Source organism: Rhincodon typus, chromosome 13 (assembly GCF_021869965.1).
Source record: "Rhincodon typus isolate 14 chromosome 13, sRhiTyp1.1, whole genome shotgun sequence".
NCBI lineage: Eukaryota > Metazoa > Chordata > Chondrichthyes > Orectolobiformes > Rhincodontidae > Rhincodon > Rhincodon typus.
In genome coordinates this window covers 63,799,941-63,852,638 of record NC_063344.1, presented here as the reverse complement: position 1 = coordinate 63,852,638, position 52,698 = coordinate 63,799,941, and the positions used below count along the sequence as shown (strand labels likewise).

The 52,698-nt window shown below is 40.7% G+C and overlaps 2 protein-coding genes across 2 annotated transcripts in view; one reads left to right on the top strand and one right to left on the bottom strand.

The window, feature by feature from the left end:
* Nucleotides 1-10,474, top strand: part of LOC109917910 (cytochrome c oxidase assembly protein COX18, mitochondrial) — a 38,024-nt gene extending 27,550 nt beyond the window's left edge. The window contains 5 exon segments of the mRNA XM_048604135.1: nt 1,646-1,767; nt 3,602-3,768; nt 6,294-6,412; nt 8,360-8,467; nt 10,142-10,474. Of these exon segments, the coding sequence (XP_048460092.1) occupies nt 1,646-1,767; nt 3,602-3,768; nt 6,294-6,412; nt 8,360-8,467; nt 10,142-10,315 (690 nt within the window). The 3' untranslated portion in view covers nt 10,316-10,474.
* A 3,135-nt stretch (nt 10,475-13,609) lies between these two features.
* On the bottom strand, nt 13,610-38,679 carry zgc:103559 (Allantoinase, mitochondrial). The gene is made up of 11 exons (XM_048604413.1): nt 38,520-38,679; nt 30,584-30,735; nt 26,470-26,584; nt 25,335-25,481; nt 23,992-24,037; nt 23,226-23,319; nt 21,476-21,662; nt 17,646-17,784; nt 16,615-16,787; nt 16,497-16,529; nt 13,610-14,806 (listed from the first exon to the last, which is right to left on the bottom strand). The coding sequence occupies exons 1-11, from the start codon at nt 38,667-38,669 to the stop codon at nt 14,669-14,671; spliced, it is 1,374 nt and encodes a 457-aa protein (XP_048460370.1). The 5' UTR covers nt 38,670-38,679; the 3' UTR covers nt 13,610-14,668.
* Between the last annotated feature and the right edge of the window lie 14,019 nt (nt 38,680-52,698).

Sequence of the window (52,698 nt, the reverse complement as noted above, 5' to 3'; positions counted from 1 at the left end):
AAGGTGTCAAATATCCATCTGCCCATCCTGTTTATTATGGTCTGTTGGTTTTACTTTTATGACTGGATAAGAGGATATTTTATGATATCTTCTTTCCCTGTTTCTTCAGGGTAGGGAGATATATTCTCTAAGGCCCCTATGATTGCTATTCTTGGGCTCAGCATTTCAATTTTAACTTAACTGATAGAAACCCCACATTAAATCAAACCCTGTTATCAATCATTGCTTATTTCAGAGGCCTCAGTTCTATTTTTCTCTCTGTAATTGTGGGTGATTGGAATGAGTTTTTTTTATGACAAAGAATATCGTGGAAGAATTGGTTATGACTTTAAACCATATGAAACTAATACAGAAGAGCACAATATTAAAATGAACAAATTATTGTAATGTGTTGTAAGGTACCACTGAGTTACTCATATACACTTATTCAATATAATCTTGATTAATAAAATTCTACAGGATTATACAGATACAAACTTAAATACACATTGTTACAAAGTTATCTCTAATGCATAGATTACGATTAGTTAAATCCAATTGTTTCTCTTCTGAGACACTAAATTGAAACAAAGCCTGCGGAGAACAGTTGTTATATTTCTTTCCCCCAGTAACTGCCTCCTAACCTTTGTTGTTTGAGAGGATTTAACAAGCTGGGAGAACGTTAACTTGTATTGTTCAACTTTGAAGGTTACAAGCCCTCTCAATCTGGCTCTGTGAAATAGAAATGAACTAAAAGAGGCTCTGGAATTTGTCCTCCAAGTGTGTTACCTTGATTCTGTTCAAATCCCATAATGTATTTCTTTAGTCATGGGAGGCTATGCAAAGCCCCGTGATATTAATGTACTAAAATCTACATGGATTAATATTATTTGATTAACTATAACTAATGTATCTGATTTATAATTAAACTAATTTAATCATGATTTTCTGTCTAGTTCTATACTATGACCATAATTGATATAATTTGCCTTGTTTGATTCTTAGATAAACCTAAGTAGTGAGTCTATATAATAAATTAGGAAAAGTTGGAAATATTCAGGTTTGGCAGCATCTGTGAAGAGACAAACCTTTTATCAGAAACATCAAAAGTTGGATTTGTTATTGTTTTGATGTAGGTCAAATATTTGATAGTGAAAAAGAAGAAAAGGGAAGGTCTGCAATGTGGCAGAGGACAGATGTTAAACATCAAAAGAGTTGATGGAACAAGTCAAACTAAAATAAAAGTCATGACCTGAAATAATAACTGTGTTTTCCTTGGCAGAGATGAATATCCTGAATATTTTCATTATTTTCTGTTTTTACTCCAGACTTCCAGTGTTTATTTTATTGAGTCTTTGTAGATAGTTTAAACTGTGGAGCTGCGATAGTTAGTTCTGATGCTGTGCTCGGTGAACATTCTGGTAGATGTGGCATTGATCAAAAGCAGCAACTTATACTCCAGTCCCCCGGAGCTTAAGAACTTGAAAGCCAGTTGTCATAGTCCTCAGCGCAATCTTAATGAGAGCTGTTATTTGGAAATAATTCAAAGTACTACCTGAGCTGTATCTATAAAATGGGGAAATAAATCTATGTTAAAGATGTGAAGTAGAATGGTGATCTTATTAATTGAAAAGACACTTTCTTTTGCTATGTGGTTTCTAAACAGGATTTCATTCTCATTAGCTAGGTTGAAAATTTACAGCCAGAGATTGCAGAATTAGCCAAGCGACTGCGTTATGAAGTATCTGTGCGTGCAAAGCAAGTTGGATGGTCTGAAAAGGTGGCTCGGTATGTGTATTTATTTTCTTTCAAAAGCATGACAAGTTCCGTAGCTCAGAACAAGCTCCGTGTCAAAGAAAGAGTGAGTGATCAGCTTGATGATCATTATTGTTGTGTGCAACCAAAGTGGGAGGACAAGGCATTTAAACACAGAATATGGGAGAAACTCAGCATATCAGGCAGAATCTGTGGAAAGAAATAAATTTAATGTCTTGAGTCTGGTGGCCACTCGGGACTCAAATGCATCTCATCAGTTCATAGGGTTGACATAAAAACATATGGGATGTTATACATTTTTGGTTAAGAGGAACAAATGAGAATAGTGTAGACGAAGGGGCTCTGGGTTGTAATGTGCCCAAATGACCTGTAGAATTGCTTTTTTGTTTAATGTCATAGTGATCTTATGTGAGGGAAAACCTGGATTAAACATTTTCAGAGATAAATACTTTGTGCAAATGCTGAAAGCCTGTCTGGATTAGCACAGCTTGAAAAGGTTGCACATTCTGTTATGATGTAAAATACAAAAGTCAGTATTACAGCCTTAACATGGGGCTGCAGTTAATCTGAAATTCTGATTCACTATCATAGCATCTCTCGTTGGAAAGAACTTTCAAAGGCAAATCTGTCATGACTCAATTGGAAACAGTGCACCAGTGACTGAGCCCCACTATTCCACAAGCCGTGACAAATGTGTGATTAATCCAATTAAACCACCAAGATGATCAATTTGCCTGATGGACTGATATTCAGGACAGAAGTCTTTCACACCCAGTTTCATCATTAACAGGAAAATAACTCAATTAATTGTAAACATTTTGTTTAACAAGTGAAAGAGAAAAGGCTTATGAAAGTACTACTAAACAACTTAAGCTTATACCCTTTTTAAACCAAACTCGCACTCGCACACTCTCTCATTTACAAATAAGGCAGATGGACACTGATGGTTTAACACAAATATGACTGGGAAAACGATTTCTGTAGATTAAAATCCAGCACAAGGACAGATAGTTATTTCTCAGTTCTTTTGATCTTCGGTTGTTCTTGGGGAGGAATTGAGTATTGCAAGGGCAGTCTCTTGGAGTTGGACACTGGAGATGCACTAGAAGAGGATGGTGTGGTCAACGATGTAATGGTATTGCAGCATGACCGCAATAACACTGGCAGTTAATCTAATAGGTTTGATTTAAAGAATAAGTAAAGTTTATCAACAGAAATGCTAAAAATCACTGAATAAATAGTCTAGTTCACACGTTGTAAGAAGAACTGGTTTGCATGCTTGGCATCATGAGTTTAACTTCCTCTAACCCAACGACTCAGAGTCATAGAATCCCTACAGTGTGGAAACAGGCCCTTCGGCCCAACAAATCCATACCGACCATCAGAGCATCCCCCTATAATCCACCTAATATACACATTCCTGAACACTACGGGCAATTTAGCCTGGCCAATCAACCTCGCCTGCACGTCTTTGGAGTGTGGGAGGAGACTGGAGCACCCAGAGTAAACCCTCACAGACATGGGAAGAATGTGCAAACTCCACACAGACAGTCGCCCGAGGTAGAATCGAACCTGGGTCTCTGGTGCTGTGAGGCAGCAGTGCTAACCACTGAGCCACCGTGCCACCCTAAAATTTACATGACTGATGTATGCTGGTAAAGTGTGACTCTTTAATTATTTAAAATAAAATTTAGATCTAATTTTCATGGAATTGTGATTGTAAAATAAACTGTAAATAATAAGTCACCTGTGCTACATTTGAGATAAAACCGGCAAACGCACAAATTTAAGTAGACATTTATTCATTTGTAACGGCTTCCTCTGTTGTTTTGTCTCCTGGACTCAGTTTTCACTTCAGGAAGAATCTTCACAGGATCATCTCTGAGCTGTATGTACGTGACAACTGTCATCCTTTCAAAGCTAGTCTACTGATCTGGATCCAGTTGCCGCTGTGGATTCTCATATCTGTCGCCTTGCGGAATTTGAGCCTCGGAGCTTCTGATACTGCAGCAGGTATTTGACATTTACACCTGTGCTTTGGTTTATTCAGTTTATTCAATCCAGTTCCCAGCTGCCTCTGAAATGTACAGGAGAATGTCATTGGGTGAAGGATGCTTCAGCTCTTTAAAATTAAATAGAAACGATAAAAGTAGAATCTCATAGACACTTAAGAAGATAGCACACAGCTAAAGTCTGAAATTGTTGCCTTAAGGTTGATCATTATTTCTAATTTTCACAGGTATAAGCTCGGTTTTCTCTTGGCTCCCATCTTACTGCTTATGTCCACCAATTGACCTTGAATCATCTCAATATTTGATTAAACCATACTGTGATCTGGAGTCCAATAACAGCTATTCTTGTTTATATTGACCATTGAAATCTTGCATGCGGTGTGACTTGCTCTTCTGTCTTTACGGGAAGATGAACTAAAAGTGATTTATGAAGATGAAACATAATTGTGAACAAACACCCTTTTTGTTGTATCTGAATTTATTCATATTAAGAATATTTTTATGAGGAGGTAACTACTTGTGAACAGAAACAGTTAATCAGTCAGTGCATTTTTGAGTTTTCAAAGTGGCGTTGCCTGAAAGATAACTACTCGTGAGGTTGGTGGAACTATATTAGCATGGATTGTGCATTATTTAAAGGACAGAAAAGAGAAAGTAAAAATAAACAAATAATTTTCAGGTTGAATAGATAGCACTGCTGCTGGTGAAATGCCACCAAGATCTGGGGCCTCCGGTTTTCCCAACATATATTAACAGTTAAGACGAGGAGAGTCAGTTTAATGTAACCAAGTATCCCGGTGATACAAAAGAAGGTGGGAGTATAAACTGTGAAGAGGCAAAACTCTGCCAAGGGATTATAAATAAGTGGGCAAAGAGGTGGCAACTTGATTATAATGTGGGGAAAGGTGTGGAAGAATTGAAACAGAAAGCAATATCTTTAAATGGTGATAAATTATTAAATAAAAATGAAATGCTGTAATAATTGGGACAGGCAGCATTTGTACAGAGAGAAAGAGTAGACATTTTAAGTTGAATATGACTCTTAAATTATTAAATGTTCTTTTTCACAAAACCTGTTCAGTTAATACGCAGCTGCAATGCAGATTAGCAGTGTAAATTATATTTTGCCTCTTATTATAGAGTCATAGGGTCGTACAGCACGAAAATACACCCTTCAGTCCAATTCATCTGTGCCAACCTGACGTCCCAATCTGATTAGTCCCATTTGCCAGCATTTGACCCATATCCTTCTAAATCCTTCCTATTCATATACCCATCAGATGCATTTTATATGTTGTAATTATACCAGCCTCCATGACTTCCTTTGGCAGCTTGTTCCATATATGCACTGCCCTCTGCGTGAAAAAGTTACCCATCAGGTTCTTTCTAAATCTTTTCCCTCTAACCTTAAACCTATGCCCTTTAGTTTTGGACTCCCCCACTCTAGGAAAAAGACCTTAGCTTTTCAGCCTGTCCATACCCTCATTACTTTATAAACCTCTATAAGGTCACCCCCCAGCCTCCGACACTCTGCTGGAAAAACTGCAGCCTATTCAGCCTCTCGCTATAACACAAACCCTCTGGTCCCGGCAACATCCTTGTAAATGTTTTCTGTGCCCTTTCAAGTTTGACAACATCCTTCCTATAGAAGGGCAACCAGAATTGCATGCAGTATTCGAAAAGTGGCCTCACCAATGTCCTGTGCAGCTGCAACATGACATCTCAACTCTTATACTCAGTGTTCTGACTAATGAAGGCAAGTGTGCCAAAAACCTTCACCCTGTCTACCTGCAACTCCACTTTTATTGTAAGATGATTTGATAATGCATATGGAGGACTTGCTGCAGGAGAAAAGGGTGCATTGGGAGGGAGGGGAAAGATGCTCGAAGGAACAGTAGTGTAGACGGCCCAAGAGGAATGGTGGAACCTGGAGGAAAGCGTGGAAGAGAGGCAGTGCAAAGGGGAAGGTGGAAAGGAGGAAGCATAGAATGCAGAGACGAGAATGTGGAAGGGAATGTCTCAGGGTCATAAGGAAAGTTTGGGGAGGTTGGAGGACTGGAAGGGGAATGTGGGGATTGGGGGGCCTAGCGCAAGAGAGGCAGCACAGAAGGGGAGACTGAAACATAGAACAGGTGGGACGGGCAGTAGGGAAGCAGGCCAGTGAGGGCGCCAGAGAGGAAGGGGGGGATGTCAGAGAGGCAGCCTGGAGCGATGGGATTGTTTGAGAGGGTGGGGGAGTGCTGAGAGGAGCAGACTGGAGGGAAAGTGAAGTAAATAGAGCAGGCTGGGTAAAAGTGAGTTTACCTGTCTGCTTAGTTCCTCAGTATGTTATTTTTGTAATCATTTTCCTTGCTTCTTTGACCCTGTGATAACTTAGGGAGCTGATAGAGACCTGCATTAGCACAAAGATAGCAATTGGAGCATTGCTCAGGGTAGTGACTGAGGTGTTGTGACTTGGTGGGTGAGCAGTTATGATGAAAATAAATGGGTTGTCACAATAATTAATTAATTCCATTTCTGCTGTAGCCCCTGCTGTTCAGGACCTAGCAATAGGAGGAATACTCTGGTTTCCTGACCTTACTTTGCCGGATTCCACCTGGATTTTGCCCATCTCATTAGGACTTGTAAATCTTTTAATAGTTGAGGTAAGGAGATCATTTTGAAACTTTCCGGCTCTTTGTGAAAGAAAATATTTTCGGTTACTTGATTACCTATTTTAAATAACAGTAACTTTTTTTATGACCAATTTACAAAGGAGGAGTGAAGGTCAATTATTATGTGCTACAGAACAGCAGATTGTGGTTCATTAACTTGTAACCCACAGCAGTGTTATGCTTTGAACTCTCTGGAATATTGCACCATAGAATGATGGGACATGAATCCAAGTCAATGGTTCTCTTAAGATGTGTGATCTTTTATTGGTCGTGATATTTGCCAAGCGGATGTCAAGCACTTTGTCTAAGAACAAGAAACTGAAGGAGTAGTTCTGTTTTAAAAAGGCTTCTAAATAGTACTTTGGCTGGGAGCAAGAGAAAAGAGAAAGAACTGTGTGTCATCTTGACTCTCAACATCCTATAGCCAAAAGAGCTGTGAATTAAGCGCTACATGTTGTGGTAAATAGTCTTGAGGGTTGTTTTATGTAATCTGTTACTGCCACTGACATCCACTCAGTTGGCAGAGGAGCAACATTGCAAATATTCAGAGTTTTTACTTATTTTGTGCAAAAAAAATTAGTGTAATTTGAATTTTTCCTGTGTTGTGCAGTATTTGAAAGAAATAACTTCTGCAAACCGTGGCCCCTTGTCCCCAGTTGTGGAAATAATAGGGGAAGTGAGTGATGTTTTAATCTGTAAGAAGTGCAGCCTTTATAGTGATAGTGTGTCCTCACATCTACCTGCACTCCTGGATGCCAACAAACAAATGATATTCTTATTGAATAAATTAAGTTAAAGATCCTGTTTTGGCTACTTGTACAGATTGATTTATTTGAATTAAATCTCAGTATATATCTTCCAATCACGAGGTCAAAAATAATAATTCCGGAGGATTCACAGAGTAAATGGGAAACCGTTGTCCACTGACCAAAGTTTCAGTGTTGAGACGATGATTAAGATAATTGACAGATGAACTAAAGAGAACGTAAGAATTCTTCTCATACAGCAGTTTATGACTTGGAATATGTTGCTTGAAAAGGTTGACTGCATATTGTTCCTAATTATTCCCAGCTTGAATAGATATAATTAGGTAGTTTCCCTGCTGGTCGTGACTAAAGACTATGATTCGATAAGTGAGTGACCTTACATAGATAATGCATATTATGGACTCTCTGCCCCACACGGCATTTTGCTTTTGCCTTTGCTTTATAGTAGTTCTTTTATTGACTATGTTTTCATAATTGTGCTGAATCTATAGACTTCGCCACATGTCCTACCTGAGGTACACCTTCACCTAACTCCCTGACATCATGTAATTCACTAGCTGCCTGTTGACACTGTAGAAGATGGAAACAAATGCACTCATAACTTACAAAGAGAATTGAATATATACTTGAAGGAAATGTTTGCAGAGCCTATGGGGGAAGAGCAGGGGAACGGAACTAATTGGAAGCTCTTTCAAAGTGCTGGCACAAGTATTATGGGCGAAAAGGCTTCCATCAATGGAATATTGTTCTGAGCTTGTTATCTGAATGTACAGAAGTAGATCTTTAAATCCTGGATCAGATTGATTTTCTGTTGATACTGCTAATGGCAATGCCAGATTGTAGAGGGTTTCTCTAGTTTCAGAGCATTGTGGATAGAGGGTTCCAGATTCATTTTTCTGTTGACTTGTGAAATTGAATGAATTTTCAGATCATAACATAATGAATGGCCTCGGAGTTATTTCTGTTAGTTTGGCCATATATCCCTGACAATCTGCTTTATTGTTGACATGTTCTTAGTATTTTACTGTCTGTAATCAGACATTGTTTCAAAATTGGAAAGTCTAAGTGACTTGGTAACGAAATTAAATCTCACTTCTGTAACTTTAGTGATTGGTCTTATTTCGACTGTATTACCTATAAAGATGTTATTGTTACTACTACTCAAATGTAGATTTTTGCTCTCCGGAGAATTGAATTGTCGAAATTTCAGAAATACGCCACTTATATGATCCGTGGAATCTCCGTGCTAATGGTTCCGATTGCTGCAACGGTGCCCTCAGTAAGTATTTGCTGGCCCTGTGACAATGGAAGTTAGGTATTTTATCTTATGTGAACTATGTATTGCTGGAAAAAAAAGGCAAATCATTGGGGTTATTCACAAAAAAAAAGGAAAAGCATGTTTTTCTGTATGAAAGAAGGGTGCTGATGTTTTGGCAGTGGACTTATAAGTAGAGCTGAACCATTTGATCACCATGTAAGCTTGATTCTGAACCAGGCACATTAAAACTGTCCTGTGGGATAATGACTACCCTAATCAGATCATTTCTTGATGTACTTCACACAAATTCGTGAACAAACTGAAGGCCATCACTTTTGGTTTGAAAAGTATCCAGTCTATCTCAGATTAGGTTTGGAGGTTGACCATCAGTCATCATTAACTGGTGCATTCTCCATGCCAATGCCTCAACTAATCTGCGTTCACTTGTCAACCAATCAGCACTTTGCTCTCAAATAGTATGTATGTTTTTCCCTTTACTTTGGTATTTCTTGTTAATTGTTCTGATGAATGCAAGGAAAAAGCTTTGACAGACTTTTTTTTCAGTAACACTCGAGTTCTGAATAGCCAAATAACTGTTGATTCGGTCATCCTGTTCTGTTTCACTGCTGCTAGAAAGTGGTTTTATTTAAAATGATTTCTGCAGCAGCATTGCCATTTTGAAAAGCTGTTACTTGCAGTGTAATGTCTCAGTATCTGAGCCCTCGCCAACTATCAAACAAAAGGCAGGAGAAATGAACAATGTTATAGTGCAAAGACAAGGATTCAGTCCATCAATTTACGTCACTTTTTTTCTCCATGTGAACCATCTATAACCCACTCCCAATTACTTGCCATTGTCGAATATTATAATATATAATAATATTCCTCAGTATTCCTGAACATTGCAAGTATAGGACCTCAAACCCAGGTTTTCTACTTTTGAATTTTGGAAGCAAAAGGTTGTAATCATTATAATGGGAGAATAATATTTGAGGATAAGACTCTACAAATTATCTTATGAAATATTTATGGCTAAAGATTCCTCATCTCCTACATATTGTTTATACATTTTCTTACCGATATTTTACAGTGCCATATTAAAAGCATCAACTCCCTACTGAGGTAAGATTGTTTGGGCACCAAATATCCTTGTCTCAGAGGTAGTCAGTTTTCATACATGACTGTGGACAAGTTGGCTGAATATTTGCCTGTACAGATCTCTATCACAAACATTCTTAGCACGTTGATTGCCAGGAAACCCAGCTGACTTCATCCTGCCTGTTATTCTGTTCTGAAAACTATTTGGGCTGTTAGCAAACAATTATACCATTCTGGGACCCTCTAGACCTGTGCTTAACAATCTTGTTCCTAGTATGGTGCCATTTTGAAACTTGAAAATTGTTACCACCCCTGAGTGAAAATGAGAGAGCAAGGGTGTGATGGAGCAGGAGCATGTCTGTCATAACTTGGTTGGACCCCACTGTGATCCCAGATCCCAATTTAGAAACCCTGCTCTGGACTCTGGGCTTAAGAAAAATCACTTTCAGAAAATTGTTGGAACACCCCCCACCACGAAGAACTGCTGTTTATTAGTAGCCTTAATAATGCCTTTTCCGTGAAACTTCAACATTTGTGTTGTGTCATCTTGAAATGCCTCCTTCATTTGCTCAGTACCTTTTTTGTTTTTTCTTCCAGTCTATGGCTCTCTATTGGTTGACCTCTAGCTGTGTGGGCCTTGGACAAAATTTATTGCTACGTTCTCGCAGTGTTCGCACTCTCTGCCGGATTCCCAAGATGAAGTCGGACTCAGACACTCCTTTCAGAGACTTATCAGTGGGACTTGTTGCAAAATATTTTCCTAAGAAGTGATGAACTATCCTTTCGTGTGCGTAAAATTCATGCTGTAACTTGATGGGTCACCACGTGGCCTCATAGTTCACATTTCAAAATCAGAATGAATTGAATGTGCCCAACTGACAACAGTCATGTAAGTCATATTAAAAATGACATGGTCTGCTGGACATTGAGGGGCTTCAATGGTTATGCATGTTTTATTTTTATTTTCTTCCTTGCGAGATTATTGCTGATTAGAGGAGATGAGAAGGAACCAGAACTCTTCGTACTTGCACTTTGTTGCAATTCTCTACAGCAAATTGGCAAGACAGGTGTAATGTTAATGCCACTTAGGCTCTTGCTCTGGGGCAAAGAGTTCAGATCCTACGGTGGGATTTAAATTAAGTTAATCAGATTTGAAATTGAAAACTCATTTTGGTTTCAATTTTGGTTTCATGGTCATCGTTTGTTATAAAAGCCCATCTGGTTCACACATGTCCTTTAGGGCAAAATCTGCCAACCATATCTGGAGTCAAATGTGATTGCAGACTTTGAGCAACATGGTTGGCTCTGATCCTGCCCTCTGAAATGATGTGGAAGCCAGTCAGTTCAAGCATAGAGGGCTGGGTTTGTCAGCAGTATCGACATTCCATGAAAGAATAAAGAAAAAAGTTTGGGTGAAAATTTGTTTCCAGCACTGTCCATTAGTAGATTATTTCTTGAAAAAGTGAGTGAGTGCTCCTGACTTGATTTGTTTCCTAGTTTTTCTTCCTGGCAATGAGGTGGAACCTCATCGTTGCTTGCAGCCTTCTTGCAGATGATGTACTTTAATGAATTGATCCTACCCTCCTTCCTGTCTTTATTCTCATCACGCTGCTTCAGTTCATCATTGTGCTGCTGTATTGGCTTGGTTGATTTAAGTTTTTACCCTATTAGAATTGCAAATATGTTTTTGTAGTGAAATCTAAAGTAAAAGATATTTTTTAAAAATTATGAATATTTTAATATTTGAACTTTACATCATAAGTGTTCAAAATATGTAGAGAATAATCTCTTCAATTCTACGTAAAAGGTGGTGACTTGTGTGTGTTGTGCTGCTTGAGAGATCAGAAGGTTTGAAGGAGACTGCAACAATCTGCACTGTCCTCTTAACCACTGTAGGATTGATTCATATATTGTTCAGACAGAAGAGATGAAAGAGTCCTTCAGTTTTGAGATGCTTTTCAGGGTTCTTCATGCAGTGTAACTGTGAGATTTGGGCAATAGAAACCCAAATCCTCATGGAGTACTCTGCTAGAAAACTGCTAAGTTTAACATTTATGGATCTCAACTGAAATCATGGAACTCGCTTTGGGGCCTCTGTGGGGTCCAGTGTTTGGAAACATGCATCCATTTATAAGCCTGAGTAGGTGATAGCACTCACATAAACAAAATAACACAAATAACTGTGGATGCTGGAAATCTGGAACAAAAACGGAAATTACTGGAGGGATCCAGAACTGCTAAAGAAAGGTCACTGGACTTGAAACGTTCACTCCGTTTCTCTCTCTCCACAGATGCTGCCAGACCTGCTGAGTTTCTTGAGATAATACAGTGTGGAGCTGGAAGAACACAGCAGGCCAGGCAGCATCAGAGGAGCAGGAAAGTTGACATTTTGGGTCAGGACCCTTCTTCAGAAATGGCTTTGCAGTGGGGTTATAACTCACTCAGAGATAGTAATCCAGCATTGGCAGTTCTTACTTTCTCTGCTGAGTTTCTGCAGTTGTTTTGGTTTTTGCACTTGCAACAATCTGTTTAAGAATGAAATGTTTTTAAACTGAATCCAAACCTGTCATTTTCAGCTACAGTATTGAAGGCTGAGGCAATTTTAACACCTTATTTTTGATGCGGCTTTTTTCTCCACCTGATGTTGATGTTGAAACCTGAGGCTAAATACAGTTGAGTCTAACTCAACCTTTTTAAAACAGTGTGCTTCAAGGTTCCTTATGTTTAACACTCAAACAGTTAATTGTTAGATCTATACTTTATTTGTTCCTTCCTGTAGTAGATTCATTCCACAATGCAATCTTTCCCTTGTCTGCAAATATTAGACTTATGACTTGCTCGTTGGTTGAGGCTGGAGCTGACCCCAGTAAAACCAAAGAGTTTGGAAGGCAGAAATCCTGGATAAAATTAATCAATCATGTCTGTTTGAAAAGTGTCTCAGTTAAAGGGTATTGAGAAGGCTAGAACTTGGACAGTTAATCCACAGACTAGGCCCCATGCATATTACTCAATTCACTCCTTTGGTCTACTTGGATTTGGAAGTGTTGCTTACTTAACAGTATTGTCTACAAGGGTGACTAATAGTTTTTATGAGCATAAAACTGAATATTTATTAATATTATGCAGTAAGTAGCAAGATAGAAAATAGGAAATGGCTGCTTAGTTTTTGCTTTTCAGTCCTGGCCAATATACAGTATATTAAACACCCTATCTATATTGTATATTTAAGGTCAACATCACCATTCTGTGACTTGAAGTCAGGGAGAGGCAGTGTGATTGTGGTTTTGCCACTGGATTAGTAATCCAGAGTCCCAGATGCATGTTCTTGCAACGTGGATTTGAATTCCACCATGACAGTTAATGAAATTTAAGTTCAGTGAAAATCTGAAATAAATGGCCAAATGACAACAACATTGTTGTTGTAAAAACCTATTTGGTTCACAAATGGCCTTATCTTTTCTGGTCTATATGTGACTCCATACCCACAGCAATGTGGTTGACTCTTAACTTGCCTTTAAATGTCCATCTGGACACTCGGTTGAAGAACACTTCAGTATTGTCTGAACACTGGCTCAACCAGTGGTACTCACATGCCATGAATCAGTTACAAAAAAGTCATGCTTGCAGTTGTACCCTGGTTACACTAGCTGGAGCTTCTAAGCTCTGGAAGCTGCAGATAACTATAGCAATCATCAAAAAGAGTTACCTATCCCAGTGTCCTGCAGTGCATCTAGTCCTGCAGCTCACCACTCTAAGAATGTGATGACAGTTTCTGCCTCTACCACTGTCTCGGGCAGTGAATTCTAATCCATGTTGACTTTTGGGTTAAAAACAAGTTTCTTTATTGCCCCACAGATCTACCACTTTTCTTCAATCTGTGTCCCCTGCTGTTTGACCCCTTTGCTAAGGTAAATATATGAATGCAACGTCACTAATAGTCTTAGAGAGAAAAAAAATTGCTTTATCCTGGAAAGCAACAGGTGCTTCACTTTTTTGGAGTGGGAAACTTACATCTATAGCCTTTTTTTAAATAAAGAGTTGTTTGATGTCTGGATTACAATAATATGTTTGTAAATCTGATTTCTGAATGAGCTGCCAGAACAGGTTACAATAAGAAGTGATTGTTATTTAAGTGAAACAACAAAGTATAAAGCATAATAGCAAAAGGGAACTTAATGAATGTGATGGTTAACCCTAGCAATGAATTGATAGGCTATTCTAGGGATTTATTTTCTTTTCTATCTGAAGTTCAAACAACATGGTATAAAATGTGATGCTAATTTGTTATGAGCCTGTTTCCTGCTACTGGCAGACTATGGTCACCCCAATTATGTTCCGATTAGGACTGCTTCCACTAAGCAAAATGTGTAGTCAGATTATTGATTTAGTCCATTGCATTAACTACAGTTTATAGTAGATGTTTAATCATGACATGAGCGATATCCTTATTCACTTTGTGTACTTCCACTGTTACAGTCATTAGATAGTGTTGCTGACATCAATGAATTGATATTTTTAATGCTGGCTGTTAGGAGGTTCTTCTTTACCTAGAGAATAGCGGAATTGTGGGACAGGTTTCTGGTTTGTGAGACCAATGCTGATTTCTTAAATTACTTTGTGAGAGCTGGACCTTCTTCGTGGCTGCGGCAAAGGTTACCCTGCACATTAATCAGGGCTGGAATGGTGTTCTGGGCTAGAGAAATATTGTAGAATTTTTTCCTACCCTCTTCCCTTCTCCACATTTTGACTGGTTTTCATCCTCCATCACTCCAGCTGGAGGTAATGCGGCTTCCTGGCGGAGGTGGGAGTATATGTATTGAAATGCACAAAACAATTCAGTTCTGTGGGACAGGCTGGTTGACAAGCAGGACTTTCCCAGCTCTTACTTTTCATGTTTGAGTATAATACTCTCACATAGTGGTGGAGCAGTTATTCCCAGCATTCCATGTCAAAATAACAGACAGAGAAATACCATGCAAAGTATATAAAATGCTCATCCACGAACACTCACTAGCAGGCATTTCTACGTATGTATTTAATGGATGCAAATGTGCTGAAATGAGATAGGTGGGCTCTGATTAATGTGTTTTTGGGAAAGACCATAAACGTGAATCTTGATTCAGTTCATAATTGAGTATTATTGATCAGAATGTGCTGTCCCAGGGGTTTATCGGAGAATTTTCCTTGTAGATAGACAATCTTTCCACGGACAATGGTAGCAAAAACCTCTCCCTGCAGTCTACGTCCAAGATATGGGGTCAACTGTAAAGGAAGCAAGATTAGAGTTATTTCTTTTTAAATATTTAGTTGGATAATTTCCTTGAGTTGAAGGACTTCTGTACTTGTAAATGAAGCACTTTCCAATTTTGAATATGTAGGAGCATGAGGTGGGTTATGATCAAGATACTGGAGTGTGTATAAAATTCTTAAGACATCTTAATAGGATAAAGGCTGAGAAGATGTTTCCCTTGGCTGCAGAGTTTACAACTAGGGGTCACATTCTCAGAATAAGGTGTCAACTATTTAGGACAGGTGAAGTATAGTTCCTTCACTTAAAGGACTGGACATTGTTGGAAGTCTTTACTGTAGGGGACTGTGGATGCCAAGTCATTGGACATATTCAACAGTGAATTGGGGGATTTTGGGGAAAGATGAGAAAGTATCTTATTAAATGGGGAAGTTGACTTTTGAGAGTTCAGTCCTTCTTCTATTATGTGCACCCAAATTTTTACTTTGCCTTCATAATGCTGCATAGCCTCAATCTCTAAGGCATCCTTTAATGTACCAGTATGTCATTCCTGAATGACAGCATAAAATGAAACAAACACAAAACAACTGGAAAAACCCAGCAGCCTGGCAGCAACTGTGGAGAGAAACAGAATTAATGTTTTAGTCTAATGTGGTTTCTTCTGAAGAAGTTATAATGGATTGAAAATGTTAACACTGTTTCTCTCTGTGCTGCCAGACTGCTGAGGTTTCCGGCATCTGTTTGTTTCAGATTCACAGCATCTGCAGAGTTTGCTTTTATTTAACATTAAAATGAAGTTTAGTTTTGCACCCATTGGAAACTCAGATTTAGCTCGCCATTTTGAGTCTGTCGTGACCAGCAGTGGGGACCAATAAACCACCAGCTCAGACTGCATTTGAATCCCAGAACCACTAATGAAAAGGCAAAATATTCAACTTCCTCTCCAAAGGAGACCCATGCTTCATGTTACTTGTGTATCTCAGTTCATATTGGGCGTGTTGAGGGTGCTTTATTTTTTGCTTTTGCTCCTTTCTGTTAGTAATCCAAGAGTGACAGTATCCTAAGTGAAAGAAATGCTTCTGAACTTGATTCAGTGCTTTAGTGAAAGCACCTAATGGGAAACCTGGAAGAGCAGCCTGGTTGTTGATTCAATCTGACGAGGATCTTTGTAGGGGAATGAAGGAATTAACCTACCTTCTATTCACAGCACTTCAAAGTAGGTGGTATCAGAATGACTAATGCATCTGTTGCCTTTTTGCATTAGCAGCCTCCGTCTAAGAGTTTGTGATGTCCTTTGATTTGTCACGACCTTTCTTTTGGATCATAATGGCGTCTCATTCGCACTCAATACCAGAACTTGTGTTAGTCGAGGGCTCTCATATTCAACATCCAAAATTGGTGTCAGTCGTGACACCATGTGTCTCGCTTGCTGCATTTTGGTCATAAGGCTCACCTATATCCACTCTTGTGTGCCCCCAACCAAAGTCGGTGCTTCAGGATGCTTATCTGTTACCTTGCACCAATGTTAAAAGTTCTCTGATTAGCTATGGATGGAATTACTCTCACATTTCTTGATGTGGAGAGGACGTTTGAGAGAGTGCTGAGGAATTAACGATGCTGATAAAGAATTGTCCAACCCCCAAAGCATGCAGTTAGAGGAATTCAAAGGAAGAGAAGCCAGTAAGTTGTAATTGGGGTTCTTACCTTGTTTTTGTGATGAATTGAGGTATCTTTCACCTGCAAACAATGATGTTCAGGTACTGAGTTTACTGAGACACAGAAGCAACCTTATGGTGAAACTGATAACATTTTAGTAACCTACCTCAAACTCTCTGTCAGGATCCCATATCACAAGGTCTGCATCCTTACTAACAACAAGAGAACCTTTCCTGTTCTCCAGCCCACACAGCCTGGCTGTGTTTTTACACATTAGGTTCACTACATCCTGAAGACTGAATCCTCGTTGACGAGCAGAAGTCCAGAACAGAGGAAGACCTTTTAAAAGAGTGACATTTCAGAGATTCTGGGAAGTGATAACAGCTGGTGTTCACTCCATACTTGGACAATAGGAAACACCTGCTATTCAAGTCCTAAGTTACAACGTATTCTCTGCTGTGTACCCTAAGGATGGAAAATGGTTTGCCACTGGGTAAATGCCTCCTGAATAAACATGAAATATATATAGCCATATTACATTATTTGTTATCATATAAATAGGTTCTAATAATGGTTTAGCTAAAAAAATTGCAGCATGGTCAATAATATGTAACATCTATGGTAATAATATGTAGCCTTTGGCTACCTGTCAATGATGATATATGTGTAACACTTGGTAAATGTAAAATAACCTATATGTTACTTGTGCAGTCTGTTTGTTGACTGTACATGGTATACGTGTTAACAATACACAAAGTATTTGTTTGGATGAACTTTCATTGATGAAGGGTGTTTTATGTCCCCAGGATGTGCTATAGTTCTTCTCAGCCAATGCATTAATTATGAAGTAAGTTACTGTTTAATTGCTAAGCGTAGAAACTCAAGGTCTCTCAGACAGAAAATTAAAGGATCAGTCAATCAGTTTTGGCAGTATTGGTTTAAAAAAGACGTTTGAGAGATCTCTTTGAATAGCAGCATGGGATCTGGCAGGAAGAGACAGAAGACAGCTTCTAACAATGCAGCACTATTCTGCATGGAACATTTGATGACGTGATGGACTCCCTAGAGTAAAATTAGAACACTTCATGTGCTGCCACAGAGATGAGGGTGTTACCATCTGATCTGACTGTTTATTAGACAGTAGTGCATGTGTTACCTGTATTATCTAGTTGAATTTAGCCAACAAATCTGACTCACCAAATTGCAGAGAAGAAATTCCCCCCCATGCTTTGAGGAAGTCTCCAGACTGCAGCAGTTTAAGGTCTGCAGTGCACGGAGAATGATCAGAGACCACCATGTCTATCTTTCCAGCTTTCAGTGCAGACCACAGCTGTTCCTGTGTGGGACAAATAGTGGTTCAACATACGCCAACATGGGTGAGGATGCTGTGAATGCCAATAACCTTATCTGATGTTTTATTATATCAATACCTCTCACCAGCTCCCAGGCAAGGTTCCCCAATTTGTTACGGTTCTAGACAGATGCCCCAAATCCGTAAACTCCTGAGTTAGGTGGGATCAATAGTCTCCCATTTCCCCCCCCTCTTTATTCTCCCCTCTTCCTAACCACTACCCCCTACCCAACCAAACTGTCATCGCTCCCCACCACCAAGTTGGTTGCAACAAGCTTAAATAAACAGGATTCCTTCCCTCATGGATACCATTCTCTAAGATCAAATGAAGTTGTTTTTTGGAAAGATCCAATTCAACCAGGCTTTCTTGAGTTAATGATAGAATTAATTCATTTAGTAAATGTGATAAATAGTAACAACACAGATTAGAAACGCGTCTTTAAAAAAAGGTAAAAGATATGCAGTTCAGTCTTTAGGTTGGTCATGAAGCGTAGATAGTAGAACATTAACAGTTAAGCATTCGATTTTTGGAACTTTTGGCTTGGCAGGTTGGTTGAAATTCTTTTGTCCGATTTTCTTTTGACGGTGACTGGCAGCATTCGAGTCATTCTTATTTCCTGTTTTCATTTGACTGGCTTTCTGGTGAGCTAACTTTTAGCACTTCGAGTAAGAGAAATGTTTATCTGCAAGGCAGGGCTCACTAGTGGGTGGTTCTTTGACTGTGACCTTCATAGCACATAAGACTTGAATACAGGCTAGTTCACCAGATTACCTCAGCCCTCCTGGTGCACACAATCACCTCTCCTCACTAGCACACCACCTTCCACTACAGTGCACAGACCAAGGTTGAAGTGGCATTTAAACTGTGTATTCATGAAAAGGGAATGCATAAAACTGAGGGGAGGTGATGGTGTGTGACCAGTAATCCAGAGCCCCAGCTAATGTTCTCGGGACATGAATTTGATTCCCACCATGGCAGACAGTCAAACTTGAATTCATCAAAGTTTGGAATTATAACCTAGGCTAATGGTAACTGTGCAATCCCTGTTGATTGTGGTAAAAATCTATTTGGTTCACTTTTTAACAAGAATATCTGCATCCTTGCCCAGTCTGGCCTACATGAAACTGTAGACCCACAGCAATGTAGTTGATTCTTAAATTCCCCCTGAAATAGCTAGCAAGCCATTTGAGGGGAATCTGGGATAGACATTGAATGCTGGCCTTGCCAGTGGCACACATCTCTTGAAGAAAAAAGAAGTCCCTTTACCTAGACTGCAGTTTTTCCTCCCTTCTGCTCACAGTCTGAGATCCTCATAGGGGATTACATTTCAGTTTGTTGTGCATTTCTCCTTTTAAGTTCATTGATTTGAAGTTTCTTCGACACCTCGTTAGGTGTGAAATTCCAGGGGTTCTCTCCCTCCAGACACTACTGAATTTACATCCACGGTCATATTTCAGATGAGTGTCTTTTTTAAAAAAAGTATTTAAATGTTCAACATTCCCATAATGATTTGAATTCCGCTGTTGTTATGACAGGAGTTTGCACAATAAATTCATTTTTGGAATGTAGCATAACATTATGTTGGCAAACCAGTTAGGAACAATGATGAGTTGGCATTTTGGATAATGCTCTGGCCTGTTTGCACTCTATAAGCCCCTCCATCAGTTGCACTGTTGTGACCTAACCCCATCTTGCCTCCCTGGAAGTATTTGAACTGCACATTTTTCCCAATTTAGTTAGTGGCTACTCATCTCCTCAGCCAAAGGACAAAGTAATTAAGAAAACAAAATAAAGTATCATGGGCTCTGTCTCCAACATTTGAGAGACAAGAGGGAGGTAGAGAATCTAACAGAAACCATTTACATATAGTGTACTAAGAATTGAAAATAAGAGATTCCCATGCATAATTCCACACACAAGGAACAATTACCCTTTACAAGTGTACTTCATGTTGCTTCATTTCCCTTCCCAACCACACACGCTCCCCATTCCTTAGATTTGAATTGCATCTTCATCCCTGTTTAGTTGGTGTGGCTCCTTCATCCCTGGGATAAAGGACTTTTACTTCAGCCATTGTGCACCTTTTTCTAGATGTGACAATGAACTGCGGAGTTTTGGAGCAGGAAGCGACCTGTTCCAAGTCAGTGCAGCCCAGTTGGAGGCAGGGTTGAGAATGTGGCAATCAGCTACATCACCGATCTAACGACCAGTCCTGTCCTGTCCTACCCTCCCCATTCCCACAACACACTGTTGCTGGTGAGTGAAGAAAGTCATGGAGGGAGGGCCTCACTCACTTTGCTGAAAAAGCAGTGAAGAGAGCATTTTACATGGAGCTGCAATGCTGCCGGAGGTCAAATATCTCGGTGCTGTTGAAACAATGGTTTACTGGCCAAAGGAGTGGGAGAAAGAGGCGTTTGGTGCCCAAGTGTGCTCCAGCCATCCACCCAGAGTGAAGCCATGAGCTGCCACCCCTATTCGCATCAAATGACCTCGTGCAAGTTTGCAAGTTAGTGTGAAAGCTAGTGGATGGGAATTGCAAACACTTGTCTGCACACAAAGTACTGAGAGAACTGGCCTTTTATTAGATTCTTTGTCTTCGAGGGGATAATTGTCGCATGTGATCGAGAATGGAAAATAGGGCTTGTGGTGATCTTGGAGATTAAGACAATCAATGCCAAAGGTGTGTGAGGTGATCAGGAAGGACCAACCCCTGCACAAGAGGTAGTTAGCCCCTTTTAGTGCTATGGTCCGTGCTGTTGGAACAAGATACTGCAGTGGGAATCGGACACTAAAATAGCCCTCTATAGGGGGTGATCAGTTATTGTAGCACAGAACAGCAAGTTGGTCTGGGACTGGGTGATCTTCAGTGACTAATTAGCAGATCCAAACTTAAAAAAAAAAGTACCCATGCATTCCTCCCAATATTCTCTCAATCTGAGGCTGTCACCAATGCTGAATTTTAACTCAAAAATTGTATTGATTTATGGACCACCAACAACTATTGCCCAAGCTAACGATATATCCTTCTTCCACTGCAAAACAGATTCCTGCCAGATTATAGCCACTAGACTACCAGAAAATATGCAAGAACCAACTGGATCTGCTTTTCCTCTCGTTTCATCAGAGTGTGTTGTGATAAGACCTGGAAGGTGTTGGTGAACAACGTAAGTGCTTCTGCTGTTTGAAAATAGATTAGAGTAAGACTGATGCAACTGGATTTCAACATTGTGAGGAGTCAGTCAGGACATGATATTTGGAACGTAGGAGCAGAATTCAGAGGAATTCCTCATAAAATCCAGAGAAGGCGGCAACTGGGTGTCAGATTTCGATGGAGAGCATGTATCAGATTAAAAGCTGTTTCTTCCAGTAGTGTTGAAAAACTGCTGCCATCTGGGAGTAGAACTCAAGTTTTGATTGAATCCAATTAAGAGTCATGCAGAAAAGTCAGTGACATTTGCAGACACAATGGATGCTGATACAATTTGCAATTCAAGGTATTTGTAACATTGGAAAACATGCAGATCAAAGAAAGAATCTTGCTATCAGGGTCCACTTTGGACAGAGGGAGCTTGGCAATCAAATCCCTCCTCTAGACTTTGTGGTTTAACCTCCGGACCATCTTTGTTTTGAAACATATTTAAAATTAGAATAATTGAATAAATGAGGAATCCATGCCTGATTTCTTCTTGCCCTAATCGGAGGGCAACATTTGTAGTGTGTGGCACCTTTTGGGATGTCTTCAGCAGCCAGTGAGAGATAATGATGAGTGGTTTCAACAGTAAGCATAGCCCCTGCTCTGCGGGCTTCATTTAGGATGGGTAGAGCTTCCGCAGTGGAAAGATGGACAATATGACAGTGAACTCTGGAACAGAGAAAGCGAGTGTGGTTCCAAGTGGAGCATTCTTTCACTGACAAACCAAACAAACTCTGAAAGCTTTGCGCTAACTGTGACCTCTTGGAAACTTAAGAATGGATGCTAACTTTTCAATGGGCTCTGAGTGAGGAGGTTCATTAGACTGGGATGTGGGGTGTCTCTTTCATGGAGAAATGGGGCGGGGTGGGGGTGCGTGTGGTGGTGGGCAGCAGTAATTTAGGAAACTGCCCAACCCTAGATTCAAGTGCAGGCCAGGGATGACAGTCCGAGCCATCTCAAGTACATCAACCTGGTAATTTGTGTGGGTAGAGCAATGAGTTGAAGTAGTAGCATTGAGATTCCATAGGCCAGCGTGCTCACTTTCTGTGTGCAGTGGATTACTCGTATTCTGCTGTCTTCTTGGGAGATTTTCACAGGCAGGGGATGTAATGCAGATAGCGCGCTTTGGGCCTATTTTGGATCAGTGCGGATCATAAAATGCAGCTACAGTTTGTTCCAGATTCTCCAAACAGGATGTGTTTTTGCAACTGGAAACAAAATTAGAAATTGCTGGAAAAACTTGGCAGGTCAGGCAGCATCTAGGGAGAGAAAGCTGAGGTTTGAGAGATCCTTCTTTAGAATGGACCCAAAACATCAACTGTTGTTTTCTCTTCCCAGATGCTGCCTGACCTGCAGAGTTTTTGAAGCAGTTTCTGTTTTTGTTTCTGATCTTCAGCATTCTTTGGTTTATTGTTAGGATGTGTATTTAGGTCAATCAGTTGTGATCCTAACAAAAAATGGGAAGAAATAAAATTTTAGTTCATCTAGTTCATTCTGTATGTAGTATTTGTAGGATAGAGAGTGAGTGGTAATGTTACCAGACAAATGATGCAGAGACCCAGGCTAATGCTGAGAGCCTGGGTTCGAATCCCACCACAGCAACTGGTGGAATTTACATTAACAAAAAATCTGGAATTGGAAACTCATCTTGGAAATAGTGACTGTGTACATTAATTTTTTGTAAAAACTTGTGTTTCGCCAAAGTCCTTTAGAAGCGTTACATTGTCCACACTTAATCTATCAATGAATAAAGGGAAAAACAAAACAATACTACCCCTCCTCAATATGAACACATAGTCCATTAAAATGTTACTTTGACAAGGGCACAGCCACCCCCTCTTTGTTTCTATACTCTCTCCACTTTTGCCCACTATCCTCACTCCAATTTCCTTTCCTTACCTGCTTTGGAGTTGCATAGATACTCACTTTCCCTGTTTCAGTTGTTTTGTTGAGTCATTTGCTTTGAGAAAATTTTTGCAACTATCAGAAAAATTATTGCTACAGAAAACACCTCTCCCCAGAGACTCTGGACGTAGAACCATAGAGTCATACAGCACAGAAACAGATACTACAGTCCAACCAGTCCATGCCGACATAGTCTCAAACTAAACTAATCCCACCTGCCTGCTCCTGGTCCATCTCCCTGCAAACCTTTCAGTATTTCGGAGGGATACTTTTCAGTGCAGCCTGTGTCGTGATCAGGCTTTCTTTGTAGTTAAATGAATTTCTTACCTGTACTGGAGGCAAAGTTTAATAACTATTCGAATGGCTTCCACCTCCATCTCATCGGGTCGGGTCACCAGAAATGTTGTGTAATCATGGGGGTCTGAGGGACCAAAGGAATAGAGTCGCATGTGACATATAGAAAAAGAAATGAAAAACAGAGAGACTGACAGTGAATCAGAGACATGAATAATCTAGAATACAGTTGACCACAGGCAGCTCACCACACTTTTTCAAAGGCAATTAGGACTGGGCAGTAAATTGTTGTCCTAGCTCATGTTGATATGTATTCTACCTTGTTCTCACTAGTGTGTGTTGTACATGGCTCACTGATTATATTGTATATGACCCATGTTGGTGCATGTTGTACATAGCTCGCATTGTGTATGTTCTACCTGATCCATGTTGCTTAATACTATACATGGCCCACGGCTCATGTTAGTTTATGTTGTTCATTGGTCATGTTGGTGATTATTGTACATAGCCCATGCTGCTGGAGGGATACATTTTAGGTAGGACACCAGGAAGAATCCATTGAGATGGAACATTTGAGAAGACAGGCAGGGCCTCGTCCATCTCTGATGCAGAAATGGGGCATCTGACGGTGCAAGTTGCCAGCTCTGAGCCCCTTTATACACGTTATTATTCATGCAAGTAATTACATTTGATATCTCTCTTAAATAAAAAAAAAAGTTCAAAACAGTCCAACAATTGAACTAAAACATTTACTGGTAGCTTGATTGTTGTTTTCATGTGTTTCATTTCTTGTACTTACTGTTTAGTCGAGGAGTCACATGTTCCAGCTCGTGCTCTGCATGGAACTGATGAAACAATGCATATTGCATTAGCTCTTTCATGCTTAACATGATATGTAATGTCGATACATGGATGACTTTCCAGTTTATTGCCCCTGATGGTAGGTAATGTCAGATAAAAGACAGGCTAGATACAGAAAATATCCTCTACACTAGCCCATCATACACTCCCAGGACACATTCAACACTAGTGGAATCAGTTATGTCATAGTGAGATTGACCAGTGAGCCTCTTCCAAAACATTAAGGTTTCAGTTTAGGAGGTGAATCCCACTGTATTGAATAAAGTGATGTAATCGGAAAATAAAGAATAGGGTACATTTGGTTTTACCATCAACTGTCTTTGAAGCACATCAACCTGGTTCACAGACAAATCTATCAGTCGTTTTACACATTCTAAGACCCCAAATGCAGAACTGAAAAGGATGACTATTGAATTAATTCTTGGTGATATTTGAGAGAAGAGCGTTTACCAAGTTAAGCATTGGAATCAATAGACAGATAAACATAGCTTTTGTCACTCATCCAAAGGACTGAGTGCGGCACACAATTTCAGCTTGGATTATAGTTTCAAATTGCTCAAGTTCCAGCCTATAAGCTTCTGATCCAGAGTTAAAATGCTAGCTGAGATCATTACCCAATATACTACACTCAGAGAGCAGAAGTTGAGAGCTTTTCCTTCATTGAGTTTTACAGCAGTTTGATTCAGAATAAGTGACTGGTCAGGTTTTTCACCTCTGACCCAGTGCCTGTGAATAAAGTGAATTATCAGAAATGACAAGCTAGTGGAGCCATAAACGGCAAATCCTTAATGCCATTCAACAAATCCATAGTCAGGGCTGAGAATGCAGGCTGACCTCTGCAAATAAAGACTATCAGAGCCTTTCAATTCACACAAGGATTAGAGTTCCTGACTCTCTTCTTCAGCACCGTCTATCTAAGGGTTTCACAGTGACAAAACATAACGCTGAATCTGTATGCCCATAGGGTTTTTTCATGTAGGACTGTATTTCATATTGGGTTTTTCTATCCAGAGGATCTCCTGTACACTGGTTTCTGTAATTCAGTCTTCTGTCTGACTAGAAAGCTCACAATATAAACCCGTGCTTCAGTACCACGTATGTCTATTTCTGAAGTTTCTCTGCTCCACATATGCATTGTCTCAAAAACTTACCAGTCAGTCCAGTTTACAGTTTTATCACAAACAGAACACTTGACTGTTGACCTTTATTGTTTAGAGTTGCAGTCTGTGTGTATATTTAACTTTGGATAGAAGGAGAGAGATAGAGAAGTTGTGTATTTACCAGTAACACCCGACCTGTGCCCTGCAGTTGAGACAGGGCTGGCCGCAGATCAGCTTCAGTAACATGAGGGAATTCGTCCACTCCACTGTTAATGAGGAAACACTTGAACCCTGGGACCCCAGCCTTAATCATGGGGCGCAGTGCAGACTAGGCATAAAAGTAGAAGGGTTAAATCCATGTAGCAATGTGTTCTACAGTTATCTGACTGGTGACAGGCACAGCTTTCAGTTTAAACTTTACTTTTGAGTAATGTAGAAACATAGAAAATAGATGGAGGAGTAGGTCATTCGGCCCATTGAGCCTGCACTACCAGTTAATACGATCATGCTATTTCAGTTTCCCACTCCCGCTTTCTCTCCATACCCCTTGATCCCTTTAGCTGCAAAGGCCACGTTGAGCTCCCTCTTGAATGTATCTAACAAACTGGACCCAACAAGTTTCTGTGGGAGTGAATTCCATAGCTTCACAATTCTGAGTGAAGAAATTCTTCTTTATCTCAGTGCTGAACGGCTTACCTCTTATTCTTAGACTGATTTCTGTTTTTGCAGGGTTTCTTTTTGTCCCAGAGTCTGGTTACTTAAAGGGCAGAATAAGCTCCAATTGGTAACTGGCATTGGTGTTTCACCATGATAGTGAGCACTCCAATTTAAATCAGAATTAAAGCATCAGTCAAGTATTGAACTAGAGATGCTGGAAATTCCTGTAATGTATTTAGGGAAATTGTGGCTTCTAAACCCACCACTCCTCTCATCCAGTCTGCCTTGATTCCAATTCTTGCTGACAGTCTCCACCAACACGAGTGCAGATTGAGGAAGTGGGAACAGAGATTCACTTTCCCACCTTTAAATAGCTGAAAGTTTGGGAATGGTGCACATCCAGTGTGCGGTACAAGCTCCCCATTGGTGTCGATGATGTGGAGTCCTGTCCCCACAGTGGCAGACATTTCTTGCAAATTTTGCACTTACAAGTTCATTTTCCCTCATCACTCCAGTGGCCTATGGCACACTAAGTTACTCAGTGCTGCCATTTGGTGCCAAATTAAAACAAAACAAAACCAGGATCGAAAGATAACCCAAACCATGCAGACTGATTAATCTGTTCATAATGCAGGTTTAATACTTTTTAAAAGGTTCACCTGGTTGCCTGGGACAATACCTCCCCAAAATGCAGTATCAACAAAGCACTTGTCTCTAGCGGCTTGCAGTTTCGTTTGGAAGTTTTCTAACGTAGTTGTTGGTGGGATGCTGTTCCTGTCCATGACAAAAACAGAGATGCAGTTAGATGGACTACAACACAAATCCATCACACTAACATTTTATTAGAGTTTCAACACAAATCTATGCATTGGCACAGTATGTAAGTTTTATTTTATTCATTCATAGGATGTGGATATCACTGTCAAGACCAGCATTTATTGGATTTGAGAAAGTAATGTTGGGTTGCATTCTTAAATTGCTGCACTCTATGTGGTGCAAGTATGTCCACAGTGCTGTTCTGGTGGGAGTACCAGGATAGTGACCCAGTGGCAATAAGGGAATGGTGTTATATTTCCAAGTCAAGATGGTGCGAGGCCTGAAGGGGAACTTGCAGGTGGTAGTGATTCCAATGGTCCTTGTCTTTTTGAGTCGGAGGTCTCTTCACAGATTTACTGTCAAAAGAGGTTAGACAAGTTGCTGCAGTGCATCTTGTGGATGGTACACACTGCTGCCAATGTGCACCAGTTTTGGAGGGAGTGAACATTGAAGGTGGTGGTTAGCTGCAATCAGGCAGGCTGTTTTGTCCCGAAAGGAGTTGAGATTCTTGTCTGTGGTTGGAGCTGCACTTTGTTATCCAGCCAAGCGGAAAGTTTTTCAGTACATTCTTGACTTGTGCCTGGTAGATGGTAGAATTCTTTGGCGAGTTAGATGAGTTACTTGCACTGAATTCCCAGCATCAGACCTACTCTTGTAGCCACAATATTTTTGTGTTGGTCCCATTACATTTCTGGTCAATGGTAACCCCAAGATTTTAGTAGCAGTGGGATATGGTTAGACTCTGTTGTTGGAATTCATGACATCGCCTGGCACTAGTGTGATTAAATAATTGATTGTTACTTGTCAGCTAAAGTCTGAAAGTTATACAGGTCTTGCTGCACTTGAACACGGAATCTGAAGAAATGGAAATAGATCAGAACATTGAGGAATCATTAACAAACATCTCCACTTCTGACTTTGTGTTGGAGGGCAGGTCATTGATGAAGCAGCTGATGATGGTTGGGCTTAAGATGCTACCCTAAGGAGTGAGTCCTGCAGTGATGTCCTGGAATGGAGATTAACCTCCAATAACCACAACCGTCTTCTTTTGTGTTAGAAATTACTCCAGTCAGAGTTTTCTCCCTGATTCCCATTGATTTCAGTGTTGCTGGGACACTTTGATGCCACTTTTGCTCAAAAGCTGCCTTAATGTCAAAGGCAGTCATTTTACCTCACATTTGGAATTCAGCTCTTTCTTTCCAAATTAGACAAAAGCTGGAATGAAGTCTGGAGGTGACTGGACCTTGAGGAACTCAAACTGAGCACCAATGAGCAGGTTATTGCTGTGTAAATGTTACTTGATAGCATTGTTGACAACACCTTTAATCACTTTTCTTCATTCGGGACCCTGGATGTAGCAGAGCTGTATAATGTTGAAATGATCTGTTGGTAATGGATTTCATTGCTATGTCTATAGTGTGCTGATTTTATAGTTTAGCATACAAGTAATCCTGTATTTCAGCTTGACCAGGTTGGCTGGTTCAGCTCCTCAACTATTCATTGAACCAAGGTTAATTTTCTGGCTAATGGTACAGTAATTATAAATTAAGGGTGTACTGACCCATGAGGTGACAGGTTGTAGTTGAATACAGATTTGTTTCTGCTAATGGCCCACAGTATTTCAGGGATGGCCAGTTTTGAGATATTCAATCTGTTCAGAATCTATTCTATTCAGCACCATGGCAGTGCCACATAATACGATAAAGAGTATCCTCAAACAAGGATAGAATGTTGTCTCCGCCAGGACTTTGCTATTGTTACTCCTATGAATAATATCATGGAAAGATGCATCTGTGACAGGCAGATTGATGAGGCCCAGGAGGGATTTCCTACTTATTGCTTCTCAACTGTAAGTGCAGTCTATTCTTTAAGACTTGATTGACTTGGTCAGGATTGGGGCTACCAAGCTACATTTCGTCATAAAAGTTCTGAGCAAGGGTCGCCGGACCCGAAACGTTAACTCTGTTTTTTCCTTCACAGATGCTGCCAGACCTGCTGAGCTTCTCCAACAACTTCATTTTTGCTCCTATATTTTGTGATAGTCATTGAAGTCTCACACTCAGACTACATTTTGCACCCTTGCCACCCTCAATGCTACTTCCAATTGGTTTTCAGCAGGGAGGAGTACCAAGTGATCAGCAGTGGGAGGGCATTAAGTAGTAATTAGCAGGAGGTTTCCTTGTCCTTCTGTGATGTGATACCATGAAACTCCATGGGATCTGGAATCAATGTTGAGCACTCCCAGAGCAATTCCCTCTCGACTATACACCATGGTGCTAAAGCCTCTGCTGGGTCTGTCCTGCTGCTGGGACAAGACATACCCAGTAGATCGTGATGTCTTGGATATTGGAAGGTATGATTCCATAATTAGGACAATGCCAGGGTTTTTCTAGACTAGTCTGTGGGATAGGTCTTCCAATTTTGGCACAAGTCCACAGAGGTTAGCAAGGGAGCTTTGCAGGGTCAGTTATGCAGGCTGTCTTTGTGTTTGTCATTTCAGATACCAGGGTTGATGCTGTTTGGCTTTATTCTTATTTGGCTTTATTATAGCAATTTTACTGTGATCTTGCAATTAAGTCTTCTGCCAGGGCATTTCAAAAAGCAGTTAAGAATCGATCACATTGCTGTGGATTTGGAGTCATCAGTGAGCCACGCTCTAGAAGGATGGTAGATTTCATGCTGTGAATGATATTGAAGAAGTTGGGCTTTTACAGCGTTCACATAATTTTGAGATTACCATTAGAGGCACCAGCTTTCTATTCTGGAATTATAAAATGAAGGAAATTGAAATATGACAGCTGTGGTGGTGAAATTTGAACACGTATCCCAGGATCATTAGTTCTGTAATATAATCATTCTGACGTTGTAGTAATTCAAAGAGAAATCTGACATACTGGCAAATTAGAGGTTTAGACACAGTCTAGTATCTTAACATATTGACACACTAACACACAAAAGGAGTTCATACACTAGTATGACGCCCTGACACACCATAGGGATATATGTACCTGTCTAACATGCTAACACGCTGTTGGAGTTCAGGCACCAGTCTGATACACTAACACAATACTGAACTGAGATAGCACTCTGACACGTTAGCACATAGAAGTTCACACACTTGTCTGACACAATACCACATCATAGGTGTTTAGACACTATTACCACCAACTGACAGGCTATAGGGCTATAGGTATCGTTCTGACGCACGTGCACGTCGTGTGGGTCCACACATTAGGTTAACACACAACGCACTGCTGATGTTCATACTCTAGTCTGACACACTAACACATAATAGGGGTTCAGACACTAGGCTGATATACAATAGGGGTTAATAGATCAGTCTGATACACTGCAGATGTTCAGGCAACTGTTGACACAGTAACACACTACAGGTGTTCAGACACTTGTCTGACACAAACATTTCAGATGTTCAGGCACCAGTCTTATACACAACATAGCATTGGGTTTCACACACCCATTTGACATACTAATACATTTTGTAGCTTACACAGCAGACTGATCCTAAAGAGGTTCTGGCACTAATCTTATACACTAATAAGCTGTAGATGGTCAAACATCAGTCTGACATACTACCATACTACAGGTGTTTAGGTTCCCCTCTGTCACATTAATACACAATAGGGCTTTACACTCCAGTCTGACCCACTAATACTCTGGAAGGGTTCAGATAAAGGGCTGACATGATGTTCAAAAACACACTCATATACTGTCAGGGGTCAAGCACAAGTTTAACCAAACTGATGTACTTTAGGGTTCAGGTACTGATATACTTGCATTAACACAAACATACCAGTCTGATACACTAAAAATCCTATAGGGGCTCAGGTACTAATGTGACACAACTATATTCTTGGAGTTCGTACACCAGAATGGCACATTAACATGCGACAGGGGTTCTGATATACTGTGTGATGCATTTGCACCTTGGTTCCTTACAGTGGCATGTCAGCAATAGTTGTTATTCCACCTGCTGCAGCTGCTCTTGTTGCTGTCCAGTAGCCTTCCCAATCAGTGCGGCCTGGTTCATTAACATGGACATGACTGTCCACAACACCAGGCATCACCAGGAGGTCTCCAACGTCCAGAATCTGCACCAAGTCAATGATTAACAGAGATTAAAACAGGCAAACAGTACCTAGGAAGAACACAATCAATCATTAGACCCATCATTGGGTCACCAGTACCGACACTGTTTGTGGCTGGCTTCAGCTCTAGGAAAAGGCTCCAGCTACTTAAATGTGGGAGGACAGTGTTATGCTCACTCCCTTATCCCCTATGGGGCTTGCCTTGAATCCAACATAGAATAATAGGGTGAACACATTTTTGTACTGATTGTGTCTGAAGTGAACTCAAGCAATCCTTAAATACTTCAACATCTCTGCAGCACCAGTCTGTGGTGGGGTTGGGGGAGGGGATGGAGTCAGAGGGAAGGGGAGGAGAGAGGAAGGTTCCAGAAGGCCATGGGTATTTTCGAGTTGTTGCATCTTGTGGGCCTTAATGCCTGAAAGGGAAAAAAAAAGTTTCTTGTTAGCAAGATGAATGACCTGGAGGATGAAGTGGAACTGCCGACTGCGTCTCCTCACCCAGGAGCTTAATGATTTGGGGTAACCATCTGAAATCCTAACTTTGAACATCTCACCTGAGGTCTGATTATATAGAAAGATATTTACACTTTTTTTTTTAGCATGTGTCAGATTCCATCAATCATCCGACCATTTCCTATCATTCTAGGATGTATGTCTCGGCTTGTTCCTAACCTTCTTAAAATAAGTACACAGAATCTAGCTTTTCAAGAACCATTCACAAAGTGTTAAGGAGCTGAGGTTAGCCACAATGCACTGGGGAAAGAAGGAAGCATTTTCACGCCCAGTGACACCAGCTGCTGATAAATTTGTCTGTATGCAGAAACAAAACGCGACAGTACCTCATGACGCATCTACCTAATTTTATACAAACTGAGCTACAAACATTAACATGGCAAAGCTGTGCAGGCATTAAGTGGACGAATGTTTCGGGAGTTGATGCAACATAAAAACGGAAAGGACTGCAGATGCTGTAAATCAGGAACAAAAACAGAAGTTGCTGGAAAAGCTCAGCAGGTCTGGCAGTATCTGTGAAGAAAAATCATAATTAACATTTCAGGTCCAGTGACTCTTCCTCAGAACAATGGGCAGACCTATTGTTTCAGCCTGCTCCTACCCCACAGAGCTGATCTCTTCCTACCTTTACTCAGTCTTCCCTCCCCTGGTCCAATCCCTGCCCACATACATCCATGATTCCTCACACGCTTTATGCCAGGTTCAAAACTTCCAGTTTGCAGGTACCAGCCGCCTCCTCTTTATCATAGACTTACAGTTGCTTCACACATCCATTTCCCACCAGAAGGGTGTTAGGGCTCTCCACTTCTTTCTGGAACAAAGCCCTGATTCGTCCCCACCCACCACCACCCTCCTCCGCTTGGCTGAGCTCGAACTCGCCCTCAACAACTTCTCTTTCAACTCCTCTCATTTTCTTCAGGTCACGGGTGTTGCCATGGGTACCCGCATGGGCCCCAGTTATGCCTGTCTCTTCGTAGGGTACATGAAACATTCCTTGTCCCAATCCAATTCCAGTCCCTACCCACAACTCTTTCTCCAATACATCAATATATCAATGACTTCATCGGTGCTGCTTTCTCTCTCTCGTCCAGAATTGAAAAAGTTAATCAATTTCACTTCCAATTTCCATCCTACCCTCACTTTCACCTGGTCTATCATTGACTCCTCCCTTCTCTTCCTTGACATCTCTGTTTCCATTTCTGTGGATAGACTGGCCATTAATATCCACTATAAACCCACTGACTCCCACAGCTACCTGGACTATACATCTTCACACCCTGTTTCCTGTAAAGACTTCATCCCATTCTCTTAGATCCTCCGTCTCCTTCGCATATGTTCAGATGAGGCCAACTTCGACAAGGGAGCTTCTGAAATGTCCACCTTCTTCCTCAACCGAGGATTCTGTAGCATCGTTGTTGACAGGGCCCTCAATCAGGTCCGAACCATCTCCCGCACTTCTGCCCTCACCCCTTCTTTTCCGTTGCTGACAGCGATAGGGTTCCCCTTGTCTTTACCTACCATCCCACCAGCATCCACATCCAGAAGATCATCAGGTGCCATTTCCACCACTTCCAGCAAGATGCCACCACCAGACACCTATTCCCCTCCCCTCCCTTGTCCACTTTCCGCAGGGACTGTTCCCTCTGGGACACCCTGGACCACTCTTCCTTCACGCCCACAGCCCTACGGCACCTTTCCCTGCAACCAGCGAAGGTGTAACACCTGCCCATTTACCTCCTCCCTCCCCAGTATCCAAGGGCCCAAACATACCTTCTAGGTGAAGCAACACTTCACCTGCACTTTCCAGAATCCAGTCTACTGCATTTGCTGCTCACAATCGAAACGTAGACTGGGTGACCGCTTTGCAGAGCATCTATGTTCTGCTCACAAAAAAGACTCTGAGCTACCTGTTGCTCGCCACTTTAACACACCACCCTGTTCCCTGGCCAACACCTCTGTCTTTGGCTTGTTGCAGTGTTCCAGTGAAGCTCAATGCAAACTGGAAGAACAAGACCTCATTTTCTGCTTGGGGACCCTGCAGCCTTTTGGGCTCAATATCAAGTTCAATAATTTTAGGGCCTAAACTCTTCTATGTCCTAGCCCCCTACCTCACACACCAAGCCTTGTTATCACATAACCTGCCATTACACACTACCTGTTGTTAGTCACTAACAGTCCCTGTTAACAATTATTCACTCTCCCAGCCTATCAACTCCTTTGTCTATCCAACTGCTCTTCTCTCTCTTCGGGTTCTATCCTATCGTTTACTCCCTACCCCATCCCCTTTCCTATTTTTTGCATATAAACTGACATTTTCTCAGCTACCATCAGTTCTGAGGAAGAGTCACCGGACCCGAAACATTAACTCTGACTTTTTCTTCACAGATGCTGCCAGACCTGCTGAGCTTTTCCAACAACTTCTGTTTTTGTCTCGGGTGAGGAGTGTTGAACTGGCTCCTCTTCCTTATTTACCCGTCCCTTTGGTTGGTCGCAACAAGGTTAATTTAAAAAAGCCCCTTTTCCTTATGGATGCCTTTCAGACAAAGTGGATTTATGGTTTAAAAAGAGCCAATTTAACCCAGTCTTTCTTGAGTTAATGAGAGGATGTGTTGATTAGTGACTAAACATGAAAAGTAATAGCAGAAACATATACTGAGATTAGGAATAAAAAGTTAGTGCAAAAAGAGATAGAAGTTGAAAGATTTACAGATCAGTCCGTCTGGGTCATTTGTGAAGAGCAGATGGGGAACAATCACTAGTTAAGCAGTTGATTTAGGGTTCCTGCCTTTTGAATGCTAGTTGAAATCCTTTTGACCTGTTAATTTTTAATAGTGCTTGTCTGACCACACTCAGAGTGAGAGAATCTTTTTACTTGCAACACTGTCGTCTCTAATGGGTGGTTCTTCAACTGTGACCTTCTCAGCATGCTGTTGTTTGAATCCTGGCTAGTACACTTGAATACTTTAGTTCACTGGCACACCTTCTTCCAGTAGCACTCCTCTCAGTAGCTCACGTAGACAAAGGTTGCAGTTGGTTTTTAACCCCTTTTGTTGCATGTCCTTGGAAGGGCAAAACACAAAAAAAAAGTCTGCAAAGAAGTGGCTTTCTGCTGAAAGGCAGAAGACAGTCAGCCCCTTATTATCTTTCCCTGATAAGAATTTCTCTCTGTTTGAAATTTCCTTGATTCTTTATAGACCCATTCCATTTGCCAGAAAGCATTGAATTTACATAAGCAGTCCTTTTTTGTCCGCACCAATCCCCCTTTTTAAACAATTTTTTTTGGAATCAAAAGTGAAAGGTGTCTCTTTAGATTCTAATCTGGTCATTATGATGATTTCACAAAACAAGAGGGAAACCTTCAGAAGGAAACAGCACGTTACGGACGTCCGCTGCCTTATTAAGCAGAAGAGGAAACGTGTGGTGGGCACTTTACATGAGGGTCTAAATCACGTCCGGATGAATCATCACATCAAGTGAAATCACTGACAGAAATGCTTCTTTTCTCTTTAAACAAAGGAAGATTTACCAAAAGGCATTCAATGGAGACTGTTCCTCTGCATAATAATTGCTTGGAATTAATTGGAATCTTTTGAGAAGGTGGTGATGATGCTTTTTCTTGAACTGCTGCACTCTGTTTGGTATATACTCTCCATTGTTTCATGATTTTGACCAATTATGATGAAGGACCAGTAATATATGTCCAAGTTAGGATAGAGTGTGACTTGGAGGTGATAGTGGGCTACGCACATGCTGCTTCTGTTATCCTGAGAACTGAGTCTTCAGGTTTGGACTGTGTTGTTAATGAAGATGCTGTCAGCAGCTACAAGCAGCCAACCAGGGCTTAATGAAAGAGATTTGCTGCTGGCAACACATTTAATTATAGGAATGAGTTTCAATAGGCTAATTACCTTTTCTTGTCTTTATATATTTGCCCCATCTTGGTAGGTTAATTCAAATGAAGAAGAACAAATTTGTGTTTGTATACTGCCTTTGGTAGTCTCAGGACATTCCAAAGTACTTACTGCGAGTGAATTACTTATGATCACAGTAGACATATATCAGACATCTATAACAAAGTTCTGCAAACAACAAATCACCAGCCATTGGCCATGTTACTAGACTAGCAATCCAGAGACCCAAGCTAATGGAAGATGGTGAGATTTGAATTCAATTAATAAATGTGGAATTGAATGGTACTTAAACTGTGACCATTGTCAATTGTTGTAAATAACTGTCTGGGTTTGTGAGCCACTCAGTTGTATCATGCTGCTCTGGTCTATGAAAAGGAATGAATCTGGAGGTGCTCTCTGGCATTGACCCAAGTATCAGAAATGACAGTGGCAAACCAGCCCTGTTAACACTACCTTACTGCGAAGTTTACATTACTAGCAACTGGGGTCCTCTGCCAAAAATTGGGATAACTGTCCCACAGATTTGTCAAGCAACAGTCTGACATATTGATACTCACAGTGCCTTACCTTACAGACTACAACCCAGACGCTGGTGGTGCCAGGCATGGTAGTATGTTTAGGTCAGGAGTGAGTCACCCTGTGAGTTCTCAACATTGACTCAGGACATCATGATGTCTCATGGCGTCAGGTCAAACATGGACAAGAAAACATCTTGTTGATTATCACCTTCCTCCTCCCCTACCCTCAGTTGATGAATCAGTACTCCTCCATGCTGAATACCAGTTGGAAAAAGCACCAAGGGTGGCAAGTGCACAGAATGTTCTCTAGGTGGGGTACGTCAATATCCACTACCTAAAGTAGATCAGTAGCGCTCTACTGACTGAGCTTCCCAAGTCCTAAAGGACATGGTTGCTAAGCTGGGTCTGTGGCAGATGGTGAGGGTGCTCATATGACGTAAAAACATACTTGACCTCATCCTTGCCAATCTGCTTGCCACAGGTGTATCTGTCCATGACAGTATTAATAATGGTGACCACAAACAGTCATTGTTGTGCCTGTCTTCCTGTTGAGGATAGCCTCAATGTTGTGAGAGACCACCACCATGCTAAATGAGATTTTGGACAGATCCAGCATCTTGAAGCTGGGCATCTGTGAGGCATTGTTAGCCTGAGCAGCAGCAGAATTATATTCAACAACAATGCGCAACCTTATGGCCAGATATATGCCCCCAAACTATCATTACCAACGAAGAACACCAGTAACAGTACCAGGCAAACTGAGAAGTGAGGTGTCAACCTGGTAAAGTTACAACACAGGACAACCTGAATATAAAAATATCGTAAAATGGTTAATGCACGGAATGAAGCCATTCAAACTGTCATGCCCATGCTGGTTCATCGCAAGAAGAGCTCAGTTGGTTCCAATAATTTTCCCTTTACTCCATAGCTCTGCAACTTTTTCCTCTTTGGATAATTAACATTTTGAAAGTGTCCTCTGGATCTTCACCATTTTGCCAACAGCAGCATTTTCTCCATATCTATCCAGAACCCTCCCTGATCTGGAGAACGTCAATTAAGGCACCTCTCAACCTGATCTTCTCTTAGGACAATAACTCCAGATTCTCGACTCCATCCATGTAACTGAAATGCCTCATCCTAGAACCATTCTCGTAAATCTCTTTTTCACCCTCTTCCGTGTAGATTAGATCATAGATTTCCTACCGTGTGAAAGCGGGCCGTTTGGCCCATTGAATCCAGACCGACCCTCTGAAGACCATCCCACCCTATCCCTGTAGCCATGCATTTCCCATATATAACCTACCTAGCCTGCACATCTTGGACACTAAGGGCAATTTAGCACGGCCAATCCACCTAACCTGCACTTTGGGAGGAAACCAGAGCGCCTGGAGGAAACCCACGCAGACATGGGGAGAATGTGCGAACTCCACACAGCCAATCGCCCATGCCTGGAATCGAACCTGGGTCCCCAATGCTGTGAGGCAGCAGTGCTAACCATTAAGCCATCGTACCACCCACAAACTCAGCTCACCCGAGACAGGACTTGAACCCAAAGTCCCTGGCTTAGGAGACCACACCTGTGCCTTATCCATTAGGCCACAGGGGCTGTTTGAATATATCTTCATATTCGTCCTAAAGCGTGGAGCCCAGAACTGGACACATTACTCTGGATGAGTTTGAACCAGAGTATTATAAAGATTCTCCGTAACCTTTTTTTAAATTAATTCACAGGATATGGGAGTCGCTGGCATGAATTGCCCTGAGGGCAATCATGAGCGAACTACACTGCTGTGGATCTGGAGTCACATGTAGGCCAGACCAGGTAAGGATGGCAGTTTCTTTCCCTAAAGGACATTAGTGAACCAGATGGAGTTTTCCTGACAATCAACAATGGATTCATGGTCATCATTAGATTCCAGATATTTCATTGAATTCAAATTCCACCATCTGCCGTGGCGGGATTCAAACCCAGGTCCCCAGGACGTTATTTGGGTCTCTGGATTAACTGTCCAGCAATAATACCAGTAGGCCATCATAATCCCATAAGTTTGGTTCCTTGGTCCCTTTATCTAAGTGGTTAATTGCAGTCATGATCTGTCTGACAGCAGATCTTCTGTTCCTTGTTTGACTTGCTTTGGTCTTGTACTTTCTTCATCTGTTGCTTACAAGCCCCCATTTTCAACTTAAGTGAGCACCATGACTAGAGGAAATAACACATGAGGTAATTTTCCTGCTGCCTTCCTCATATGTGCTTCAAGGAAGCCCATACCATTGTCCCTCAGGTTCTAGTTGTTCCAGTCTCACCAATGAAAAATGTACTAGTGTCACCCTTGACCATAGTTGTAATGCTGAGTGAGAGCCCTTCCTTGGGTCCCTGAGCAAATCACAAACAGGCAGCACCCCCTGGGGTCTCAGATGACCTTGCTATCCTTAGGTTCTCTTGTAGATTGTGAATAGACAAGGCCCAGCACTGGTCCTTGTGATTTGCTATAGGTTAGCAGCCTGAAAGTACCTGTTAATCTCTCCTATGACCCAGGCTTCCCACTCAACTGTTTAAGGCCGAGTGGTTAGGGGTTTCTCATCTTTCACAGAACCCTATGATCCAGAAGACACCCCATATTTGAGTTGGTGCTGCAGTATGAGGCTAGAACAAGGAGCCTTGCTAATGGCCTGCAAGACTTTTGTGAACCAACTGGGATTCTGAGCAACAGTCCAGTCCCTGACCAAGAGGCATTGCACAGGTGTGGGTATGGAGAATACTGGGTGGAAATGTGAAGAATACCAAGCTGATGAAACAGTGTCCTATTTGTGAATGTGCATTTTAGACAATGTCTGCAAGGCTTACCTGTTGACTTGTTACCTGTGGTGCTGTGACTCCCTCAGGCACTATGTCCACAATCTTGCTACCTTCTATGATGATGTGAGCTGGGCAGATCCCTGAATCCAGCAGCACCTTTCTGCTCCGCACCACAGAGAGCTGAGAGCCTGCTTCCATTTTGAACGAAAATTCGTCCAGACAGTTCTCAATGTTTTTACCTGTGATCAGTCAATTTTGTGTTGAAATCATCAAGTCAATCATTAATCAAATAGATAAGAATGATTGACGGTAGTCAAAAAAAAATTTAATAATGGAACAAAGGTCCATGAACACACGGTACAAAAGGCTTTAGAAATCCATTGCTGTATCTGACACAGAAGTGATTTGACATATCAGTATAGTTGGAACGCAGTCTTGAATCCAGCTTGTGCTATACCTGCTTCATGTTGCTACCTGCTGCCTAAGATATGGTACATGATATACTACTGTCCATGCTTGGAAATCTATTCAATTCTAACACATTTGCTGTTTCCTGCAGCTCTGTGAACATGCATAAAAAGGAAACACATATTCCTATGCAAAGAATTAAAGTCTTACAGTTATGTGATGTTTTCCATGACCTCTAGACATCCAAAGTATTTCATAAAATAATGAGTTAATAATGCCTTTACACTGCGTAGAGTTATAGAGCATTTGCAGAGGGAGCTAGGTTAAAGTGACATCTGATTAGATGCAACTGGGACTTTTCTCAGACCCTCTGTCTATTGTTATGTTCAAAGTGCTTGTTTCTGTTCAACATATCCTAACCTGTGCCTTCTGCGACGAAACTTTGGCTTTAAGAGGTTATTTCGTACTGGTTTGTTTTAAGAGAGAGAGTGAACGAGAGGTGATGAGCAATCCGTAAGAAAGTAAACAGGCTTGTGAGGCCTTGCGTTTTTTAAAAAGTTGGAACAGTAGAAGCAGCCTGACTGGATGGGGTCGAGGTTCCACAGAACTGAGATCTTTAGTTTGGCTCTCAGCGGTTGCTGTTGAAGTCTGGAAGAAGTGAAAACTATTTTTTCCCTCTCTTGATTACAGCTAAAAGCTGAGGGTTCTCTGCCTGCTATGGGAGTTGCATGTGAATCAGATTATTTTCTGAATTTGCTTTTTACCAAGGGGTGCTTTGGGGATGTTACTACATTGGAACAGTTAATTTGTAATAGTTACTGTATGTATTACTCTGTCAAGTTTTCCAGTAGAGTTAAGTTATTCCAATTCCTCCTCTATTGTATTTTAACCATGGTGAATGAATAAAGTGTGTTTTGTTTTAAATCCAATAGTTTGACCAATCGAATTCCATCTGGAATGCAACACCTTATATTTACCTTCAAAATAAGAAAAAGTTAGGGTCTAGACTATCTTCTGAATATTTCAAGAGAGTTGGGTCTGCTCCATAGCAACTCAGGTTAGTGATCCGTGTTTGGAAACAGTTTGTCCAATTAATTAACCAACTAAGCTAAGACATTATTTTATCACATCAGAAGTGGTATATTCAACATAAATATGATGGAGCTTATGGCGACTGTTTGGTTGTGGGCTTTAATACACACAGTATGTTGATTGGCACTGAACACTAACTATGCAGTAACTGAAGGCCATGTTTACGGATGATGCCTCTACGTAGGCAGAGGACTGGGTCCACATGTACAGCAACAGAGTGCTGCAACACTATGTCACGGCCACCAAGGGACTGAGCATCTGCCATAAAGGTGATGCCACCCATCCACAGGGTGGCAACAAACATGGGCATCACCCCCAACCCTGTAAAAACACAGAGCACCTCTGAGTGGGAATTGAATTGTTGCATCAGAACTGGAAATACATCACTGACAGGAGTTTGAGAATAAACACAAAGGAGGAGCAAAGGTGTGAAAGGAGGAGGGCTTTACAAGGTTGCAAAGCACTGATGATCATGAAGGAAAAATATTGATGATTTTACTGCCCACTGTTTACACTGATATTGATGTCACCCACTCCAGTGAAATGTACTTCTTCACAGCTGATCGCAGCTTCAGTTTCCTCCTGAAAACCAGTGAGAAAATTGCCACTATGCCAGCTATAACAGCACCAACACATGCGCAGGGACATACTGGCACACCTGAGGTTGTTGCCACTGAACATTGGCATCACTACACCACACGTGTGCAGGTGGCTTTTGACAGCCATCATGAATGCTGGCCTGTGTAGGAGGACACATGTTCCATTAATCAAAAACTTCAATGACTGAATGCTTTCCCTTTAACCCTTGGGAAAATCATTCAAGACAGACTGTAAAGATAAGCCCAGCAATCAGTCAGTTTAACTGCATGGAGGGGAAACTCAAGAAGCAATTTTTCAGGATAGAATTAACAGTCACGTGGAAAAATGTGGGTTGATTCAGGAAAGCCAGCATGGATTTGCAAAGGGAGTATCGTGTCTTGCTGGAGTTCTTTGCAGAGATGGTTATTAAGGGCAATTTTGTTCATGTGGTATATGTGGACTTCAAACAGGCATTTGACGTACTGCCATGTAATAGAATTGAGAGAAAAGCTATCATTAGTGGAATAAAAGAAACATCAGCAACATTGATATCAAAGTGACTGTGGGATAAGAGAGTGATGGTGAGTGGGTACTTTTGGGCAGGAGGATGTTTTGTAATGCAATTCTCCAAGGATCAGTGTTGAGACCCCTCCTTTTCCTGATATGTGATCTGGATTGTAGTGTGCAGGGATCACTTTCAAAGTTTGCAGACAATATAAATCTTGTGAGCATTTTAAACAGTAAGGATATAAAAGCCATTGATAGGTTAGTGGAGTGGGCAGATAGATGGCAGATGAAGTTCAATATGAAGAAATGTGCAGTGATACATTTTGGTACGAAAGACATAGGCTGCCTAGAAATGTATTGGAGGTAGAGTTTGAGTTTGATTTTTAGTTGTCACATGTAGCAAGATACAGTGAAAAGTAATATTTTACATGTTATACAGGCAGATTTTACCATACAAAGTACATCAGGGTAGCAGAACACAGTGCAGAATACAATGTTACAGCTGCAGAGAAGGTACAGAGAGAGGTCAGAATAAATATGAGGTCCATTCAAAAGTCTGATAACAGCAGGGAAGAAGCTGTTCTTGAATCTGTTTGTAAGTGTATTCAAACTTGTATATCTTCTGTCTGATGGAACAGGTTGGAAGAGAATATAACCAGGTGAGAGTGGTCTTTGACCATGTTGATTGCTTTCCCGAGGCAGTGGGCAGTACAGACAGAGTCAATGGAGATGGAGGTAGGTTTAATTGAGGTATTCAGAAGGGTATCAAATGATTATTTAAATAGAACCAATCTTCATTGAGAGAAGGCAGATATTTGGCACTGTCAACATGCTCAGGCAGGCTGGTGCAGACATGATAAGATGAATGGCCTCCTGCAGTGTAACAATTCTGTGACAGTGACTGAGTCTGTGCTGACAATCGAACGATTCTTAAGTCTGAGTCTTAAGTTTCAGCAATCAGTTTGCACTGGATGAACATGTCCACTGTCAAACCTCCAAACAGGGTGTGGAGAAACCAATCAGGGAATTAGCTCTTTCTTGCTAAAACATCAAAGATGTACAATCATAAAGTCATGACTTAACATTTTTCTCATCAGACTTTATCTTCATAAAGCTTCATAAACATAAAGTATATGCATATTATTAAGCAGATAGATTTAATTGACAAATTTTACAATGGAGGTTGCAAAGACAGTTGGTCACAATATGTTATTACTGATGATTATTTTGAGGTTAGTATCAGTTGGTGAGATTAGGTTGCATTTCAACTCCTAAAAACAGGTATTGAATTGTTGACTTTAGGTGACTAGTCCAGTGGATTTATTAAAAGCCCAATTAGTTCACCCCATTTCCAATAGTTAGTAACTTTTAAAGCTTTTAACTTTAGCAATGATACAAAGGATCCTTGTGTTGAATGACTAATGGTGGTTATTGCACCTTCTTTTGAGATGGTGCTGTTAGCCTTCAGAACTGTTAGAGTGATGACCCCGCCTGTATAGGCGTGATACCCATTCCTTCCTGGTACCTGTCCTCTTGAGCAGGTCTACTTTATGTTGTTGTTGTTATCTTTGTACTAGCTGTATCCAATCTCTTAATGTTTAGGATCAGAGAAAGTTCTCATTCATCTCTGTGGCAGATTTAATGTTAGGTTCTATTCAGCTTGCAATGGCTGTAATTTACTAAACTGCAGGTCTCTCTTCTCACCACCACAGCCAGGAGCAAGTTGAGATACCAGGATTAATTTTACTGGGTGAAGAAGTGCTAATTTAAAATCTTTTAAATTTTGCAAATATGTTCTGAGAGACTAAAGTTAAAAAAAAATCTATCTCCTTTGTTTGAGAAATCAGTCAAGATAGATTATCTATTCAAAGTTATCCCTAAGAGTTAGCAAACTCTTTTTTTAACATGAATTTTTTTTTTTGCCCATTGGAGTGGTTGAGGTTTAACCGTAGCAGTTCACAGCAGAAATTTAGATAATTATTTGTAGAAAAAGCAGATGCAAGCCTTTAGGGAGAGAACGAAATGACATAGACATTTTGAGTTGAGCTAGCAAGGAATTGACATTGAATGGGCCGAATGACCACATTCTGTGCTGTAAACTTCTGTTCTTCCATCGTTGATGGTTCACTTTGTTTTTCCAAGAGAATCAGACCTGACATTATTCATGATCCTCTTTTTTGGGTTTTTTTAAAATGCTAATATGGTCGTGCATACAAAGATACAGAGAGCATTATATTACAACATTTAATCTAAGACTTTAATTTTAAACTTAATCATTTTAAATTTCCTACTTAACTATTTGTGTATCAAACACCACCTCATTCATTCTTGGTTATGTTAAAGCCTCTTCAATATAATTATTAACCAGCCTGACTGGCACATATTATTCTAAGAATTTTCTCCTACAAGCCACTTCAAGTAGCTACATGAGAAGTCAAACTGAGCTCAATCAGAGTTTCGCTTAAAAAGACCTTCAATGTCATCGCCGCAACCCACATTGCAGGAATAGATTGAAAGTGGCATACAGATGCATCCAATCATGCAATCACATTCGTGACACCCACCCCCATCATTTTAAGGTAAAGCTTTTTCAAAGTCTCAAGTCTGACTGGTGCAAATGTAATGTAAGGACCCTTTTGTTTCAGGTGGTTTTAGGGCCACTCCTAGGGCTTGGGTTAGAGATAGACTGGTCAAGGAGAAGGCCTAATCAAGACTGTCAGCAAACCTTGGCTTCTGTTAAACTCCATTTATTGAATGTTGACACTGTATATAACTAGTAATAGATATCTGAGAGGTGCAGGTTCAGAGCCCACTGTTAAATTGCTATAAGACTGTTATGATCTTCCATCTTGGATCAATGTGACTAATTCCACGCACATTGTGCTATTTATACTCTGTAGGAAGCAGTTGTGTAATATCAAGGGCCCTAAAGCACTTGCACAACATCCTAACACAAGCTAAATTTTGCTATGTCATAACCATTGATTAACATACTTATACATTCTCAAATGAATTACTAAGGTTACCTCTTTTACAACATTTACTGTACATTTTATCTTTATCTCTCCTGCCCTCCCCAAGTCCTTGATTTGATTCATCAGTAGTGATAGATGGGTAAGTAACACTTAAGGTAAAATTAGTGAGCTTTCCTTTTCTCTGCTGACTTCTACTAAATGAGAAATTTCATTTACCTAGCGACCTGACCACACACCAAGAAGGATGGTATTTGCTGTAGGGTTTCGCACTGACATAACTGTAGGAATGTATAGGTAACTTGGGTTGTTTCTTCTTCTCCTTCAGTGGCATCTGAATTGGATAATAACACCATCACTCCGAGAAAAAGCATGATGATGTTTATCTACAGAGAGTTGGTCCCATGTAAAGAACTTGTTACATTGCATTATTGATGTGTTCTTTAAGGTTCAGTTCTCACGCATATCGGCTTGAAAATGATTTGTTTTGATACTTAGTATGTTCTGTACATTATGGCACTTCTTTGAGAACTGACCTCCTATCCTACAATGAACACGTTGTTCATATAGGCTGGACACTTCTGTCGTCATGAATGTGGAGCTTTAGAACTAAAACTGTGATAAGATACTGTGGCATTAGATTGCTTGGGACTTTGCATTAATGTTGTTACATATGGTATATTTACCAAATATCTGTCTTCTTTGTTGAGATGCTCAATTGTGCTTTAAAAAGTCCACACTCCCTGTAGAATTTTCTGTATTAGATGGAACTTTGCTGTATAATGCTTCTTGAACAATACCCTGGACTCTGCATCCACGCCCATTTGTACATTTGAAAGAAAGATCCCAGTTTGATTGAAGAACGGGTTTATCTATAAGAGGCCAATGATGATTCAATCACTACTGAGCTCTTGTTATAACTTTCTATAGATATATGGTTCAGATAATACTACAAGTAATTAATGAACAGACTCCCTGCAAGTTAGTATCTAATACTGAAGTGTGATCTTGCCTGTGCCCTATTTGCTGTCGAAGTGAAATGTAGATCAAATGCTGATAATAGGTTGTCAGATGTAATCCGTTTTTCATTAATCTGTTATTGATTTAAGACATGATCTAGGGAAGTATGCTAATTTGTTGATCATTTGATTTATTGCCCAATGTGAAGCTGTCCAAAGTCTTAGGAATTTAATATTTGCCAATTTTCCGATTTGTCAAATGGACTTGATTGAATTTCTTTGGTGGAATGATTGGTACTGGTGAAAGTTTATTGCATTGGCTAATTGTTGATAGGCATTTGAAGTGTTGAGTGTTGTCCTGATTTGGAAGATGATTATTTAACTATCTACGCACTATAATAATTTTGTTGCCTTGTTGTATTCTTTGTTGATTAAATTTGTTGTTGAATCTTTGCTGTTGTAATGATTGTTGTGGTAGTGCCAAAACTGTATGCTTTTGAAGTTTCTATTATTCTAAATGCTGATTTCAATGTAAAGTTCAATTTTCCCTTACCAATATGACATGTCCATAGTGATGAATTAAATTATTCTTTTTCAAAAATGGCTGAAAGATTTTCAAAACGTCTGTGGGTTGAAACTTTTTCAAAGTGACTTCAAGCAATAAAATTGAGTTTTTTGACTTTTATCAAAGATGGCATCGTTTACACTTTGAGACATCAAATATCCTTTATAAATATACGTCTTTCTGTAATCTCTCCATTATAGTAAAATCATGTCTGGGTTGTTCATAGATGATAGTCCTAGTTAGTTCCCCAGAACTGAGGAGGGGTCACGCGACCCGAAATGTTGTATCTGATTTCTCTCCACAGATGCTGCCAGACCTGCTGTGCTTTTCCAGCAATCTCTATTTTTGTTTCTGATTTACAGCATCCACAGTTCTTTCAATTTTTATTTTAAGGATTTTGTGAACTCTGCTGCCTGCAAGTTCCCATCTAAGTTAAGCACCATTTTGACTTGGAGCCATATCGCTGTTCCTTCACTGGCGCTGTACCACAAACATGGAACTCTCGCTCTAACAGCTCTGTAGGTGTCCCTGAACCACCTAGCCTGCAATGTTTGAAGAAGGTGTCTCCTTCTCAAGTGCAATTGGTGCTGGCCTTGTCAGTGACACTCGCATGCTGTGAGTAGATAAATTGAATACAACACATTTTTGGGGTATTTTTCTGATAATAGGAAATGCTGCCACACTTAATTATTTTTTGATGGCCCAAAAGGACTGAAAAATGGGCAGAGAAAAGGTGCAAAATCCAGCCCAACAAGTTTTACAATGGCTGGCATATTGTATTAGCTCCTGATACACAGAAAATTACAAATGATGTACAGCTGTAGTATTAAAACTATGATTCTGTCTGCTTTCAATGTTGTTTCTTTTAACATTTCTCTAATTCTTTTCATATGACCTTTCTTTGTAGGCTCCGGAATAAGATTATTATTGTAAAAGGTGCAGGCTGCTAACTACTCCTGAATTAGCAATTAGTGCTTAATGAGTTGCAGTAACTTGTGACTCTATTTTCAAGAAGTTGACAATCAGATGTCTGACTGAATTACACAGTATGTTCATGTATGAATTGAGTGACTTGGCTCCTCCCTCAGAAGCTAATTGATCAATACTGTGCCAAGTTAAATTAGAAAGAAAATTCCCTAATTAAAACTGTTTTTTAAATCTCCTGTAGTACCAGCATTACTGATACCAATCTAAAATTTGGATAACAGTTTAATTTTTTTGTCAGATTCAATAATGCTGCTATAACTGTACATTTTTAAAGCCTCTTGATATTTTTCACTCTTAGTTAAAAAGTGATTAGTATAGGTCCATGGGTTGACAGCAGCATTTCTATATCGCTCAAACAAATATTCTTAATGTGTGAATGTGTTGAGCAAATGTTCACTTACGACCTGCAATCGCACTCAAGCCTGGTCCTCTAGTACCAACCCCCATTCTTACCACCACTACTCTCACTCCTGTCTCTTTATGTTGCTGTGTTGGTGGTGTGGTGGGAATGAAGAGGGATGAGAGTGGGATCACTGCCCAATATTGATTTCAAATTGCTCAGAACATACCAGCTGTGAAATTACTTATTGTTTAATTAGTTACTGAGGGCTTTGTTTGAGAGTGGAGCCAAGTTAATCAATTGAAATACAAATATGTTGTGTGATTTATTCAGATATGCACTGGGGATTGCTATCATTTTGAAAAATTATACCTTATATAGCTCAGTACTCAGATGTGTATTTGCAAACGTAGCAATTCAGTTAGTATCACACTTTTCAAAGATGAAAGAGAAATTACTAAACTAATGGAAATATTTCTTAAGATCGTTGTTACAGAAAATTCTCAGTAAAGAAAGATTCATTAATAAGATGTACAGTAGGTGAACATCCATTCCAAACATTTAACAGGTCAAAGTACAGAAATGGGACTGTTCGTGCTATATTCCAAATCTAATAAACCAACACAGGCGAGAGATTGAAATGCCATGATGATAGGCACAAATCATAACCAAATTACTATCATTAAGGATCACAAGGGAAGCACTAAAAGAATAATTTATGTAACATAGACCAAACAGAACAATATCCAATTTCAAGATTGAGCCATCACAGTAAAGTAGAATTGGGAATCCACAGTCCGTATTTACTCAGTGTGAGGGAGTCTTGTGTTGCAGTGTGTAATGTCTCTGCCTGTGAGTCACATGCTCTGGCTTTCTGTCTCACTCCAAGATTGATGGCCAAGAAAGATTCGCTCATGACATGGCCAAACATGTTGGTTACCACCCTGTAAATCCTTCTGATTGGCAGGCACACAGAGTGAGGGAGTCTCTTATTTCATAATGCTTACTGTGGAGTGGAGTCCCTCAAGATATAGCCTCTGGCAATATACTGATGACCTGTTCAAAGAAAATTTAGCTGTGGAAACAGACATGACCATGTACTTTGTTTGTCTCATGTATCATTAAGACATAGGAAGAGAAGAAGGAGAAGATTCACTCCACACAACTGTTTTTAAAATGGTGACTTTTAATGTTCTGGGGTCAACAAACTGTGGGAATGCATAACAGATTCTGGCTGAAGAGCATCAAAAATTTACAAACTAATGGGTTCTGTTAGTATGCTGATACCTTCTGTTGCACATCTTCAGTCTGAAGGATATATTGATTTTGCAGAATTAAATGTTTTGTATTTTGTTTTTCTTGTCATCTTCTGTAAAGGATTTTAATAAAGGTTAACTACTTACTTCTGTAAGCATTGTTTTTGTATATCTTGAACAAACCTGAGCTTTCACTCCCAAATCCCATGCAGTGTCATATCCAATTGATTAGGTTTTGCTTATATTATTGGTCCTGAAGCTGTTTGTGCAATTGAGGCTTAGATGTACAAATAGGGGGCATTTTGTACTTGAATACACAATTTAAAAGGAATGTTCTTGATGAAAAAATGTGTAAAGTTAGAAGATCATCTCAGTAGTTTAGTAGGGACTCTAACTACATTTCCTACAGCTTTGAAGTCACAGAAACCATTACATTTTGTGCTGCCAATTCTAGTTATAGACCAAGAAGAAAGAACAGGATTATTTTCTGAAATTAGATGCAATATGCACAATTGAGAACACTTTGAGACTGATTTAGTAATTGCAAAGCATTTCGCCTTCCCAGGATGAATACAATTCGGTATTTGATAAAATGTATTTGATAAAAACTTCTATTCCTTCAATACACAGGAACGCTATAATACTCAGAGTTGGATTCCCTGTGCTATAAGATGACCCTTCCACTTCAGCAGATCACTTGTATGATATGTACTAGCTTGCATGAAGAGCGTCACTGACTGAAGATTGATTGGCGATTTCCGTAGCTAGATGCGAAAGTCACAGCTTGAGTCCTCATTGTCCAGCTCAAACACAGCAGTAGCACATGGCCTTTCCTTGATGTGCTAAGACTAATTGAATCATTGCTTTCAAATCCTTCTATAACTTTCCCCTTCCTACATCTGTAATCCCTTTTAGCCCCACAGCCATCCAAGGTATCTGCATTCATTGACTTCTGGTTCCATGAACATACCCAATTTTAAGTCTTTCAAAGTTTGTGGTCATGTCTTCAAATCCATTGTGCATAAGCTCTAGAATTCTCTCCATAAACCTCTCCAGCTCTTGAGCTCTCTTTCTTCCTTTCAGAGGCCCCTACCTCTTTGACCAAGTTTTTCCCAATGTGCCTTGATATTGCCTTGTGTGCCTAGTGCAGTGACTGTAATGAGTTCAGCCAGCTGGGCCTCAGAGAATATGAGTTCCCTGATTGGGACTGTTAACCTGATCCATTCAGGGAGCCCTGGCTGACAGATAGAAACAGGAGTGTCAGGGGTTCTGTTCAATCTGAGAGCTGGTTTTGAAGATGCTGGACCAGTGCCAAGCACTATGCACCTGTAAATAAATGATGACTTGGTGACAGGATATTGGCCTCTGTGGAGTTAGTTATGTGGCAAAGAGAGAAAAAGACACGATCCTAAGAAATTCGCATGCGACTGTTGTCTAAGTTGGGGTAAACATTTCTGGCATCATGCCGTTATTTGGGAAGCTTGACTGTTTCAATGTGCCATCAAAGACTGGTCCAGTATGTGGAAAGAAGGCATTATTTTTTCTGATATTGAAACAGATGAAAAGTAATGAGTAATTCTCCTGACAGCTTGTGGACCGACAGGTATTTTCTTAGGCCTAACGTTTCCTGAGGCAATTTCAAGAGTTGATGGATTTAGTTAGGGAATATAATGAGACCAAGCCTCCTCTAATTGTGAGACGCTATTGGTTTTACTCAGCAATTTGAGAAACAGGGAATCTGTGTTGGGATTTTTGACAAGGTTAAGATGACTGGCAGAGGCATGTGACTTTGGTATCAGTGATTGCAAAACCACTCTTTAATAAAATTCGCTCAGGACTCCAATCGTTAAGTTTGTGTAAGACTTCAGGTAGATTGAGAACCTATATTGGTGAACCTTTACAGATTAAGTGTACAACATTGGTTCCGGTCTCAAATGAGAAACAGGTGGTGGTGATAGGGGGATACAAAAGGGACATCACAACCAGAATTGAAATCTTTCTAGACGCTGCAAGACTAGATCACCATAAGAGGACGGAATTTTATTTGGGGAGTAAGATTGATTGTCCTGAACGAAGGTCGTGGCCAGATACTGGCTGAACTCCCCCAGGGTCATCCAGGGGTTTCCAAAATGAAGATGTTAGCGAGAAGTTATGTCTGGTGGCCACGATTGGAATGCAGACATAGCAGCGTTGGTGGGGCAGTGCCCAGAGTGCCAACAATGACAAAAATTACTGCCAACAGCTGCCTTCCATTCGTGGGAATGGCCGGGTAAACCCTGGATTTGTTTACATGTTGACCATGCAGGTCTTTTCATGGGGTCAACATTCTTAGTCATTGTGGATACCCATTCAAAAGTGGTTGGACCTGCATAAAGTTCATTCATCAAACACGGAGACGACAATAGAAAAGCTGCAAGCATCTTTTGCAATACACAGGCACCAGGAATGCCAACGCCGCACCCAAGACCCCTCGAAGCAAGAGAGACAGTTTACTCAAAGGGACGAAGTTTGGTGTAGGAACCACGGGAATGGCCCTGTATTGGTGAGAGGCAGGGTCGATGTGAGGTTAGGTTCTGAGATGTACGAAGTTCATGTAGGTGCGGTGGTCCTGAACAAACATGTGAACCACATGAAAGCTGCAAACTTGCAAACGGGGCAGGAGCAAAACATAACCGGCCCCACAAAACACGGCTATCGGAATCCATTGGGTTCTCTCACTCCATCTAGCATTGAAGAAACCTCGGAGTTTGAGATGGTCATAGCCTTGACGCCTTTACTGGCTGAAGAAGAGGATAAATTCCTTTTGAGACACACCAGGCACAATGAGGTACGCTATGGTCCGGTAAATGCTGCCTTGTATCTGAGGTTGAGTTAAGGAACCAGACCTGGTGCAAAAACACCCCAGGAGCGGCTACAAGGAAAAGAACAGGCCCATCTCCCTGGACTCAGAGGGGGAGGAATGTAGTGATTGTTACGAGATCAGCCAGGGGGAGCTCACAGAATATGAGTTCCCTGGTTGGGGCTGTTAATCTGGTCTAATCAGGGAGCCCTGGGTGACAGATATAAACAGAAGTGACAGAGGTTCTGTTCACCCTGAGAGCTGGCTCTGAGGAAGCCAAGTGTCAAGTACTACGCATGTTGCAAATCAAGGGTGATTTCATGATGGTACACTGGCCTCTGTGGAGTTATTTCACCTAGGTATCTATTTTGCTTCATAGAACTCCTGTAAAGTGCCTTAGGAAATTTCGTTATATTTAAGGTGTTGCACAAATACAAGTTGTTGTACAGGTCTATACTGCTTTGCTTGAACTGGATATTTCCTGTCCAGCATGATCCCACTGTACATTCGGCTGTGTAAGAAAACTGAAACATTGGGTGACTGTCATTTATGTTTGGTTTAATATATCTTCAGGTAGTCAGCATTCATGATGCTATGTAACTATTGAACAGTAGAGGGACACATGTCATTAACAGTGAGGGAGCATACGTATGAGTCCTGGTTACGTAAATTATTAAATTTAAACCTTTTAGTTCAACAAGAGTCACAACATCAGCAAAATGCTGGTAATTATTGATTATGCCTCTGGGATGTCCGTGCTCAGGGTTGATGAGTCACATCAGCCTCGAATATCTATCCAGGGCTGCACAAGATTACACCAGTAACATGGTCTTTCTCTCAGTTCAACATGGTAAATACCCCGTGTAACAAGTCAACATATTCAATACACCGTGTAACACGCAACATGCTAAATACACTGTAACACACCAGCATGTTAAATACACTGTATAATACGTCAGCATGTTAAATAAACTGTGTATCATGTTCATAGCAAATCCAAAACACAGGCCCCGCATCTCCTCATACAACAGGAGACATTTAAGCAACGTCTATAAACAGATTCAGGCTTAGAAACAACGGAGCTGACTTTATGTTCGAGTTTGGCATGGTAGTGGCAGAGTAGCAGTGCAGCATGCAGCTCATCTACTCCATCCACTGTTTACTTTTTTTTCTCTGCTTTCTTTTTAAATGTTTGCATTTATTATCTTACCTCATTTAACGGCTTCGGTGGAAGGCATCTTCCCCCAACCCGAACCCAGCTTCCAGCCTGGGGGGTGTGGTGATCTAGGCTCAATGAGAACCCACCCAGAGAGGTGGCCTCATTCTGGAGAGGTGTTCACCACATTTGCTGGTCTTGGAGCAGTGTTGAACTCTTCGGTGGCAGCATCTGGGCATTCCAGTGGCCTGGCATGGCAGTCTCATTCTAGATATTCCAGCAGCCTGGCAGACAATCCCGTGTTGGCGTGGGAATCTCAGCGTAACATGGCAGTCGCCTTGTCCCAGAGGGCCATTCTCAGTTTGGTGGTCTTGTCCCAGAGGGCCATTCTCAGTTTGGTGGTCTTGTCCCGGAGGGCCATTCTCAGTTTGGTGGTCTTGTCCCAGAGGGGCAGTCTCAGTTTGGTGGTCTTATCCCGGAGGGCCATTCTCAGTTTGGTGGTCTTGTCCTGGAGGGGTGGTCTCAGTTTGGTGGTCCTGTCCCAGAGGACCATTCTCAGTTTGGTGG

Coding starts and splice junctions, on each gene's coding strand:
- zgc:103559 (XM_048604413.1), bottom strand. CDS start 38,669: ATGGAAGCAGGCTCTCAGCTCTCTGTGGTGCGGAGCAGAAAGGTGCTG. Junction 30,736..38,519: donor CACAGGTAACAAGTCAACAG/GTAAGCCTTGCA, acceptor GACTTGGTGCAG/ATTCTGGACGTTGGAGACCT. Junction 24,038..25,334: donor GCACAGGTCGGGTGTTACTG/GTAAATACACAA, acceptor TTGTTTCATCAG/TTCCATGCAGAGCACGAGCT.